General features: G+C 44.1%; 1 protein-coding gene across 2 annotated transcripts; it reads left to right on the top strand.

Annotated features, from left to right (window-relative positions):
- Positions 1-11,960: 11,960 nt before the first annotated feature.
- LOC129702289 (LON peptidase N-terminal domain and RING finger protein 3-like) lies at positions 11,961-55,267 on the top strand. 2 transcript variants are annotated; one of them, XM_055644006.1, is made up of 12 exons: positions 11,961-12,878; positions 27,615-27,733; positions 27,851-27,973; positions 29,911-29,961; positions 31,006-31,240; positions 34,748-34,832; positions 41,476-41,590; positions 42,782-42,903; positions 44,199-44,357; positions 45,576-45,738; positions 48,499-48,648; positions 50,907-55,267. In XM_055644006.1, exons 1-12 carry the CDS (start codon positions 12,212-12,214, stop codon positions 51,063-51,065), a joined length of 2,148 nt encoding a protein of 715 aa, XP_055499981.1. In that variant the 5' UTR covers positions 11,961-12,211; the 3' UTR covers positions 51,066-55,267. The 2 variants fall into 2 exon arrangements, with proteins under 2 accessions (XP_055499981.1, XP_055499980.1); XM_055644005.1 differs by having other exon boundaries at positions 11,963-12,878; positions 29,818-29,961.
- The last annotated feature ends 598 nt before the right edge of the window (positions 55,268-55,865 follow it).

The raw sequence follows: 55,865 nt of genomic DNA, 5'->3' as shown, positions 1-55,865 counted from the left end.
TTTGCAGTCAGTTTTTATGTTCCCTGCCAGTTTTCTTTCATAATCTATTTTTCCTTTCCTAATTAAGCCCCTTGTCCTCCTCTGCTGGTCTCTGAATTTCTCCCAGTCTTCTGGTATGCTGCTTTTTCTGGCTAATTTGTACGCATCATCCTTCGCTTTGATACTATCCCTGATTTCCCTTGTTATCCACGGATGCACTACCTTCCCCGATTTATTCTTTTGCCAAACTGGGATAAACAATTTTTGTAGTTCATCCATGCAGTCTTTAAATGTCTTCCATTGCATATCCACCGTCAACCCTTTTAGAATTAATTGCCAGTCAATCTTGGCCAATTCACGTCTCAAACCCTCAAAGTTACCTTTCTTTAAGTTCAGAACCATTGTTTCTGAATTAACAATGTCACTCTCCATCCTAATGAAGAACTCAACCATATTATGGTCACTCTTGCCCAAGGGGGCAGTACAACAAGACTGCTAACTAACCCTTCCTCATTACTCAATACCTGCTCTCTCGTTGGTTCCTCTACATGTTGATTTAGATAACTATCCCGCATACATTCCAAGAAATCCTCTTCCTCAGCACCCCTGCCAATTTGATTCACCCAATCTATATGTAGATTGAAGTCACCCATTATAACTGTTTTGCCTTTGTCGCACACATTTCTAATTTCCTGTTTGATACCATCTCCAACTTCACTACTACTGTTAGGTGGCCTGTACACAACACCCACCAGCGTTTTCTGCCCCTTAGTGTTTCGCAGCTCTACCCATACCGATTCCACATCCTCCAAACTAATGTCCTTCCTTTCCATTGCATTAATCTCCTCTCTAACCAGCAACGCTACCCCCACCTTTTCCTTTCTCTCTATCCCTCCTGAATATTGAATATCCCTGGATGTTCAGCTCCCAGCCTTGGTCATTAATGGCTATCTGCACGTTCAACTCATCCACCTTATTACAAATACTCCTTGCATTGAGACACAAAGCCTTCAGGCTTGTTTTTACAACGCTCTTACCTCTTATACAATTATGTTGAAAAGTGGCCCTTTTTGATTTTTGCCCTGATTTTGTCTGCCTGCCACTTCTACTTTTCACCTTGCCACCTATTGCTTCTACCCTCATTTTACACCCCCCTGCCTCTCTGCTCTTGTACCCATCCCCCTGCCACATTAGTTTAAATCCACCCCAACAGCACTAGCAAACACTCCCCCAAGGACATTGGTTCCATTCCAGCCCAGGTGCAGACCGTCCTGTTTGTACTGGTCCCACCTCCCCCAGAACTGGTTCCAATGCCCTAAAGATTTGAATCCCTCCCCCTTGCACCATTTTTCAAGCCGCGTATTCATCTGCAATATCCTCCTATTTCTACTCTGACTGGCCCGTGGTACTGGTGGTAATCCAGAGATTATTACCTTTGAGGTCCTACTTTTAAGTTTATCTCCTAGCTCCCTAAATTCATCTTGTAGGACCTCATCCCTTTTTTTACCTATATCGTTGGTGCCAATATGCACCACGACAACTGGCTGTTCACCCTCCCCCTCCAGAATGTTCTGCAGCCGTTCAGTGACATCCCTGACCCTTGCACCAGGGAGGCAACATACCATCCTGGAGTCTCGTTTGCGGCCGCAGAAACGCCTATCTATTCCCCTGACAATTGAATCCCCTATTACTATTGCCCTTCCACTCTTTTTTCCCCCCCTCATGTGCCGCAGAGCCACCCATGGTGCCATGAACTTGGCTGCTGCTGCATTCCCCTGATGAGCCATCTCCCTCAACAGTATCCAAAATGGTATACCTGTTTAGGAGGGAGATGACCGCAGGGGACTCCTGCACTACCTGCCTACTGCTTTGCTGGCTATTGGCTGTAGGTTAGAAGGGGGCTGGGGGAAGAGGCATGGTGGGTGCGGGACAGTGAGAGAAATGGGGCAAAGCCAGGAAATAGAGGCAGAGAAAAAGGGACAGAGAATCATTTAAGGGAACACAGTAAAAGAATGAGCGCTTAGTCATTATACTAGAGAGATACTTGTCAACTAAACCAAACTCCCTTTTTCTGCTTTATTTTCAAAATGTTTTATTTCTTTTTCCATGTTAGTCCTATGCTCTGTTAATTTAGTGACATCACTTGCCTCTCCTGCACCTTATTATTATTTTGCATCACTTTGAATTTTCAATACTTATCCATGTTAAAACGACTACAACATGGATAAGCCTCGCTAATTCAAAATATTAGTGCTTAATCAATGGAATATAGAGGACCCAACAATTGCTTCTTTGAAAGGGTTAAGTTACAGTCTGGGTTATGCTGCTTTGCCAGTAGTTTCTGACCAAAGCATATTTGCTGTCTGCATCAACATTAAAGAGCATTGAATGGTGTGACACTTTCTATTGAGATTAATGGTTTCTTTATTGTCATGTGTACAGAGATACAGTGAAATGCTTGTTCTGCACACTATCCATTAAGTCATACAATACATACTATACGAGTACAATGAGCACAATTGAGGTGGCACAGTGGTGCAGCGGGTAGAGTTGCTGCTTTACAACACCAGATTACAGAGCCATTAACCTACAAATCTGCATGTCTGGAATGTGGGAGGAAACCGGGACACCCGGAGAAACATAGAAACAAGAAAATAGGTGCAGAAGTAGGCCATTCGGCCCTTCAAGCCTGCACCGACATTCAATATGATCATGGCTGATCATCCAACTCAGTATCCTGTACCTGCCTTCTCTCCGTACCCCCAGATCCCTTTAGCCATAAGGGCCACATCCCTCTGTAATATAGCCAATGAACTGGCCTCGACTACCTTCTGTGGCAGAGAATTCCAGAGATTCACCACTCTCTGTGTGAAAAATGTTTTTCTCATCTCGGTCCTAAAAGATTTCCTCCTTGTCCCTAAACTGTGACCCCTTGTTCTGGACTTCCCCAACATCGGGAACAATCTTCTTGCATCTAGCCTGTCCAACCCCTTAAGAATTTTGTAAGTTTCTATAAGATCTCCCCTCAATCTTCTAAATTCTAGCGAATACAAGCCGAGTCTATCCAGTCTTTCTTCATATGAAAGTCCTGACATCCCAGGAATCAGTCTGGTGAACCTTCTCTGTACTCCCTCTAGGGCAAGAATGTATTTCCTCAGATTAGGAGACCAAAACTGTATGCAATACTCCAGGTGTGGTCTCACCAAGACCCTGTACAACTGCAGTAGAACCTCCCTGCTCCTATACTCAAATCCTGTTGCTATGAATGCTAACATACCATTTGCTTTCTTCACTGCCTGCTGCACCTGCATGCCTACTTTCAATGACTAGTGTACCATGACACCCAGGTCTCGTTGCATTTCCCCTTTTCCTAATCGGCTACATGGTCAAAGGGAGAATGTACAGGGAGTTATTTCTACTCTTCTATGACCGGACCAGAGCTTCGGCAGCAGCGGTGCAGCGCTGGATTCATCGCAGAGCGGGCAATACCTACCTGGATCGCCGTTTGAAGCGAGGCTGTGGTTCACGGAGCTCCCAGCTCGGGCAGCGCTGACCGACATCACGGAGTCCCTGGGGCCCTTTGCCAAGGGCTGCCAGCGTTGAATCTCCGCCCGGCGCGGCCTGGAGACGTCGAGAGCTGCGGACTCCGGTGGAAAGCGGACGATTTGGAGGTCTAAGCCGCTGGGGTTGGCCTACCGTTCTGACGTTGGACTTCCATCACCCCGGCGAGCGGGCCTGAGCGGCGGGCTGCCCCTAGCGGCGACTGCTGAGGGCTCCGGAGGCCCCGACCACAGGTGAACATCAGAGGAAGAGACAGACTTTGGTGCCTTCCCTCACAGTGAAACTTTTGATTCTGCTGTGTGGGGATGTTTTATGTTGAACTCTATCGTGTGTTGTGTTCTTTATTTTATTGTATGGCTGTATGATGATGACACATTTCACTGTGCCAACTTGTATCTTATATTCCTTAAAGGCCTTGTTTGATTTTATCTTCCCTAACTTTATATACTGTATGCTTCCTTTTTTCTCTCCAAATTTACAACCTTCCTCAGCAATGTTTTCTTAAATAGCTATTCTTGTCCCTCCTCACAGGAACAAGCTGATCAGTGATCAGCTGGCCTTTGAAAACCTCCCACTTATCAGAACACAAAATGCTGGAGGAACTCAATGTGTCAGGCAGCATCTGCGGAGGGAATAGACAAATGACATTTCATGTCGGGACCCTTCTTCAGACCTGAAACCTCACCCTAAAAGTAATCTGTTCATTCCTTCCATAGATGCTGTCTGACCCAAGATTGAGGAAGGGTCGTGAGCCGAAACATCACTTTTTCCTATTCTCCAGAGATGCTGTCTGACCCATTGAGTTACTCCAGCTTTTGGTGTCTATCTTCGATGCTGCCTGACCCATTGAGTTCCTCCAGCACTTTGTGTTTTGCTCAAGATTCAAGCATCTGGAGTTTCTTGTGCCTTCCACGTGTCAGATGTGGATTACCCGGTATTTAATAATGGCAGCTACCAATTTACTCTCCCTAGCTGCTATCTAATGTTGTCATTTGTCCTCCATCAATTTAGTCCATTCACCCAAGGTCTATACAGTACTTATCCTTATTCATAGCTTCATTGAAACTTAATGTTGTGATCACTGTTTCCAAAATGTTCTCTCACTGAAACACCAGTCACCTGGCTAGGCTTGTTTCTTAATATAAGGTCCAGTATGGTCTCAATATCCTCTCATTGGATTATCCACATATTGCTTCAAGAAAGTTAAAGTCAAAGTTTTTAAGTATTTCGCTGCTGGCAAATTCATTTCACTGCTTGTGATGAATAAAATTGACTTTGACTTGGAATATGGTCTCAGTATCCTTTCATTAGATTATCCACATATTGCTTCAAGAAACTCACCTAGATACACCTATTTTGCCCTGTCTGAGCCTCTTGCATTGAGCAAGTCGCACTCAATTATGGGGAAGTTAATATCACCCACTCTGACAATCCTGATGCTTTTAGAATGAAGGTGAAGAAGAATTTCTATAGCTAGAGGGTGATGAATCTGTTGAATTCAACTCCACAGATGGCTGTGGAGTCCAAGACATTTGTTATTTTTAAAGCAGAGATTGATAGTTTCTTAATTAGTAAAAGCGTCAAATGTTACATGGCGAAGGCAGGAGAGTGGGATTGAGAGGATAAAATAGATCACCCATAATTGAATGTTTAAGAAGGAACTGCCGATGCTGGAAAATCGAAGGTACACAAAAATGCTGGAGAAACTCAGCGGGTGCAGCAGCATCTATGGAGCGAAGGAAATGGGCAACGTTTTGGGCCGAAACCCTTCTTCAGAATCTGAACATTGAGTTGCCAGACATGTCCCTCACACAACCAAGTCTGTAATGGCCAATGATGTGTAAACTTAAGATAGTTGCTGGAGTAACTCAATTGGTCAGGAAGCATCTCTGGAGTAAAGGACGAGGTGAGTTTCGAGTCGGGACCTTTCTTCTGAAAAAGTGATCCGATTCATCTCTTATCCTTTTCCAGCAGAGATGCTGCCTGACCCGCTGAGAGAGAAACATAGAAACATAGAAAATAGGTGCAGGAGGAGGCCATTCGGCCCTTCGAGCCAGCACCACCATTAATTGTGATCATGGCTGATCGTCCCAAATCAATAACCCGTGCCTGCTTCTCCCCATGTCCCTTGATTCCACTAACCCCAAGAGCTTTATCTAACTGTCTCATAAATCCATCCAGTGATTTGGCCTCCACTGCCCTCTGGCAGGGAATTCCACAAATTCACAACTCTGGGTGAAAAGGTTTTTTCTCACCTCAGTCTTAAATGGCCTCCCCTTTAGCTTGTCCAATCCTTTTATAATTTTATATATTTCTATAAGATCCCCCTCATCCTTCTAAACCCCTGTGAATACAAGCCTAGTCTTTTCAATCTTTCCTCATATGACAGTCAAGTCAAGTCAAGTCAAGAGAGTGTATTGTCACGTGTCCCAGATAGGACAATGAAATTCTTGCTTTACTACGGTCCCGCCATCCCAGGGATCAACCTCATGCACTTTGTGTCTATCCTTGATGTAAACCAGCATCTGCAGTTCTTTGTTTCTACATTGTATAAACCTACCCTGAAAACCTTCCTGGCAACTGATTAACTGATAAAATCAACAGATAAACATCTGGCATCTTATTTCGAGGAAATTACAGAAATGTAAAATTTTCTTTTTTTCTTTTTACTCTATCTGTTAAGCTAGTTTTGAGTTTTCTTGTTATACCCAAATGAGTATTGAACTTGGCAACTCTGATGTTGCTTGTCAGACCTTGCACAGTTTATGTCTCAATCCTTTATACTGATGTGGCGAACAAAATTGATTGATTGATTGATAGATATAGCATGGAAACAAGCCCTTCGGCCCACCAAGTCCATGCCGACCATTGATCACCCGTTCACCCTCGTTCTATGTTATCCCTACACACTACAAACTAGGGGCAATTTTAGAGGCCAATTAACCTACAAGCCTGCACGTCTGAGATCGGGGAGGAAACCAGAGCAGCTGAAGGAAACCCACGAGGTCACAGGAAGAATGTTCAAACTCCACACAGACAGCACTGGGGGCCAGGATTAAATGCTGGGTCTCTGGTGCTGTGAGGCAGCAGCTCTAGCAGCTGGATATTTGGTTGGCCTATTTATCTTTCAGTGCAATTATCATCCCGCACTTTAAATGTCTTGTATGAGAAATTAAAAATCTAAAAGGACACGCAATGGAAAGTCAACGAGCAAAACGCTATCACATGCCCTGTCGCAGTGAATAAGGCCTATTATGCTTCAGCCTGATGCATGTGGGAAACAGGGCTTTCTCCTCTAATCAAGCGGCAACATTTCTTAATTTCAATGGAAATTTGGGAAAATGTTGAGCCGTCTGCTTCCAGCAATTTGTCAAAGCTGAAAACAAATCCAACAATCAACAATCGACAATAGACAATAGAAACATAGAAACATAGAAATTAGGTGCAGGAGTAGGCCATTCGGCCCTTCGAGCCTGCACCGCCATTCAATATGATCATGGCTGATCATCCAACTCAGTATCCCGTACCTGCCTTCTCTCCATACCCTCTGATCCCCTTGGCCACAAGGGCCACATCTAACTCCCTCTTAAATATAGCCAATGAACTGGCCTCAACTACCCTCTGTGGCAGAGAGTTCCAGAGATTCTCTGTAATAGGTAGGAATTACGGATTCTCTCCGTAATAGGTGCAGGAGTAGGCCATTCGGCCCTTCGAACCAGCACCGTCATTCAATGTGATCATGGCTGATCATCCCCAATCAGTACCCCGTTCCTGTCTTCTCTCCATATCCCCTGACTATGCTATTTTTAAGAGCTCTATCTAGCTCTCTCTTGAAAGCATCCAGAGAACCTGCCTCCACCGCCCTCTGAGGCAGAGAATTCCACAGACTCGCCACTCTCTGTGAGAAAAAGTGTTTCCTCGTCTCCGTTCTAAATGGCTTACTCCTTATTCTTAAACTGTGGCTCCTGGTTCTGAACTCCCCCAACATCGGGAACATGTTTCCTGCCTCCAGCATGTCCAAACCCATAACAATCTTATATGTTTCAATGAGATATCCTCTCATCCTTCTAAACTCCAGAGTGTACAAGCCCAGCTGCTCCATTCTCTCAGCATATGACAGCCCTGCCATCCCGGGAATTAACCTTGGAAATCTACGCTGCACTCCCTTAATAGCAAGAATGTCCTTCCTCAAATTAGGGGACCAAAACTGCATACAATACTCCAGGTGTGGTCTCGCTAGGGCTCTGTACAACTGCAGAAGGACTTCTTTGCTCCTATATTCGATTCCTCTTGTTATAAGGGCCAACATGCCATTCACTTTTTTATACTGTCTGCTGTATCTGCATGCTTACTTTCATTGATTGATGTACAAGGACCCCCAGATCCCGTTGTACTTCCCTTTTTCCCAACTTGACGTCATTTAGATAGTAATCTGCCTTAGTGTTTTTGCTACCAAAGTGGATAACCTCACATTTATCAGCATTAAACTTCATCTGCCATGCATTTGCCCACTCCCCCAACCTGTCCAAGTCACCCTGCATTTTCATAACATCACACTGCCACCCAGCTTTGTGTCATCTGCAAATTTGCTAATGTTACTTTGAATCCCTTCATCCAAATCATTGATGTATATTGTAAATAGCTGCGGTCCCAGCACCGAGCCTTGTGGTACCCCACTAGTCACTGCCTGCCATTCTGAAAGGAACCCGTTAATCCATACTCTTTGTTTCCTGTCTGCCAACCACTTCTCCATCCGTCAGCACTCTACCCCCAATACCATGTGCCGTAATTTTGCCAACTAATCTCCTATGTGGGACTTTATCAAATGCTTTCTGAAAGTCCAGGTACACTACTGGCTCTCCTGGTCTCTTCCCTTGTTACATCTTCAAAAAATTCCAGAAGATTAGTTAAGCATGATTTCCACTTCGTAAATCCATGCTGACTCGGACTGATCCTGTTACTGCTATCCAAATGTTTGGCTATCTCATCTTTTATAATTGACTCCAGCATCTTTCCCAACACCGATGTCAGGCTAACTGGTCTATAATTCCCTTTTCTCTCTCCCGCCTTTCTTAAAAAGTGGGATAACATTAGCTACCCTCCAATCCACAGGAACTGATCCTGAGCCTATAGAACATTGGGAAATTATCACCAATGCGTCCACGATTTCTAGAGCCACTTCCTTATGTACCCTGGGATGCAGACCATCAGGCCCTGGGGATTTATCAGCCTTCAGTCCCATCAGTCTATCCAACACCACTTCCTGCCTAATGTGGATTTCCTCCAGTTCCTCCGTCACCCCAGATCCTCTGGCCACTACAATATCAACTTTTTGTCTGAGTATGGAGTGCAAGAATTAAATTCACCAGAGAGGATTATGCAGACCCAGGCAAACTTCCTGGAGTTTGAAAAGTTACACAGCAATTTGATTGATGTTCACAGATAGAATAGGTTGTGGAAATGTGGCATTGAAGCACATAATAGTAAAAGCACAGTGCCTGTTAAATGGTGGGAGATTGAATACACTTGATGATCAATAGGTCCTGAAGCTGCTTGTATACCCAAGGTCAACATGCAGGGTGGCTAGTGATTAAGAGGCCAAATGGGATATTAGTTTTTTATTACAAGAGGACATCAATACAGAAGTAAGGAAGTGATATTGCAATTTTATAAGGCCTTGGTGAGACCACATCTTTAGTACTATGTAGAGTTTTTGATCTCTTAATAAAAGAATGTACATGATATACAGGGAGGGCAGTGAATATTCACTAGACTGGTTCCATAATTGGTATTTTCACTCTATAATGAGAAGCTGTGGGGACTGGAACTTTAAAAAGAAATTGCAGATGCAGTATCCTTGAGCAAGAAATAGAGTGCTGGGGAACTCAACAGGGCAGGCAGCATCTGTGGAGGAAAATGGATAAATGATGTTTCGGGTTGGGAGCCTTCTTCAGACTGGTTCTCACATAAAGGAACTGCAGATGCTGGATTACACAATAGGACACAAAGTGGTGGAGTAACTCAGCAGGTCGGGCATCATCTGTGGAGAACATGGATTGAGATCAGTATGAAGAAGGGCAATGACCTAAAACGTCACCTATCCATGCGCTCCGGAGTTGCTACCTGACCCGCTGAGTTACTGCATTATTTTGTGTTATTTCCTGTTTAGAGATACAGCGTGGAAACAGCCCCTGCGACCCACCAAGTCCACACCAACCATCGATCACCCTGTACATCAATACTATCCTACACGCTAGGAATAATTTACAGAAGGCGATTAACCTACAAGCTGCATGTTTTTGAATTATGGGAGGGAACTGGAGCACCCAGAGAAAACCTCATTTGAGCAACAGCAATGAAAGTTGATCAAAACTTCCAGATTTAATTGTATTTGAATTCTACTAGTGGCATAGGGGGATTTGAACAAATCCCCTTGTGGTTAGTTCAGTGCCCTAGATTTCTAATCTAGTATTTTAACAATTAGTCCACTACCATAACATTTGCAAGAATTCTTCTCGGAACTTTTATTTCCACATGGGGGATCTTTTGGATTTGTGTTAGGTAGGTCATTTGATATCTGGTCACTTTGTATCATCAAAAATTAGATTCTTAATGAATTACAATCTCTAATTCAATTTGACATCCTGTGTTTTTTCAGCTCAGCACATTACTCAAATGCAATCATTTTTCTTATTACACCCACAGCTAAAGGAGAAATGAGAACAACACTATTCTCACTGTGGGAGTATGAAATATAGAGCAGGAACCATTCGTAGTGGGACAGGGGCATTAGTTTCACAAAGCCAATGAAGGAGGAGAAAGCAGATGGCATTTAACATTTCAGCCTGACCCGTGCCTGCTATGTAACTGCAGGACCTTTCATAAGTCACATTTAGCCGTCCCCATTTTCAGATTGATGTACGTGTGATATGTTTGCACAGTTTAAGCAACGTGGCAAGCAACAACCATGTCTCTTCGCTTATCGAATATCACTGTTAAGTAATGTTCACAATTTTGTGTTGAATAATAAAGGGAACCGCTGTGCAATAACCCTGTGGCCGTGACGGTGAAAGATGATAGCTTCTCAAACCAACGTACACAACTACATCACCAATTTTCCAAAATCAGCCTTTGTGACGATTATGCAGGACTGACGTTGTTTAATATAATGCAATACAGAAACAACTTAATTTGAACGTGTTATTTTAAAAGAAACCTACATATTGTCACCTCAAAGTGTACGTTATTAATGGCCAAAATTAGCAATATTTACGTTTGGATATAAACAAATTCTTGCAGCCACGTCGCGCGTGTTAGGATTGCAAATTTCAACTGTTTAGAGTTTTTAATGATGTTGCTTATGACGACATATCAGCGCCTTATTTCGACAATAGAGAGTGATTTTTTTTTTAGCGGGATCTCACCAGCTTTTTTCCTGTTTCCCGGACTCACAAAAGTTGCGGTGCAATTTTGAGGCTTTAGGTTATATAAAACGGCACCGGGCTGTGTCTTATGCAACGGGTGATGTAATCTACACAAAACACATTCACTGGAGTCAAACGGAGAGAACATTCTCTGAACAAAAGTTAATTAAATCCAATTCATCGACAACAGTCGTTGACAGACTATTGTACAAACAAATGTTTTTTTTGTTAAGAAAATAAATTGCCGCCTCTCATTTGTTTTGATGACGATTGGATTTGCCAGTACTTGCATTTTTAGTTTTAATTAAAGCAACAACAAAAACAATTGCAGTTTTGATATTAAAACCCCCCCCAATCACCTGAAACAATATGTTATTAAAGTTACTGCGATATTTGTCTTGGTAAAAGATTGCGCTGATGTTATAATCTATTAATGTTGTAATATTTTGCATATATTCCCCCAAATAAATGCATTGTAGAATTAAATCATTCCTTATGTCTACTGGTGGGACTGCTTACACTATCCCTGAAATTGTTGGGCTGGGATAAATAAAGTAAGGGTGAAGTGAGATAAATAGATGGAGAGAGAGAAAGAGACAGATCGAGATAGAGATATAGATAGTTAGAGTTAGATAGATAGATAGTTAGATAGATAGATAGATAGATAGATAGATAGATAGATAGATAGATAGATAGATAGATAGATAGATAGATAGATAGATAGATAGATAGATAGATAGATAGATAGATAGGAAGAAAGAGAGATAGATAGAGGTAAATATATATATAAAGATAAAGAGAGCGGGACAAATATATATATATATATATAGAGAGAGAGAGAGAGGGGGAGAGAGATAGAGATATAAAGAGCGAAAGCTAGTGAAATATAGAAAGAGATAGATAGATAGATAGATAGATAGATAGATAGATAGATAGATAGATAGATAGATAGATAGATAGATAGATAGATTAGATGTATGTAGAGAGATAGATGGAAGGAGAAAGAGAGAGAGAGAGCGAGAGGCCATCGGTAGCAAATTCTCCCAAAATAATTAAAAAATAACAAAACATTACTGAACTTGGTGGTTTTGTAACAGGATGAGTCAGGCCAATGAGAGGCGGCGAAGGGAATCATGTGATGCCGCTTTATGTAACACATTTTTTTGTTCAGCTTTTAGGTTGGTCGGATTTGAGGGGGAAAGGCATAATGTTGCCGGAGTCAGTGAGGGGCGAGTGATGGGAGGGAGATGGGAGGGAATGAGAGGACGATGGGGTCGGAAGGCGGTGAGAGGCAGGAGATGCTGCAACTAGCCAGCCAGGCATTCGAGACGAGGAATTTCCAACTGGCCGCCGAGATCTACGAATGCCAGCTGGAGGCGATCCGCGGCGTGCAGGCGGAGGAGAGGGAAAGTGAGCTGAGGTTGAACCATGCCCACTGCCTGGCGCTTGGAGGCCGGCTGGCCGAAGCGGTGGAGCAGTACAAAGTCTTGTCCCAACGGGGCATTCTCGGACCCCAGAAGCTGGAAGTGCTGGTGGACTGCCTGGCAAAAGGCATGAGAGACAGCCAGGGCTGGACGGACGGCGATCATCCCACTAGAGGTCTGGTAGGCTGCTCCAAATGCACCGGCACCCTGTACGAGCCGGTCACCCTGCGCTGCGGCCACACTCACTGCAAGAACTGCCTGGACAGGGAGAGGGACGGCGGCAGAGCCTCGGCGACTCTGTGTAAACTTTGCAAAGAGAAACTCCCCGTCCCCAGCGCCTCCAGAATCAACGTGGTTCTCAACAGTTTCTTGAACAAGTACTTCGCTGCAGAAACCCGAGCACTAACTCTGAGGCACGAAGGCAACGTCCTGTACAAGAACAAGAAACCGCAGGCTGCCTTAGAGAAATATCAGGAAGCCATCGCGTTAGGTAACGTGTCACTCATTTCTTGCAGTCGGGTCCTGGATGTTTCCACTGGTGGGAGAGTCTAGAACCAGAGGCCACAGGCTCAGAATAAAAGGTCTTACCTTTAGAATAGGAGACGAGGAGGAATGTATTTAGCCAGAGGGTGGTGACTCTGTGGAATTTATTGCCACATAAGTCTAGGCAAGCCGTCAATGGATATTTTTTAGGTGGGGATTGACAGATTCTTGGTTAGTAAGTGTGTCGGGAGTTATGGGTAGAAGGCAGGAGAATGGGGTTGAGAGGGGAAAATACTGGTGGTGTAGATTTGATGGGCCGAATGGCCTAATTCTGCTCCTAGAACCTTTGAGCTTATGAAAGCAAATGCTCGGTTTTGTAATTGGAGATGATAAGGGGTTGAGAAGTAATTAGAGAGCCGATTTGCTTGTGGTAAAAGTTTTTATATTGGGAAGTGTTACTAAATGAGGGTATGAGATATGTGGGGAATATAAGATCTGTGTTCTTTTGCAGAGCATGCTTGGATGGCGAGCTTGCCAATCCTTAATTGGGTAGAAAGGAACTACAGATGCTGGTATATACCAAAGATAGACACAAGGTGCTGGAGTAACTCAGCGGGTCAAGAAACATCTCTGGAGAAAAAGGATGAGTGAAGTGTCGGGTCTGAAGAAAGGCCCTGACCTGAAATGACACCCGTCCTTTATCTCCAGAGTTGCTGCCTGACCCGCTGAGTTACTCCAGCTTTGTGTCTATCCTTAATTGGCCTTGACAAGCTAAATACTTTTAAACACGCTTAGTGTTTAGAAGAGAAATGGCCTTTGTGCCCAACAGGTCTGTCTGTACACGTCAGTATTTCAGCTCCACAACAGAGTCATTGTACACCCTACACCCGAGATTATCAACACAGCATTCTCTTCCCCTTTAGAATGCATCTTTCCACATCCTGTTTTCACAGTCTAAATATTCTCCTGTTAAATCAATTCTCCTGACTACCTGATATGAGCCAATATTTATGTGCACCGGGGCCTGATCCGTAGTGAAAACACAAGTGAAATCATCTCTCTCCGCTGCTCCCCACTCTTTCCCCTTTCCCCTTCCACCCATATCCCTACCTCTGGCTTTGCATTGCCCTCCTCTTCTCTCCTTACCTGACACTTCTTTTGCCTCGTTTAAACCTCAAGCCTTTGTCATTTACTGCTCCCATCTGCCAATCAAACCCCCTCACTGTATCCACCTATCACTTGCCAATCTTGTCTCGTCGCCGCCTCTCTTTACCAGCCTCACCCCATTTAACCAGTGCGGAGAAAGAGTCGTGACCTGAACCGTCGCCTGCCAATTTTCCTCCACAGTTGCTGTCTGACTTGCTGAGTTCCTCCAGCACTTTATATTTTACAGTGGAAGCATCCACACTAATGAGTCATAGAGTCGTGCAGCGTGGAAACAGGCTCTTCGGCCCAACTTACCCAGCAACTAACATGTCCCATCTACACTTGTCCCACCTGCCTGCATTTGGTCCAAATCCCTCTAAACCTGTTCTATCCATGTACCTGCCTAGATGCTTCTTAAACGTTGCGATAGTACCTGCCTCAACTTCCTCCTTCGGCAGCTCATTTCTTGCACAGCAGTGTGTGTTCCAGTTGTTTCAGGGTGTCGAGCAAACAGTGATTGTGTTATGTGTCCAAGTCAGAATGGGGCCTTGCCATTCTAACATCATCTGTCCCTTCCCATTCCCACATTGACCTTTCTGCCCTGGGCCTCCTCCATTGCCAGTGAGACAACACACAAACGTTGCCATTGCCAATTATCTGCCATTTAACACAAAGGAAGATGGTGCTTAGTTTAGGTTGGTATAGAGATACAGCATAGAAACAGGGCCATCAGCCCATCAACTTCCTCAAACTCAACAGCGATAAGACAGAATTCCTCCTCATAGGCTCCAAAGCCACACTCAGCAAAATCAGTAACCCCACTCTCACCATCGACGGCACCACTGTCTCCCCATCTCCCCAGGCCTGCAACCTTGGCGTGATCTTTGATCTCTCCCTTGAGCCTCACATCCGCCATGGCATTAAAACCTCCTTCCTTCAACTCCGCAACATCGCCAAACTCAGACCCTCTCTCACACCTCCCACTGCTGAAAGACTCATCCATGCCTTCATCTCCTCCCAACTGGACTATTGAAACTCACTTTTCCTTGGCATCAGCTCAACCTGCATCAACCGACTCCAACTGGTCCAGAACGCAGCCGCCCGACTCATCACCCACGCCAAATCCTGGCATCACATCACTCCAGTCCTCAAACAACTTCACTGGCTTCCCATCTCCCACCGGATCGCCTACAAAATCCTGATCCTCACCTACAAAGCCCTCCACCATCTGGCCCCCCCATATCTCACTGACCTCCTCTCCCCCTACCAACCCTCACGGTCCCTCAGATCCACATCCGCAGTTTTGGGGACAGAGCCATCTCCAGGGCTGCTCCCAGGCTCTGGAACCCCCTCCCCCAACTGATCTGCAATTTCGTGTCCCTCACCATCTTCCAGTCCCGCCTCAAGACCCATCTCTTCACCTCTGCCTATCCCTAGCCCCACGTCCCCCTCCCTTTTCATCTGTGCATTAATTGCCTCATATTGTGTTTTGAATTGAATTCTGTCTTTACTTTGTGTACTAGTCATGTCTCTACTATTTATTTCATTCCCCTTGCATGTTTTTCCTCTACCTGCTAAATTTTTGTACGGTGTCCTTGAGACTCTTGAAAGGCGCCCATAAATAAAATTTATTATTATTATTATTGTCAACGCCAACCATCGATCACCCTTTTTCACTACCTCTATGCTATCCCTACACATTACACTCTAGGCTACTTAACCTACAAATCCGCACGTCTTTGCGTTGTGGGAAGAAACCAGAGCAACCACAGAAAACCTACACTGTCACAGGGAGAATGTGCAAACTCCACACAGACAGCACCTGAGGTGAGGATCCTCCCACATCCCAAAGACATAGTGCAGCTAGTAGAGCTGCTGCCTCTCAATGCCAGAGACCCAGGTTTGATCCTGACATCAAGTGCTGCCTGTGTGTGTGCAGTTTGCACGTTCTCCCTCTGACCTTGTGGGTTTCCTTCGGGTACTCCGGTTTCCTCCCATATCACAAAAAACGTGCAGGTTTCTAGGTTAATTTGCCATTGTAATGTGTATGGATAACGTAGAACTATTGTGCACGTGGGTTCAATGGTCGGCGTAGGCTGATGGCCCTGTTTCTGTGCTATATCTCTAAACCAAACTAAACTAAGCACCATCTTCCTTTATGTTCAATGGCAGATAAATTGCAGCTTCCCATTGAGTTTCATTTTTATCAAAGCTCTTGTCGAGTTTTTACTTAAAAAAAAATAACCCTGCAGATGTTGAAAATTTAAAATAGAAACCGAGAATGTTGGAACATCTCATCAGGTCAGGCAGCATCTGTGGAAACTGAAACAATCAACGATTAGGGTCTGTAACCCTTCATTGGACAGAAGACCCGAAACGTTGGCTTTTTTCCCCCACAGGTGCTGCCTCAGTTTAAGAATAAGGGGTAAGCCATTTAAACGGAGATGAGAAAAAACCTTTTCACACAAGAGGGTTGTGAATCTGTGGAATTCTCTGCCTCAGAAGGTAGTGGAGGCCAATTCTCTGGATGCTTTCAAGAGAGAGTTAGCTAGAGCTCTAAAAGATAGCGGAGCCAGGGGATATGGGGAGAAGGCAGAAACGGGGTACTGATTGTGGTTGATTAGCCATGATCACAGTGAATGGTGATGCTGACTCAAAGGACCGAATGGCCTACCCCTGCACATATTGTCTATTGTTAGAGCTGCTGAATTTTCCCAGCATTTTCAGTTTTTCTTTCAGTCAAACATTTTGTATTAAAAAAAAAAGTCACTTTCTCTTCACATTTGGTGTTGAATTGTCTACGCTTTGACCAGATGTGTTGCATGATCCAGCTGAACCTTAAATGAGGATTAATTGGTGAGAACGTTTTTTTTTTTGAGAGCACAATTGGCACACGATAGTGTAATGATTTGATGATATTATTCAAAAATGGTTATGCCATGAATTTTGTGGATATGACATTCCTGGGGAATTTTCCATCTTAAATATGAGTGTTCTGGTTATACTGGAGCAGTTGCCTGGAGCTGTGGCTCGTCTGAAGAAACAAGTGTTCAACACTACAACCAGGATGCTAACTTTTCCAAAGAGCTTTACTGCATTAAATACTCTTACCATTTTCTCGAATATTGTGTAAACTGAATGGAATTGGGTGGAGACACATCTCTGGCAACTTGGGGTAGCTGACATGAATCATAAGTCAAGAGTTTTTAATTGCCATATGCGCTGACAACGGAAGAATGAAATATTTAATAATGGCAGCATAATAAACCTGTATCACCATACACATAGACAATAGAGACACCTCCTGACTGGCGCAATTGGCGACTATGTAAACGCGTGCTTGTATAAACCATTCTGCATTCAGTCCCTAGTGCAATCAAGGCAGTTCGGAATTTCCACAACACTGTACGACCACTCAAGTTTACATCGGAAACAAGCCAGCAATGGAGGTGGTGCTTATCCCGACGTTCACTCGCAGCCGAAAGTGCCCTGGACACAGCCGGGTACAAATTAGGCAGTTAGTACTCTCAGTATCACAGCGTGGAAGCAGGCTCTTTGTCCCACACTGTCCAACATGTCCCATCTACACCAGTCCCACCTGCCTGCATTTATCCACATATGCATCTAAACGTTTAGCACATATCCATCTAAACTTGTCCTATCCATGTTCCAGTCTGTAATTACTTGGTAAATGTTGTGATGGTCCCTGCATCAACTACCTCCTCCATGAGCAGGTCGTTCCATACACCCACTACCCTTTGTGTGAAAAGGTTGCCCCTCAGTTTCCTATCAAATCTTTTCCCCTCCACCTTAAACCTTTGCCATCTTGTTCTCGATTCCCCTACTCGAGGCCAGAGACTCTACCCGATCTATTCCTCTCATGATTTTATACACTTTATACTAAAGTGAGTTATTTTGGGCAGGGGGTGGGGATGGTGATTCCAACACGTAAAATCTGACTTGCATAAGGGTTCATGGGAAGTAACCCTTATGTTAGTTGGGAGTGCCTGTATATAATAAACAAAATTCAATGTAATATTAACCCCAATACCCAAAATATTAACCCCAAAAAACCCAGAAGTCCTTTGTACAACCAAGGACAGTCCATAGTTCACATATGCTGTTAGTGGATAAATATAGGGTGGCACAGTGGCGCAGCTGGTAGAGTCGCAGGATCAAAGACCCAGAGACCAGGTTCATTCCTGACCTCGGGTGCTATCTGCGTGGAGTTTGCACGTTTTCCCCATGAGGCGTGGGTTTCCTCAGGGTGCACAAAGAGTGGTGGGTGCCTGGAACACACTGCCAGGGAAGATGGTGGAAGTAGATGCGATGATAGAGGCATTTAGACAGGCACATGAACATGAACAATGGTGGTATATAGACCAGGTTCAGGCAAACAGATCAGCTTAAAATGGCATCATGGTTGGCACAACCCATGGGTGGAAGGACGTGTGCCCATGCTGTGCTGTTCTATGATCTATATTCTCATATCAACCCTATTTGTGGGCTATATAAAGGCGATGCAATGAGAGAGTTGCCATTTTTATTTCCTTAAGAACTTCAGTTGAGTTTTTAGCAATCCCCATAATCATTTCATAATCACTTTAACAGTTATCAGCTACTTTTCGTGACAGATTAAAAGTTAAACAGCAAAGTGCCCCGGAATGATTGGGAGAGATATCGTAGGGTAGATGTGACAGCTCAAGTGCTGTCTATGTGAAGTTTGCATGTTCTCCCTGTGACCGCGTGGGTTTCTCCGGGTGCATCCCAAAGATGCGTGGATTTGTAGGTTCATTGGCTGCTGTAAATTTCAGTGACATATATAAATTTCTGAGGTTCATAAACAGAGACCCAGGATACAAAAGCAGGGAAGTTATAAACTCTGCAAAGTTTGGTTGTAACCATTTCTGTAAAGGATGTGAAGGTCAGAGGCAGGGTCTGGAAAGATCTACTGGATAGATAGATTTAAGCTGCAAGGTTCGACTGAGAAAAGGTGACTGTTCTTTTTTAATTTAGAGATACAGCGCAGAAACAGGCCCTTCGGCCCACCAAGTCCACGCCGGCTAGCGATCCCTGTACACTAGCACTATCCTACACACTAGGGACAATTTACAATTTTTACCAAAGCCAATTAACCTACTAACATGAACGTCTCTAGTGTGTGGGGTACCTGGGGTAAACATACGTAGTCATAGGGAGAATGTACGAACTCCATACAGAGAGCACTCATAGTCAGGAACAAACCTAGGTCTCTGATCTGCAAAGCAGCAACTCTACCACTGTGCCCCTTCTTGGGGTAAACTTGACTGAGGTAGACAAGATCATGGGTGGTTGAATCTGGGTTGAGCGAAGAAAGCTGTTTCCATTAGCATACCATGGAACATAAATGGGTGGCACAGCTGGTAAAGCTGCTGCCTCACAGTGACAGAGACCTGGGTTCGGTCCTGTCCTGCCCTGGGGTGCTGTCTGTGTGTGGAGTTCAGACATTCTCCCTGTCATCATGTGAATTTGTAACAGATGCTCTAGTTTCCTCCCATATCACAAAAACACTCTGTTTTGTAGGTTAATTGGCCTCAGTAAATTGCCACTGGTGTTTAGGGAGTGGCTGAGAAAGAGGGATAACACAGAACAAGTGTGAATGGGCAATCGCTAGTCAGCGTGGACCCAGTGGGCTTTCGAGCCTGTTTCCATGCTGTGTCTCTAAACTGAACTCAAATGTGGTACAAAAGAAAGCCAAGAATTAATCTGATTTGGACTTTGCTCTTGTAATGACAGTGGAAACAAAGTTACTCGGGTGGGGATTGGTTTTACAATAGAGAGAGAATAATTTACAGGGCTGTATGAAAGAGCAGGGAAATGTATTGGGTGGGATTGCACCATGAAGTGCTAACATCGACCTGATGGGCTGAATGGTCCTCATGTACCATAATTTTGTGATTTGTTTAGTGTAGAACTCAAACATGTATCTCTGGATTATCAGGTTTACTAATCAAATAACATAACAACTGAGTTATTTAGAACCTATTTATAAATTGAGGTTAATAGAACAGGGTGTGTTATATAAGACGTGATCCTATCTTTCGTCCTCTGGTTATATAGCAGCTATTATATAACCCTAGTGGAAGAACTGGGTCAACAGAAGCATCGAATTTGTGAACCAGTTAAAATGCAATTGTTTAATTTAATTGATATAAATAAGACACCTTGAGTGATTTTTTTTTTTTTAATTACGCATTATCTCTTTATAACTTTAGTTTTTAGTTTAGCGATACAGTGCGGTAACAGGCCCTTTGGCCCACCGAGTCCACACCAACCAGCAATCCCCGCACTCTTAACACTATCCTACACGCATTTCGGACAATTTTTACAATTTAACCGAAACTACAAACTTGTACGTCCTTGGAGTGTGGGAGGAAACCAGAGATCCCGGAGAAAACCCACACATGTTATGGGCAGAATGTACAAACTCCGTACAGACAGCACCCGTAGTTAGGATTGAACCTGGGTCTTTGGCGTTGTAAGGCAACAACTCTACCGCTGCACTAACGTGTTGTCCCTTTAGTGGTTAAAAACTGATAAATAAAAAACAGCTCTGTGCCACAGTGCTGCCACAATATTGGTTTATTATTGTCACGTGTGCTGAGACGTAGTGAAAAGCTTTGTTTTGCATGCTCTCCGGACATGAGTACAACAGGTAGTGCCAAAAGTGAAAGAAAATTGAGAAATTGCAGAAATTGCAGAAATCCTACTAACAGTTCCCACATTTCCCTCGACTTCCCCCAGATTTTACCACTCAATCACATCTAGGGACAATTAACAGTGGTTAATTAACTAGTAAATTTGAAGAAAGGGTTTTGTCTAAATCATCACCCATCCGTGTTCTCCAGAGACACTGCCTGACCTGCTGAGTTACACCAGCACTTTGTGCCCTTTTTGTGTATTAACCAGCATCTGCAATTCTTTATATCTACAAACTGCATTAATATTACATTTAACATCTGTGCCCATCCATTATTAACAAATAAACTTTAGACTTTAGAGATACAGCGTGGAAACAGGCCCTTCGACCCACCGAGTCTGTGCCGACCATCGATCCATGTGCACTAGCACTATCCTACACACTGGGGACAATTTACAATTTTACCGAAGCTGATTAACCTACAAACCTATATGTCTTTGGAATGTGGGAGGAATCTGGAGCACCTGGAGAGAACCCACACAGTCACTGGAAGAATGTACAAACTCCATACAGACAGCACCTGTAGTCAGGATGGAACCCAGATCTCTGGCACTGTAAGGCTGCAATTCTACCACTGTGCTGCCGTTTTGCCCCAAACAACTAATACTAAAATTACTGGCAAAATGTGAATGGCTTGAATGCTAAATAATTATTTTATGCCCCACTTCAACCATTTATGGATCACCTGACTCAAATGATACCTGAACAGATAGTAGCTTAATGGGCCTGTCCTACTTAGGCGATTGTTTGGGCGACTACAGACGACTGACGCAAAATTTTCAAAGTTTAAACTTTTTGGCGACAGTGGCAACAATCTTTGCTGTCGTAGGTTATGTTGTAGGTTGTCGCCAGGTGTCTTAGGTGAATTCCATTAAAACTAGCCCCTGGCAGTCGCCTAAAGGGGCTGTCCCACTGCGGCGACCTAATCCGCGAGTTAAGAAGAGTGTCTGCGACCTTCAAGCTCGAGGGCAATCGCCTGGAAAACCTTGCTGGATCGACCGACCACACACACACACACACACACACACACACACACACACACACACACACACACACACACACACACACACACACACACACACACACACACACACACACACACACACACACACACACACACACACACACACACACACACACACACACACACACAAAGGCAGGGCCAGGGAAAGCGGGGGATCGCTGTCTGAAATTCACACCCGCGATGAAGAGGAAGGTAAAAGACGGCTGCACAGTAACGGTAAGTCCTTTAGAGAGCACGGGGGGTGGGGTGGGGTGGGGAGGGGGGGTGGGTGGAGAGAAGGAGTGGAGATACATTTTAAGAAGTATAATAAAGTTTAGCGGGCATTTTCTTTTGTGCTGAAAACTCCAATGAGCCAATCAAAATGCCCGGTCAGTGAAGGAGATTGCCTATGGCTGCCCTCGACTGCCTGTAACAAAATAGCGACCCCACTCCACTGCACTACGAGTTAAAAAGAACCATGCCGACCAAATTTTACTCGCGGAAAATTTTTCAACATGCTGGAGATTTTTCCGTGACCTAGCTAAGGCCGCGAGTATGCGGGAACTTCCCTTGAGCATGAAAGAGAGTTCCAGTGACCTCATAGGCCCTGCTAGGACCACGTGTCGACCACGCTGCAAGTTTGAGTCGAGGGCAAACGTCTAAACTCGCCGATTAGGTCGCCACAGTGGGACAGGCCCTTAAGTGGGACAGGGCCATTAACTATTGTTCTACAACTGTTTGATAAAGACATTAATTGAAAGAGGGTAAGTCAGTACAAGGAGTACAAGGAGTGTCAAAGAGAGGGCAGTTTTGATCTTACAGAAGTGTACAAAATCAGGAGAGGAATAGATCAGGTAGATGCACAGTCTTGCCCAGAAGGAGAATCGTGAACCAGAGGACTGAGGTTTAAGGCATGTGGGGAAAGATTTAATAGGAACCTGAGGAGTAACTTTTTTACACAAAGAGTGGTAGGCATAAGGGATGAGCTGCCAGAGCAGGTAGTTGAGGCAGTGACTATTGCAACGTTTAAGAAGCTTTGTGTATGGGACAGGTTTAGAGGGATATTGTGCCAAACGCTGGCAGGTGTGACTAGTGTAAATGGGACATGTTGCTCGTCATGGGCAAGTTGGGCTGAAGGGTGTGTTTCCACATTGTATGACTCTATGAACAGGTGGCCTGTCAAACTTGTGCTACATGTACAATAGCTGATGCATCATGGTCAGAAATATGCAGGGAACGGAGGGACGTGGGTCACATGCAGGCGGAGGAGATTAGTTTATCTTGACATCATGTTTGGCACAGAAGACCTGGCCCTGTGCTGTACTTTACATTTTTTGTCTGACTCACTCTTTCCAAAGAAAATATGAATGGTTCCTTAGATATAATCAATGTGAGCCCAACTTGTACATCTGAGGTTAAATTTGAACACATAAGGAACATCAGTAGGAGTTGGCCATTCGGCCCCTCATGCCCGCTATACTAACCTACTTTAACTTGATTATAACTAAAAATCAATTGATATGTCTTGAATAACAGCAGAAAGTATAGCAAAATCTCAGCAGGTCAAGCAGCATCTGTTACTTCTGGATGCTCCAGTTTCCTTCCGCATCCCAAAGCCGTGCGGTTTTCTAGTTTAATTGGCCTCTGTAAATTACCCAAGTGTGTAAGGGATGGATTTGAAAGTGGAATAACATAGAACTAGTGTGAAGAGGTAATTGATGGTTGGCATGGACTCGATGGGCCAAAGGGCATCTATGCTGTATCTCTTCAACACTTAACAAAAACCAGAATTGGACATCATTGTCTTCCATTTCTGAACATGGAATCATACATAATGCACATATAGTACATAAAGTGGTCAGTGTACCAACGGCTCAGTGTATTGCTATCAAATTCTTGTGGTATTGAAATAGCATAATGGCTGTTCAAATTGCAACAGAATTTGACATGAATGTATCAACTGTTCTCGATAACGTGCCAATCTGAAATCAGTTGAAAGTCCTCTCTACTCTGGGTTTGAAAGACTGGATGCTCTTCTGTGTGTTTGCATGTTCACTGTGTGATCACGTAGGTTTCCTCTGGGTGCTCTGGTTTCCTCCCATATCCCAAAGACGTGTGGGTTTGTAGGCTGTGTAAATTGCCCTTGGTGGTAGGGAATGGATGAGGAACTGGAACTGGTGATAACATAGATGAACTGGAGATCAATAGTCGACATGGGCTCGGTGGGCCGATGGGTCTGTTTCCATGCCGTTTCTCTAAACTAAGTACTCCAAATGTGGCTTTTCCAAAGTCTTGTACAAGTCTTCACTGTACTGTCCTCAACTTTGGTCACAGTTGAACCACCTGATTATTTTTGCCATAATAAAATACATTTTATTTGTAATCCACATATAATTTCTTAAATCTTAGCCACTTCCTGTTTACTGCGCTACTTTAAAAAATATTTTTCCAGATTTCCATAAGTACTTCGGCTTCATATATCCTTATGTTAATGATCCTTGTTTCACTTTCAAAGAAATCATAATTTTTTTTAATATAACATTGTATCAAATTGTGATCGTGGTTCCCTCAAGATTCCTTCACACAATTTACAATTTTTTTAAATCGAAACCAATTAACCTACCAACCTGTACATCTTTCAAATGTGAGTGGAAACCGGAGCTACCAGAGAAAACCCACGTGGTTACGATGAGAATGTAGAAACTCGGTACAGGCAGCATCCATAGTCTGGATCGAACCTAGGTCTCTAATGCTATAGGCAGCAATCTTGCAGCTGTGCCACCAAGCCGTCTAAGAGAAGAATTCGTCAACCATGATTATTGTATTAACAGCACGGTGATATATTATTCCATTAACAAACTTCATTGTAAGTAAATTAATTGATGCCAAATAATGGGAAAAGTTTAGAATGATAGGAGCTAATTTGTTAGTGCATAGGACTTTATTTGTGGAGTGCAGGAGGGAGAGGGAAGATTTTATATAAATATATATCTATCATCATCATATCTCATATATAAAAGTCTGATCTTGTATATGTGTATATGTGTGTGTGTATATGTGGTTGTCCTTACATCTTCACAAAAACACTATGTGGTAACAATTACATTTTTTACATATTCTGATTCACATTTTTCCCCTCTAGGCAGCGACTGCCTTCACTGAACATTTTATGCTTTATTTCTCGACTTAATCACGACTTATTACTGATTAAAGTTTAAAAAAAATCTAAAGACTTGTTTCTGTTAAAATCATTCCTGCCAGCTTCCAACACATTTCGATACAATGTTGCAACACAAGAACACTCTGAACTTTTCACCTCACTGGAGGGGGAGGGTGAATTGCTATTGCAACTCCCAGGGGAAGTGCAATTGGATTTTTTTTTGACGCCCACTGCTGAGGGAGGCAGGGGAGTGCTGGAATCTTACGTTCAGGAACGGCTTCTGTTGGAGGACCACGCCTCCCCTGAGGGCTACGGGTAGGGAATGGGTGCGTTGGGGTCTGCACTTGGTCTAGTATATAACATTAAACCTCATCTTGTATGTGTGTGTATGTATATGTGTATATCTTTATATTTTTGCAAAACCACTATGCGGTAACAATAGGATTTTTACATATTCTGCCTCACATTTTTCCCCTCTAAGCAGTGATCAGCTTCACTGAAGATTTTATGCTTTATTTCTCGACTTATTGCTGATTAAAGTTAAAACAAATAACAAAACTCCTTTTAAAACGACTAGCTTCCTCTGATGACGTCACAATCAGGTTGGCTCGTAGCCCATTTCACACACAGAATATTCCACGAGCTTTGAGTGACGTCAGGGGGAGGGCCGCATTTCCAGAACATTCCTCAAATGCTTCACCACCTCCCCAACGGTCGACCTGCGTCATTCTCACTGCTTAATGCACTCCTTACTGCTTAATTCTGATGCCACAATGAGGTGGGCAGGCACCATGACTCAGGTCGGCGCACGTTTCACACACGCCCGCCCGTGGCCTCGCTTGGGTCCTCGGGTCCACGCCCGCCCGCCCGGTGCCTGGTGAGGAGGCTGCTGCCACGGGCCGAACCTGGAGACTGGGCCTGGGCTGGAGCCGAGCCTGGAGCTGGAGTGAGGGCTGAGCCCGGGGCTTGGGATGGGGCCATGACCAGCGCTGTAAAAGAAGCCGCTGGTGGAACCAAGGAGAAGCCGGGGTCAGGGACAAGCCCGGAGATGAAGTTGGGGCCTAGACTGGAGCCCATGCTGTGGCCGAGCTGATGGCTGGAGTCTACGGTACTTCCGGTGGCGCTGGTATCAGCAGCCTCCACCTACAGCCCAGTATCTTTTTGTTTTTTTGTTTATTTAGTTATGAAAAAGTGTGTTTTTTTGGTATTTTTATGTGGGGGAAGAGGGCACGGTCCGGGGGATACCGTCCTTCAGCCGCTTCCTGGTGAGGACGCGACTATTATTCGAGTCGCGTCCTCGCCCCCCCCCCCCCTCCCCCCACAGCGGCCTACCTACCTGGATTGGTGCGGCCTTTCCTGCCGGGATTGACCGGAGCTCCAGCAGCGGCGGGACAGCGCTGGAACATCGCGGGACTGGCGATGCCTTACCGGGGGTTGCCGTCTGGAGCCCGGAGTGCTGGACCTGCTGCACCGACATCCTGGAGCTGCCGTTTGCGGAGCTTCCAACACGGGCGGCGCTGATGGACACCGCGGGGTCCTGTGACTCTGCCCGGCTCGGCCTATGGACTCAGGAGCTGCAGACTCCGGCAGCGGGAGGCGGCTGATCAGGAGGTCCGGGCCGCTGAGGAGGAGGATGTTCACCGTCGGGGATCGGCGTCGGCGTTCCACCAGCCCGGCGTGAGGGCCTGAACATCGGGCCACCCGGGGCGGCGACTGCGGGTGCTCGGAAGGCCCCGACCACGGATGAACACGGAGGGGAGGCTGGCTGGACTATGGTGCCATCCTCACCTTGGTACCATTTATGTTATGTTGTGTCGTGGACTTTCTGTGTTTGTACTTTTTTAAAATTCAATTTCAATTTTATTTATAATATGTTTTATTATTTATTTATTATTATTATTATCTTCATTTTATTTATTTATTTAGTTTTATGATTTTTTTTTGATTTTTTTTTTAATGATACTGCCTGTAAGGGAAATTCATTTCGTTGTCTCAAATTGAGACAATGACAATAAATTTGAATACAATACAATACAATACAGCCAGGGCCGGGCTGAGTATGAGAACCAGGCAGGGTTCCAGGACCTGGCACTGCTCCACGACCTGGGTAGGTGCTGTGCCAGGAAATGGGAGTGAGAGGAGGAGGATGAGGGAAATGAGTAGGTCTCTACCCCCCTCCCTCTCTGCTCCCCCCCCTCTCCCTCTCTGCTCCCCCCTCCCTCTCTGCTCCCCCCTCCCTCTCTACCCCCCCCCCCTCTCTGCCCCCCCCCCCCCCCCCCTCTCTGCCTCCTCCTCCCTCTCTAGGGAGTGGTGCGTATTGGGACCTATGGGTGAGTGATGGGGTATTGCGTTTGGGGACCACTTGGTCTAGTATTCATTTAAAATCTTCCCTCAGCCTCCTGCACTGCTGCCTTACAGCGCTGCCTTATAGCGCCAGAGACCTGGGTTCGATCCTGAGTATGGGTGCTGTCTGTACACATCTATCACCTGCCATCCTTTGCCCCGCCCCATCTCTCCTCCTGCCACCACACCCCCACCTCCACTGTAATCACCCTTGCGACGGGAGCCGATCCCATGTTCTCCAGAGATGCTGTCAGACCCGATGAGTCACTCCAGCACTTTGTGTCTTTTTCTGTAAACCAGCGTCTGCCGTTCCTTGTGTCTCCGTTTTCATCTGTGTGTGGTTTGTTTACAGCACCCAGAGACCATTTGCTACTGAGCAACCGTGCACAAATCAATGCGAGTATGAAATGCTTTGAAGATGCATTGCATGATGGAAATGCTGCCTGCATCCTCCAACCCACCTGGTCCAAAGTAAGGTCTCACTCAAAGCTCCCCTTGTTTCTTTCCACACATCGTTGCAACCTTCCGCGGTATGTGAAACAACCCGCCATTCTTGAGTTCTGAGCAACCACTCTGTTTTATGGTCAGGGTCACCTGAGAAGAGCGCAAGCCCTTGCTGGACTACAGAAACTGGATCAGGCATTGAAGGAGTATATTATCTGCATCGCTTTAGATTCGGAAAATAAAATGGCAAAATCGGAAGCTCAAAAGGTAATCAAACTTTCATTACTTACAAGTGTCTTTGTTTATGCAAAAATTAAGACCATTTCATTTAGTTTAGATTGAAATATCATAAACTCAAATGCGTAAAGCCTTTTAAGGAACAAAGTGGGAGTAGAATAGACAACCTCAAAAAGTAGACTACCATTCATTTGAATTGAATTATTGAATTTTATTGTCATGTGTATCAAGATACAGTGAAAAGCTTTTTTTGCATGCTATCTAATGAAATCAGATCACACTACAGGAGCGCAGTCAGGAAACACACAAGTACAACAGGTGGAGCAAAAAGACAAATACTAGAGTGTAGAAATGTTTTAGTTTAATTTAGAGATGGCATGGAAACAGCATGGAGAGTGGCCCTTAAGCCCACAGAGTCCACCCATTCACACTAGTTCTATGCTGCCCCAATTTCTCATCCACTCCCTAGACACTAGGGGCAATTTCCAGAGGCCAATTAACCTACAAACCAGCATGTCTTTGGGATGTGGGAGGAAACATATTATCTATATATTTATTATTATAGATCTTGTATACATCGATACAGAATTTATATCAGTTATTCAGCATAGCAGCATTACAGTTCCAGAGGGAAAAAAATGTCTGCAATAAGGTGGATTTGAACATAAAACATACAACATTAGAACAGAAATAGCCCCGTCGATCCACAATGTTTGTACTGAACACACGGCCAACATAAATAAATCTCATCTACCTACACGTGATCCATATCCTTCCAATTCTTGCATATCCGTGTACCTTTCAAAAGCATCTTAAACAACATTATCATAACTTCCTCCACTGCCACCCCTGGCAGCACATTCCAGGCACCACCCGTGTAAAAAAAAACTTGCCTCGCATGTCTCCTTTAGGTTATCTTGTATTATACGACTTGGCCAGTTATCACAGAAGTTTCATTTCTAACAAAGCTATATTAAGTTCAGTTTTGAAATTTTCATTTGATTACCAATCATCAGAACATTTTAAGAGAGGAAAGCAGATTCTCATACTCTAATTGAAGAAATGATTCCTGCCATCATTCATAAATAACTCTTTTCTATATCTATGCCCTCCCCTGCATTCCTCTCCAACACTGGGTCATTAATGTTGTGTCAACTCAGACATTCCCTCGGCTGGACATTATTTCTTTAGACTTTAGAGATACAGCATAACAACGGGCCCTTCGGTCCATCGAGTCTGCGCTGACCAACGATCACCCCGTACACTAGCATTATCCTTCACACTAGGGACAATTTACAGAAGCCAAACCTTCTAACCTACCACCTGCACATCTTTGGAATGTGGGAGGAAGGTGGTGCACACGGAGGATACCCACACGGCCACAGGGAAAATGTACAAACTCTGTACAGACAGCACTTGTAGTTGGGGTCGAACCCGGGTCTCTGGCGCTGTAAGGAAGCAACTCTACTGCTGTGCCACCATACAGCCCTGGTCAGTTTACTCAGTTATTGTGCAGTTGTCTTAAATTGGGAAGGTGGTACATCAGAAAAAATGTTGAACTCCTTCCATTTACAGATGTAAAGAGCAAATTTAGTCAGAGTATCATTTTTGAAACCTTTCAAACCTGGGTCAAAACAGAATGTGTGCAGAAGATACATTTTATTGGCTGTACTCCTTTCAACCAGATTTATTTCAATATAGGGCAATTTGTAGACCGGGTTAGAATTCATTGTTTACAGATTTAAGAACAAAAGAGAATTTTGCTTTAAAAACAAAAGAGAATTTTGAAAACTGAAATATGAAATTTGAAAATTGAGAATTTTTAAAAGAGAATTTGATTTCAAAACAAAAGAGAACTTGTCATGCTTTTGCAGATCCTGAGTGTTTTCCTTTCACCCATTGCGAAAAATATGCGTCAATGCTTGCCTGATATGATGCATCTTTCATCTCCACATTCTCCAATTAAGGGTATTGTCAACTCTCTCAGCCCCAGCAATGCATTAGACAACTTGCGCAAGGTAAGTGTGAGAAAAGTGGATATATGTCATCCTCTACATAAATGCTTATTTGATAGACCAGAAGCCACTGTTTTCCCTTCCATGGGATTTTCTGCTTCTTTATATAGCCAAACATCTAAAAAATCTAGTCTACCCCTGTACCACTTACATTCCTACAAAACTGTCTGTATCTCAATTTTCCACAATGTGAACTCTATTTTTCCCACTAAATCCCATGTTACAAGTGGCGATGTGTCCTCACAAGCTGTTTTTTTTCTCAACAGTAATGTCCCCTTTGGTAAGAGCTGAGGAAACTGATTGTATTGTAAGCAGAAAGATAAAGGTTTTTTGTTTTAATAACTAGAAATGGATGCCACATGATTAGATGTATTGTTGGACGAGCATCATTAGAAGAGATGGCTTTAGCGGTTTCCAAAGCAAACCCTTAAATGGCTTCCTGCTGTGAACTAGGAACCTGCAATTGTTGTCCTTATTGAACTAGTTCCATTCTCTATATGCATTATTTTTTGCACTCAAGTTCTGTGAGAGCAATTTTTTATTCTGCATCTCCAAACGTTTAGTAATGATTTATGAGTCCCAAAGGGATGAATTTCCATTGGCAGAACTGTGTGTGTTCATTGCATTTGTATTTACACAAACCCCATTTAGAGTTGTTAAATGGGAGTGTGAGGAATGAGAGTTGCAAAGTTAAAAGATATTAGAAAGTTAAGAAGAGCGCATTCCATGTAGAGATATGAGCATGACAGGAGTATTTTGTTAAAATCACAACCTCGGGAACACTAGTTAGATGGTAAATAAACACCATCACTCTTGTTCTACAGTGCCTGAAGTCATGGTATTCTGAGGGAAGCTCTTACATAAACAAGAATGGTATAAATGTCCGGTGGTAGTTTAAGAAGCTCCAAATTGAACAATGCCTTAGCTTTTATGGTTGCACAGTTTTGTTAAGCTACTTGGGGTATTTTGAGGGTTTTTTAAATTGCAAAGCTGTGGTCTTGTAGGATGAGATGTGGAAATGAGCTTATTGACTTTATTGTCTTGAAGGAAAATCTAGATACAGATGACATCTGTGTCAAGAAAGAATGGAAGGCTCACTCATATGGTAATTTGACCAAGGCAGATCAAATGATGAATGACAACAAAGATCCACTGAAGACCTCAACTGCCCAGCCAGCCTTGACGAGACCTGAAGAAAGGACCACACAAAAAACCAAATATGACTTTGTTAAAGATGACAAGGCTGAGATAACTGAAGAAAACAGCAAATGCTTCAAGCGAGGTATGCCTATCAGTCATGCTAACCCATGGGAGTTAGAAGGATTTATTTAACGGCATTTACTTTATTTTAGTGGCAGCACTGTGGTGCAGCACTAGAGTTGCTGCCATACAGTGCCAGAGACCAGGGTTCGATCCTGACTACGGGTGCTGTCTGTATGGAGCTTGTACCTTCTCCCTGTGACCACATGGGTTTTCCCCAGCTGCTCCTCCCACGCTCCAAAGACATGCAGGTTTGTAGATTAATTGGCTCCTGTAAATTGCAAATTATTTCTAGTGTGTAGGATAAATTGTTCCTAGTGTGTAGGATAGTGCTAATGAACGGGTTAAAGATTGCTGGTCGGTTTGGACTCGGTGTGCGGAAGAGCCTGTTTCCACGTTGCATCTCTAAAGTCTAAAGGCACTACAGTTAACCAACTCTATAGATCATTTGTGAAATGGATTTTCATTTGTGCTTTGGAGATAAAAATTATGAAGTTATTGTCACGTGTATGGAGGTACAGTGAAAAGATTTAACATGGAAACATAGAAAATAGGTGCAGGAGGAGGCCATTTGGCCCTTTCTCGCCAGCACCACCATTCATTGTGATCATGGCTGAACGTCCCCTATCAATAACCCGTGCTTTCCTTCTCCCCATATCCCTTGATTCCACTAGCCCCATAGAGCTCTATCTAACTCTCTCTTAAATCCATCCAGTGATTTGGCCTCCACTGCCCTCTGTGGCAAAGAATTCCACAAATTCACAACTCTCTGGGTGAAAAAGTTTTTTCTCACCTCAGTCTTAAATAGCCTCCCCTTTATTCTAAGACTGCGGCCCCTGCTTCTGGACTCGCCCAACATTGGGAACATTTTTCCTGCATCTAGCTTGTCCAGTCCTTTTATAATTTTATATGTTACTATAAGATTCCCCCTCATCTTTCTAAACTCCAGTGAATACAAGCAAAGTCTTTTCAATCTTTCCTCATATGACAGTCCCGCCATCCCAGGGATCAATCTCGTGAACCTACGCTTCAATCACAAGGATGTCCTTCCTCAAATTAGGAGACCAAAACTGTACACAATACTGCAGATGTGGTCTCACCAGAGCCCTATACAACTGCAGAAGAACCTCTATATTCCTATACTGAAATCCTCTTGTTATGAAGGCCAACATTCCATTAGCTTTCTTCACTGCCTGCTTTACCTGCAAGCCAACTTTCAGCGACCGGTGTACAAGGACACCCAGGTCTCGCTGTACCTCCCCCTTACCTAACCTAACCCCATTGAGATAATAATCTGCCCGCTTGTTTTTTGCCACCAAAGTGGATAACCTCACATTTATCTATAATATACTGTATCTGCCACGCATCTGCCCACACACTCAACCTGTCCAGGTCACCCTGCAACCTCCTAACATCCTCTTCACAGTTCACTCTGCCACCCAACTTTGTGTCATCTGCAAACTTGCTAGTGTTGCTCCTAATTCCCTCTTCCAAATCATTAATATATATGGTAAACAATTGCGGCCCCAACACCTAGCCTTGTGGCACTCCACTCGCCACTGCCTGCCATTCTGAAAAAGACCCGTTCACTCCTACTCTTTGGTTCCTTTCTGCCAACCAATTTTCTATCCACGTCAACACCCTACCCCCAATACCACGTGCTCTAATTTTAGTCACCAGTCTCCCATGCGGGACCTTATCAAAGGCTTTCTGAAAGTCTAGATACACTACATCCACTGGCTCCCCTTCATCCATTTTGCTTGTCACATCCTCAAAAAATGATTTTCCTTTCGTAAACCCATGCTGACTTGGACTAATCATTTTACTGCTATCCAAATGCCCCATTATTACCTTTTTTAATGATTAACCCCAGCATCTTTCCCACCACCGAAGATAGGCTAACTGGTCTGTAATTCCCCTTTTCTCTCTCGCTCCTTTCTTGAAAAGTGAGATAACATTAGCTATCCTCCAATCCACAGGAACTGATCCTGAATCTATTGAACATTGGAAAATGATCCTTCAGTCCTATTAGCCTACCCAATACTATTTCTCGCCTAATGATAATTTCTTTTAGTTCCTCGACCCCCTTTGATCCTCTGTCCTCCAGTACTTCTGGGAGATTGTTTGTGTCTTCCTTAGTGAAGACAGAACCAAAGTATCTGTTCAACTCTTCTGCCATTTCCTTGTTCCCCATAATAATTTCACCCGTGCCTGCCTTCAAGGGACCCACATCTGATATTGCTACTCTTTTCCCCTTAACATATCTAAATAAACTTTTACTGGCCTTCTTTATATTCCTGGCCAGCTTCCTCTCGTACTTCATCTTTTCAGCCCGTATTGCCCGTTTTGTTTCCTTATGTTGTCCTATGAAAGTTTCCCAATTCTCTGGCTTCTGACTACTCTTTGCTGTGTTATAAATCTTTTCTTTTAATTTTATTCTATCCCTAACTTCTCTTGTCAGCCACGGTTGCCTCTTACTCCCCTTAGAATCTTTCTTCTTTTTTGGAATGAAATTAGTTTTGTTTTGCATGGTATCCAGTCAAATCAGGTAATTCAATACATGAGTACAATCAAACCAAACACACATCCAATATAAAGACTGAAGAGAAAAGCACAGAATATAATTCTCAGCATTTTAGTGTAACTGTTCTAGATACAAAATCACCAACAACTGAAGTCCCAGAACAGATCTCTTCCCATTTCTTCCTCGCTATTATAAGGCAACTGAACCATCCTCACCAACTAGAGACATGTAATGCCCTACCTTCTACCTCATTGGAGACCTTTGGACAGTCAGTAATGAGACTTTACTGGACTTTATCTTTCATTGAGCGTTATTTCGTTTACCATATATCTGTACACTGTGGACGGTTTGATTGTAATCAAGTCTTTCCACCGACTGGTTAGCACGCAACAAAAATGCATTTCACTGTACCTTGTTACACTTTAGTCTTTTAGACTTTAGACTTTCAAGACAGCGTAGAAATAGGCCCTTCGGCCCACTGGGTCCACGCCGACCTGCAATCACCCCATACACCAGCACTATCCTACACACTAGGGAAAATTTGAAATTTTACATAAGCCAATTAACCTACAAATGTACATCTTTGGAGTGTGGGAGGAAACCCACGCGGTCACAGGAAGAACGTACAAACTCCGCGCAGACAGCACCCGTAGTCGGGATTGAACCTGGGCCTCTGGCGCTGTAAGGCAGCAACTCTACCGCTGCGCCGCCATGTCACACTACACGTGATAAGAGTAAACTAAACTAAACTAGATCTCTCAAACCTCAAGCCAGAATAAGACACTACCACCACAACCCTCTGCACCACGTTTGGGTCTAAAAACTGGTTTAATGGTGGATATGCTTTGAGGAGTCCAATCTAGTAAAGACTGAGGGTGGTGGGCTGTTACACAGATAGTCCAGTCTCCTAATTTAAATCTTTCTAAATGTGAAAATGACTTTCACTGTGTACTACATTACAGAGTTTGACTGATGTACTTTCTAATGTTTGATTGAAATGCACAGCTAGAAAACAGAGTCCCAGCAGAGAGGATGATGAACAGTTAAACCTTGTGGATCCATTTGACCTGGAGTGCTCATTGTGTATGAGGTACGCATGAGTTTCTATCGATCTGTAATTGTTATTCCACCTACATATGTCAGATTCTTTAAATAAATGACACGTTTAGTTTAGTTTATTGATGCACCATGTTATAGGAAAGATATTGTCAAGCTTGAAAGGGTTCAGAGAAGATTCACGAGTATGTTGCCAGGACTAGGGGTGTGAGCTATAGGGAGAGGTTGAGTAGGCAGAGTCTCTATTCCTTGGAATGTAGGAGGATGAGGGTGATCTTATAGAGGTGTACAAAATCATGCAAGGAATAGATCAGGTAGATGCACAGAGTCTCTTGCCCAGAGTAGGGGAATCAAGGACCAGAGGACATAGGTAGAGGTGAAAGGGAAAAAGATTAAATAAGAATCTGAGGGGTAACATTTTCACACAAAGGGTGGTGGGTTTAGGTAACTCCACCATTTCTGGGGTTCCCAAAATATCTATCCAATCACAAAGTTATTTGGAAATCAAATTATTGTTATCATGTAGAAAATAAACAGCCAATATCCATTCCTCAAGTTTCTAAAAGCGTACTATGATAATGTTAGTTGACTGATAGATATTGGCTTTTATTCTAATGAACGAACCATATGTTCTTGGGTGCTCAAGAACCCCAAAATGCTCTTACAAGATTCAGAGTATGACTTAATGCTGAGTTGATTATATTAAAAGACGAGACTAAGTGAGACCTAACCCCTGTCACATGGGAGGCCTGGTCCCCTAACGCAACCCATTCCCCAACGCAATATTCCACCACTCACCCATAGCCCCCAACTGCGCAGGCGCGGCTCATTTCCCCTCATCTCCCAGCACTCGCCACCCTCTCCTCTTCACCCTCCGTATTATTTCCCCTCTCCTCCTCCCCTCCCCAATTCCTCCCTCACCTCTCCCTCCCTCTCCTTTCCCCTACACTCAGTCACTACCTCCATCCATATCTCCACTCCCCTCCGTACCCCCTCCCATGCCTCTCTCCCCCCACCTCCCCCACTACTCACCTCCCCCTATTCCACCCCTACTCACCTCTCCCACTGCCCTCCTATCCCTCTTTTCCCCACTCCCTACCTCCCCCACTCCCCCTTCCTCTCTCTCTATTCCCCCTCCTGCCCCACTCTCTCTCCTCACCTACCCCACTTTCCCCATCTCCCTCCCTACCCCCTGCTCTCCCTCACTCTTCCTCCTCACCTCCCCAGGATCGCGATGTAAACCACCACGGCCCTGTTTTCTCCAACGGGGATGATAAGTTTGTACTTGAGGCAGGGGTTGTCTGGGGGGGAGCGTCCTGGAGCCGGCGGAGGCGGAGGTGGAGGACTACTTTGCCCTGGTTGCCGCTCCTCTTCCTCCCCACGCTCTTCTTCCTCGCGGGCCCTGTGCTGCTCCTTGGGGCGGGGCTGTTGGGGTAGACGGGCCGAGTGGCGCAGAGCCGGGGGAGGGAGTAGCGGAGGCTATGGCCTACTTTGCCCTGGGTGCCACTCCTCTTCCTCCCCATGCTCTTCCTCCTTTCTGCGGGCCGCGTCCTCCGGCGGCAGTGGCTGTGGTTGTGGCCGGGTGAAGCGGGTGCCGCCGGTGACTGACAGCGGACGCGGCCACTCAGTAGGATGATGGTGCAGGAAGGGGCGTCACCGTCCCGGCCATGGCGGTGACTGACAGGTGAGGAGACCATTTGCGTGGCGGTGACAGACAGGAGAGGAAACCAATCTGAGCAAGCTGTTTTTAAGGTTTTTAAACCTTAATAACTTTCGGAATATACCATCGATTGGAACAAAACATATTTCATTTGCAGCACATGAGAATGCTGAGTAAGGTGGCAAAACATTGTAGGGCTATCGCGTACCGTTTTTGCGCAAATAGAAAAACAACGCAAACTGGAAGATAACAAGATCATAGTTTAGTTCTAGGCTAAGTGGGACCCATTGGGTCCCTGTCACAGGGGAGGCCTGGTTCCCCAACGCAACCTGTTCCCTCAATGCAATATTCCACTCTCTCTTTTCCCCACTACCTACCTCCCCACTCCCTACCTCCCCCACTCCCCCTTGCTCTCCCTCTGTTCCCCCTTCTCCCCACTCTCTCTCCTCACCTCCCTCACTTTCCCCTCCCTCTCCCTCCATACCCCCTCCTCTCCCTCCATCCCCCCAGTCTTCCTCCTCGCCTCCCCCCCCTCTCCCTCATCTCCCTCAATCCCCCCACTCTCCCTCCTCGCCTCCCCAGGATCTCGAGGTTGCCGCTCCTTTCCCTTCGTGCGTGTCCCGGAGGAGCATCAGTATAGACAAACTCTGTACAGACATGGTCAGGATTGAATCCCAGGTCTAATCAGAGTGTTAAATATATGATTTGCATTCATCTTCATAGCATCGTTCACCCACTCTCTAGCACAAACATGATCTCAAGTTCTTGTGAACTTTCCAGTGGAATGCCAATGGCTGAAGAGATTCCAGGCAAGAATCTTTAACTGGAATATATATTACAACTGAAGGCAGGGATCCAGCGATTCCACTTTCAACTCTTGACCCAATCTAGGCTCCATTCCCCCCACATTGGCTCCTAACCCAACTCTTTCCAGCCATTGATTGCTCTAACAAAAACGTTCTGAGACACCACTGAGAAAGCAGCCCAAAGACATGCAGGTTTGTAGGTTAATAAAGGTCTCTCGAGTGGGGGCGCCGTCGAGTGTGGCTGCCCAGCCTGCAGCTGTCCGTCTTTTCACTCTTTTAAAAAAAAATTTAGTATGTTAAAAAGTTTAGTCTTGGAGGTCTAATCTTTTTTATGTGGGGAGGGGGGTGGACTGCATTTTTCATTCCCTACCTGGTCGGAGCCGCTGTCTCTTGCAGCAAGCGGCCGTTCCAGACACTCCAAGCCGCCGAAGAGTGTTCTGACGCCGGAGCTCCATCATCCGGCAAGAGGGCATGAAACTTGCGGCAACTGTGGAGGCCTCAAATAGGCCCCGACTACGGGGTGAACAAGGACTAGACTTTGTTGCCTTCCCTCACAGTGGGAACCATTGTGGGGGGATGTTTTTAAGTTTTATGTTAAATTCTTCTTTAATGTGGTGTCTTACTTTTATTGGTTTGCTGCAAATGGCAACTCAAGTTTCACTCCACCAGAAATGGTGTATGTGACAATAAATGTCCTTTGTCCTTTGTCCATTGTAATTGGCATTTCCCTTCTTGTGCAGGAAGTGGATGCAAAATGTTGGAAAGAGTGCAGAGAATATTTACGAGGATGTTGCCAGCACTTGAGGGCCTGAGCTACAGGGAGAGGTTTAGCAGGCTAGGACTAGTCCTTGGAGTGCAGGGTGCTGAGGGGTGATCTTTTAGAAATGTACAAAATCATGAGGGGAGTAGATAGAGTGAATGCACCAAGTCTTTTACAGAGTAGGGGAATCAAGAACCAGAGGACATAGGTTTAAGGTGAGAGGAGAAAGATTCAATTGGAGCAACTTTTGAGGAGAAGCTTTTTCACACGAGGGTGGTATGTACATGGAACGAGCTGCCAGAGGAGATAGTTGAGGCAGGTACTATAACAACATTTAAAAGACAGATACATGGATAGGAAAGTTTTGGAGGGAAATGGACCAAATGTGGGGAGTTGGGACGAGTGTAGGTAGGGCATCTTGGTTGGCATAGATGTTGATCTGAAGGACATATTTCCACACTGTATGACTCCATGACTATGAATGGATCATTGATGGTCAGCATGGACTCGGTGGGCCAAAGGGCCTGTTTCCATATTGTATCTTTTAATAAATTCAACCAATTCAATCAAAAAGATGCTCTTAGACACCGGGTAGAAATCCAAACTGGTGTATAAACCGAATGCAAAAATCTGCTTCTGAAATTTATTTTCATTGATATTAGTTAAGTCAAAACACTGAAACAGAATTCATTATGCCACTTGCGTATTTGGCTCATTAATATTTATTTTCCAATAGGTTTACTTGATGTTAAAAATCTTTGTAATCCTTGTAATGGGTGCTTCCCTTGATTTGGCCAGGGCTTTTCCCAGTTCTGGGCCAATTTGATCATTAGCCAAACCTAGCAGATTTATTGACGTTTTCATTAACTGCAGTGCAGTGGTGCAGCTGGTAGAGTTGCTGCCTCATAGCACCAGAGACTTGGGTTTGACCCTGACCTCGGGTGCTGTCTGTGCTGAGTTTGCACATTCTCCCTGTGATCACGTGGGGTTTCTCCAGGAGCTCCAGTTTCCTCCCACATCTCAAAGGTGTGAGGGTTTGCAGGTTAATTGGCCCTCTGTAAATTGCCCCCTAGTGTGTAGGGAGTGACTGCGAAATTGGGATAATATAGAACTAGTGTGAACAGGCATGGACCGAAGGACCTGTTTCAATATAGTATCTCTAAAAAAAACTAAAGCGCAGATGTCCTGCTGCCTCTGAAGATAGAGTAAGTGTTACCAACATCAGCAGGTTTTAAGATGAATTGAAATGGCTGGAAATAAACAGGGCAGTGTCTGTAACCAACGGCAACGTGGCGTCTTGGCAGACAATCTGCCGTTCGGTCTTTGGTGGCCAGAGAGGGTGAGGGATGTACGGGGAATTTTGCTCCTGCAGAGAAATGTGGCTGAAATGTGCACATTTACCCGTGACGTGGTAAGGGACTTATCGCGACAATGAAAAACTGCATTCAGATTCAAAGATCAGTTTGTTACAAATTGCACAGTCAATTCAGTTTAGAAATACAGAATGGAAACAGGCCCTTCGGCCCACAGAGTTCACACCAACCATCGATCACCCATTCACACTGGTTCTATGTAGTTCATCCTCACCTTACACATTCTCTCCAGTGATGCTGCCTGACTCACTGAGTCACTCCAGCACGTTGCTTTCTGGGAAGTACTGTGAAATACCGTTTCTGAGAACAAGTAAAAGAATAGTAATCGTTTAGTTTCAGATAGATGTGGAGGGAATGTTTCCATTTGTGAGAGAGCCTAGTACCAGAGGGCACCACCTCACAATAAAAGGATGTACCTTTAGAAAGGAGATGAGGAGGAATTTCTTTAGTCAAAGGATGTTGAACCTGCGGAATTCATTGCCACAGACGGCAGTGGAGGCCGTCATTTGGTATTTTTAAAGCAGAGATTGATAGGTTTGTGATTAGTAAGCGTGTGAAAGTTTGCAGAGAGAAAGCAGGAGAATACGGTTGAGAGACAAATGGATCGTCCATGATTGAATTGCGGAGTAGACAATGGGCTGAGTGGCTTAATTCTGCATCTATATCTTATGAGCTTAAGAAAAACAAAGCCATAGCAAGAGACTTGATTATATTTGGAGTTTATAATTCAAAACCAGCTGTGGTTCTGTCTCTGCAGAGAGAGAGAACCAATCAATATAATATTTTGACCAACTTGTGCACAGGACATTTGATAAACTTATTTACTGTCACAGCTTATTTATTGACACAAAGTACATAAGAATTGTAGCGTTCGGGAGACACAAGGAAATGGGATGCTGGAATCTTCAGCAAAACACCAGGTGCTGGAATCTTCAGCAAAACAGGCAGCATCTGTGGAGGGAAATGGACAGAGGACATTTAGGGACAGGACCCTTCTTCAGACTGGGATCATGTGGCTCAGAGTCACTAGCTGGCTCATACAATATTTTTAAGACTAATAACAATAAAGTAAAAAGATCTGATGCACAATTACTATGTAAGTAAGTTAATAGTTATTTGACAATAGCATTGTGCTTATATTGGAGGTTGATATTGGCTTATATGTGGATAGGACATTGGATTTTCATTAAGTCTCGGGCTAGTTTCAATAAAGACATGGAGAAATCCTCAGATGTACACTATCAAAACCCAAATAAAACCTCCTTGAAGATTGTACTGGACATTGTTTGAAACCTGCTCCGATGTTGATTCCAACTGATCCTTAGGCTTGAGAGAAAGACCAGAGGATAGATGGTAAAATAAATGGTGTAAATGTCACAGTGGATGAATAAAATATTCCCTCTCAAACAATCCAAACTTGGATTGCTTTCTCTGGAACGTCGGAGGTTGAGAGGAGACCTGATGGAAGTACATAAAGTTACGTGAGGCATAGATTACATCATAGGTTAGTGGGAATGGCTCGAGGCAGATTACTCCTGATATATGATTGTTTGAGACTTTTGAGATAGGGCAAAGTTTTAAAGGAGAGTGCGGGCAAGTTTTTTTTTTTACATAGAGAGGTTCCTGGATCATTTAGTGGTGCAGGCAGATAAATGATTTTGAGTGTAGGCACTTGGTGCAGGGAATAGAGAGGTAAGGCAGATAAGATAAGTGGACAAAAAAAAACTCATAATGAAGTGCGGGGGAATAGAGAGGTCATGGATCATGTGCAGCAGATTTGGCTCATACATTTGAGGCCAAAGGGCCTGTGTCTGTGCTATACTGTACTATGTTCTAAGGTTGGGCCAGGGTTGTAGCTAGCTGTGGTCTCGCTCTATCTAAACAGGAGATGACTGATGTTGAGGGCTTGAGTTCAGCATTTTTAATGTGCAAAGTGGTAAAAAATCTGCAATCCCATGAGCAGTGAAACAAGAAGGTTTTAAATGTTGGGGGTTTGAAAGACTGTCCCATAGCCTTTCCTTTCTTTACTCTTTTTGCAAAATTTTGTGTTCTGCTTTTTGCTGTTTGGTCTCGTCTAGATTATTCTATGAACCCATCACAACCCCATGTGGACACACCTTTTGCCTGAAATGTATTGAGCGCTGTATGGACCACAGTCCCAAGTGCCCTCTTTGTAAAGAAATCCTACCTGAGGTAAGTCGGTACATGTAAAGGGCTGACTACTGTTAGTTTGGTTGTGTGCTGCGGTCGACCATTCATGGCTTATAGTCAAGGCTACACAAAAATAGATCTTCTCAGACAGGAAAATGAGAATTAGTTTGTTCTACTGTCCCAAAAACCCATCATCAACCAAGCGGAAAGATATACTGAGAGCAACCACGTGATTTGTAAAGCCAGTTAACTATAAACGGGCTAGAAGCTGGAGTACCCGGAGGAAACCCCTGCATTCACAGGCAGAACATGCAAACTCCACACAGATGGCCAGTGGCGGACTGGGTTTAAAAATATTGGTTGCCAGGAGACAAAGGGGGCCCACTTCATCAGGGGCCCACTTGCCATCGGGCAAGCTGACACCCTGGCCAATCCGCCACTGCAGATGGCACCCAACGTCGGGATCGAACCTGGTTTCTTGTGCAATCAGGCAAATATTGATGCAAGAGATGAATGCACAGGAGTTTTCACCAAGATGCTATAAGGGATAAGAAGCTTCAGTTTGCAGAGAAGATTAGAATCATTCTCCTCGGAGAAGAGGAGGTTAAATGATGACCAATGTGGTTTCCAAGTTGATGAGAGGTTTTGACTTGGACACTATTGCCTCCTTCCTGCACTGTCATTGTTTCTGACCCCCACCCACTACAGTGGTGGCATCTGCAAACTAATAAGTGGAGCTACAACACAGTTTGGCCACACAGTTGTGAGTGTTGGGGAGTATGGTAGGGGCCTGAGAATGCGTCTTTGTGGGGCACTGATGTTCAGAATTATCGTGGAGGAGGTTTTATCTCCTGTCCTCAATGATTGCCACTTATGGGTCAGGAAGTCAAGGATACAGTGCCCGAGAGAAGTGCTGAATACTCGGTCCAGGAGTTTGGAGATAAGTTACTTTGGGATTTTGGTACTGAAGATGGAGTTACAGTTAATGAATAGGAATCTGAGGTGTGGGTGTCCTTGTTATGAAGATGTTCCAAGGATGTGTGTAGGGCCACGGAGATAGACCTGTTGTGATGGTTGGTGAACTGCAGAGGATCAAGGCCATCAGGGAGCTGGAGTTGATGTGGTCCATGACCAGTTTCTCGAAGCACATCATCATAGTGAATGACTTTACATTGTAATGTAGGCTATTCATTTAATATACAATGCTGACTCAACCCTTCCTTCTCTCTGCAGTATCAGACACTGAGGAAGTACAGCAAGACCTCTGTTATAGAAGACCTCATAGCCCATTACCTGCCAGAGGTCCTTGCTGAAAGGAAAAGAGTGAACGATGATGAGATGGCAGAATTATCAAAGTAGGTCCATTTTAAGTAATGGGAAATCAAATAATAATTTATATTTAAAGTAGAACTATCATCGGCATTCTGTTAGAATTCAGTCATAGTGGCATAGAGCATGCAAACAGGCCCTTCAGCCCAACATCCATACCAACCATGATGCCCCCATCTAAACTCGTCCCATTTACCTGCATTTGGTCCTTACCCCTCTAAATCTTTCCTGCCCATGAACCTATTCAAATGTCTTTTAAATGCAGTTATTGTACCTGTCTCATCCTGGGACTCTGGCGCTATAAGGCTGTAACTCTACTGCTGCGTCACTGTGCTGTTATGGTACTGGCCTTAACTACTTCCTCTGGTAACTTTTTCCATAGATGTACCGCTAGGAATTTTTTTATTAAGATGGCTGCCTAAAGTGAGCGCGTCATCTATCAGTTTTCAAATTATGCTTCTTTTTCCTCGGGTGTTGCTGCTAACCCACCTTCCACCAACCCCACAGTTAGTTTTGTCCTCCTAATCGGCTCGATTTACCTGTTGCTCAACCAACGTCTATGCTTCCAACACTTGGCCAGCTCCCCATACAAAAGCAAATTGGTGTTTATTTTTTAGTTTAGTTTAGAGATACAGCATAGAAATAGACTCTTTGGCCCACTTAGTCCACTGAGACCGCTGATCTCCTGTTCACACAAGTTCTATGTTGTCCCTCTTTTTCATCCACTCCCTACACACGAGGGGCAATTTACAGAGACCAATTAACTCACAGACCCACATGTCTTTGGTATTGGGAGGAAACCAACAGGGAGAACATGCAAACACCACACAGACAGCACCTGAGGTCATGATCGAACTTGGGTCTCTGAGGCTGTGAGACAGCAGCTCTACTGGCTATGCTACTGTGACTCCTTTGTTCTTGGAATCAGTATCTGGTTATGTAAGAATTTCTTTGGTTTACAGGCAGCACGGTAGCGCAGCGTAAGAGCTGTTGCCTCACAGCGCCAGGGACCAGGGTTCGATCCTGACTATGGGTGCTCTCTATGCGGAGTTTGAACGCTCTTCCTGTGACTGTGTGGGTTTCCTTTGGGTGCTCTGGTTTCCTCCCACGTTCCAAAGATGTGCAAATTTCTAGGTTAATTAGCTTCTGTAAATTGTTACTGGTGCGCAGGATAGAACTAGTGTAATGGGTGGTCGGCGGGACTTAACAGGCCGAAGGCATCAGTTTCCATGCTACACTTAACTGAACTAAACTGCATGTATCTTGTAGGATGGGTAATGTACTTTACTATTGCATAAACCTGGAAAATGTGTCCCTCCAGCCTCAACAAAGCTGTGCCCATATTCATCTGCACCATGGCATATCCCAACGTCCCATGCCCGCTTCACGTCTTCGAGCCTTGTTACCGATTGATGATCCGGAGATGCATGGAATTTGGCAACAAGCAGTTTGGAATGTGCATGAGCGATCCAGTCAAGGGGTAAGTTGCAGGAACAGCAAGGGTCACGTTCATTTCTGCAGCGCCAACTCTATCGCTGTACCAAAGTGCAGCACACATTGATCTTCGTGACTGCCTCAGTGATCTCCACCCACAGTGGGAGAGATTGTGCAAAATTTGTGAAGGGGCGAAGGATAATTGAAGGGAACATCAAGACATTAAAGTATTTTTATTTGTCAAATACACTGGATATGAACCGAAATAATGAAATTATTAGTAGGAAGGAACTGTAGATGCTGGCTTACTGAAGATAGACACAAATAACTGGAGTAACTGAGTGGAACATGCAGCATCTCTGGAGAGAAGAACGGTCTCGACCTGAAACATCACCCATTCCTTCTCTCCAGAGATGCTGCCTGTCCCGCTGAGTTACTCCAGCTTTTTGCGTCTATCTTCTAATTAAATTATTAATTAACGCATTTCACGGGCACGAGACAGAATGAATTATTAGTTATCCTAAATAAATGAGACCATGGCAGTTCATGATAATAGAGAAACCAAATATTGTTTAGTCTGGTTTATTTTTGTCATGTGCACTGAGATACAGTGTAAAGCTTTATTGTTGCGTAATTTCCAGTCAATATCCAGTCAGACTGGACATCTGAAGAAGGGTCTCGATCCAAAACGTCGCCTATTTCCTTCGCTCCATAGATGCTGCCTCACCCGCTGAGTTTCTCCAGCATTTTTGTCTACCTTGAACATCTTTGTGGTGTCTTTGGTTACACTAAGGACTTGGGGTGGGGGGAGGTGCATAGAAACATAGAAAATAGGTGCTGGAGGAGGCCATTAGGCGGTTCGAGCCAGCACCGCTATTCATTGTGATCATGGCTGATCGTCCCCAATCAATAACCAGTGCCTGCCTTTTCCCCATATTCCTTGATTCTACCAGTCCCTAGAGCTCTATCTAACTCTTAAATCCATCCAGTGATTTGGCCTCCACTGCCCTCTGTGGCACTAGTATTGCGGTTGTTAATTTATTAAATTTATATATATGTTGTGTATAATTTAATATAATTTTATATATATATATATATATATTTTTTAAATATCTGTGTGTGTGGTGTTTACAGCCCAGCCATGCTGCTGCAATTAAGCATTTCATTGTTTTGTTGTCGGTACACATGACAATTAAACGCTCCTGACTCTTGACTAGAACGATCGATAAAGATGCATTACAACCTTCCATTCTCCCCTGTACAGCTTTGCAGATTTTGGCTGTATCCTGGAGGTCAGAAATGCCGAGTTATTTGCGGATGGTCGCTCGGTTGTTGACACAATCGGCAGACGGAGATTTAAGGTCTTAAGTCACAACGAAAAGGACGGCTACAGTATGGCGAACGTCGAATATCTGGAAGATGTGAAGGTGACGTTTTACCACAATTGCTCCGTGAAATGACTGAAGCTTTATCTTGTGCCTTTGGATGACCAAGGGCAGCACACAGGCAGAGCCTGAGCCAGATACCCGGGTTCGATCCAGCCATCGAGTGCTGTCTGTCTGAAGTTTGCACGTTTTCCCTGTGGCCGCCTAGGTTTCCACCTGGTGCGCCAGTTACCTGCCACATCCCAAAGACGTGCGGGCTTGTGGGTTAATTGGCTTCTCTGTAAATTGTCCCAAGTGTGTAAGGAGTAGGTTAACAGAACTAGTGTGAATGGGTGATCAATGGTTGGTGTGGACTTGATGGGCTGAAGGGCCTGTTTCCTTGCAGTGTCATTCATCTTTCAACTAATCAATCTTTCAAACTCCTTAAGATATGCCACCTGGTAATTGCCACCAAATCAAGCTTTAGTTTAGTTTACTTTGTAGAGATACAGTGCGGAAACAGGCCCTTCGGCCCACCGAGTCCGCGTCAACCAGCGATCCCCGTGCACTAGCACTATCCTACACACCACCTTCTTTACTGAAGTCAATTAACCTATAAACCTGTACATCTTTGGAGTGTGGGAGGCAACCAGAGCACTTAGAGAAAACCCATGTGGTCACAGGGAGAACATAAAATTCCATGCAGACAGCACCCACAGTCAGGATCGAACCCGGGTCTCTGGCGCTGTAAGGCAGCAACTCTACCGCAGCGCCACCGTGCCGCTTATATGACGGGATTTTATCCCTACCCTTTCATTTTTCCTGGGTTCCAGACCCAAATCCATTTCCCCATAAATACTGACTGGAATGACATCTCTGTTCAATTTTCTCAAGATCCCCCTCCCCCTCCCCATTGCCCTTCATGTTCATCTTTCCACGAAAATGTATCAGCCGACTGGGGCTCGTATCTAAGCTTCCCCCAGTTTAGTTTCAGTAAAAACACTGAATCAAGCACTTGAACAAGTAATCTTTATTTTAACAAAAGCACATTACAGTTCAACTACTGTACCTATCCCACCACGGGTTTGATCCTCGTATCTGCCTGTTTAAGCCCTCTAGGCCTCACTCAAACAGAGACACTCCAGAAGTTCACGCAGTCCCAAGCGCTCTGCCATAAGACCGATGCTGAACCTCGTGGTAACAGACTTTAAAATGTCTCGGGACCTCGAGGGGCCGAACCACATGGGGGTGATCTCTTAATAATCCAATTACAGTTATCGATTAACCCCATATACAACAGACATTTCCCTAACCTAATAATATAGCAGGTCAATACATTGTATTCAAACCGGACTTCTCAAGGAAGCCAACTTAGAAACATTTACCCTAATCTGCAAGAAACCCAGACAAGGCTCAGTACCTCATCAAATCAACACTAGGCAAATTGGAACTCTGAAACATTATTTACAATTATTTACAGGGTGTATGTCTGGTTTGCAGCTATCCAATTATATGCATTTTGCACCTAATTGACAGGGTCTGCAGATGTTCATGTTCTTTTCTTGCAAATTGTATCTGGGCTCTAGACACACTGGCACCACTCCGCAGCTTGTCCCAGCTCTGCAGAGAGCAATTCCAAATTGACCAAATCTCCCAGCAGCCCTGAAGCTTTTACCCCATTTTAAAGTCCTAGCCGCTCCAATCTGGCCAGGATTAACAGCATGACCTGACGACCTGCCTCATTTTGACCCCTCTGTTGTTAAATCATGAGACTTACCATCAAATATATCTACTCCAGGTGCATATTGGGAAGTTGGTTTCGTTCATTATCACGTGTACCAAGGTACAGTGGAAAAGCTTTTTTTGTTGTGTGCTATCTAGTCAGCAGAAAGACTATACATGATTACAATCATGCCATTCAGTGTACAGATACAGGAAAACATTTACTGCAAGATAAAGTCCAGTAAAGTCCAATTAAATATAGTCCGAGGGTCTCCAGTGGGGTAGATAGTGGATCAAGACTGCTTTCTGGTTGCTGATAGATAGGTCAGTTGTCTGATAACAGCTGTCAAAAAGCATTTGTTAATGTGCTATCTAGTAAACAAAATACTATACATGAATACAATCAAGCCGTCCACAGTGCAAAGATAAAGAATAATGGGTGTTTAAGAAAGAACTGTAGATGCAGGAAAAATCAAAAGTAGACAAAAATGCTGGAGAAACTCAGCGGGTGAGGCAGCATCTATGGAGAGAAGGAATAGTCGACGTTTCGGGTTGAGACCCTTCTTCAGACTGATGTCGGGGGTGGGGGGGAAGGGGCAGGACGGACAAAAGACAGGAAGAGGCGGAGACAGTAGGCCTGTGGGAGATGGGGAGGGGAAGGAGGGAGAAAGCAAGGACTCTCTGAAATTGGAGAAGTCAGTGTTCATACTGCTGGGGTGCAAACCCAAGAGAAATAATGCGTGCATCACTTTGTGCAAAGATATAACATATATAACAAGTCCGACAGTCGAAATAAAGAAATTTCAAAGATCTTCAATGAGGTAGATGGGAGGTCAGGGCCGCACTCTAGCTGATGAAGGGACCATTCAGTTGCCTGATAACAGCTGGGAAGAAACTGTCCCTGAATCTGGAGGTGTGTTTTTTCAAACTTCTGTACCTCTTGCCTGATGGAAGAAGGGAGAAGAGAGAGTGACCGGGGTGAGATTGGAACTTGATTATGCTGGTGGCCTTGCTGAGGCAACATGAAGTGTTGATGGAGTCAAAGGAAGGGACATGTCACTTGCTAGCATACTAAATCCACATAATTGTCCCTGTTAACAGGTGGCAGGAGAGCCCTACACCGAACTACTCAGTCTGCACAACCTGGTTTATGATCAAGCGTTCAAGTGGTTTAGCTCACTGAAGCAGGGACTGAAGTCTAGGATTCTGAGCCACTTTGGACCAATACCTCGGAAGGATTCAGATATACAGGTAAGTGTTACCTGGCGACTGTATCCAATGCATAGTCACTTTGGCATTAATCTTAGTGAACTGATACCCAGCACAAGCTTTCCATTCAGGGTCATAGAGGCATACAGCGTGGAAATGGCCTTTTGCCCACCCCGACCAACGTGCCCCATCTATACTAGTCCCAACTGCCTGTGCTTGCCCATATCCCTCGAAACCTATTCTATCCAAATGTGTTTTAAACGTGATACTACCTCCTCAGGGCAGCTCATTCCATATATCTACAACCCTTTATGTAAAAGTGTTACCCCTCAGGATCCTAGTATATCTTTCCTTCCTCACATGTCCTCTGGTTCTTTATTCCTCTTCTCTGGGTGAAAGCAAAGTCGTGTACCAAAATATTTGCAGCACAAAGGGCTATTTGGCCCAGAGAGATGGCGTTAAAGGAACGCACTGCCAGGGGTGGAGACTGAGGCAAATACTAATGGTTTTCAAGAGACTTTTGTTCATACCGTTGGGTTGTAAGCGGAATATGAGGCGCTGCTCCTCCAGTTTGCATTTGGTCTCACTCTGGCAATGGAGGAGGCCCAGGGCAGAGAGGTCAGTATGGGAATAGGAGAGTTAGCATGGTTAGTAATCGGGAGATCCAGAAGGCCTTGGCGGACCGAGAGCAAGTGTTTAGCGAAACGGTCGCCGAGTCTACGTGTGGTCTCACCGATGTACAGGAGCCAACATCGAGAACACCAGATGAAATGGTCAGGTATGCGTTGTTACGGTTAAAGTTGGTTTAGAACAAGCTGTCAGAGGAGGTAGTTGAGGCAGGCACTATAACAACATTTAAGACATTTGGACAGGTTATGGATAGGAAAGGTGTAGAGAGATATAGGCCAACGATGGGCAGCGTGGGACTAGTGTACATGGGGTATGGTGGTTGGCATGGTAAGTTGGGCTGAAGGGCCTGTTACTATGCTGTGTGAAGGGATATCTTGGTTGGGGTGGACAGGTTGCACTGAAAGGCCTGTTTCCATGCTCTATGACTGTGAATCCTTGATTGCAGTTTTGCCTGTTTAGAGAAAGGAAGCCTATGTGAAACGGGTCCTTTTCACAATGGCAGGCAGTGACTAGTGGGGTACCGCAAGGTTCAGTACTGGGACCCCAGCTATTTACAATATATATTAATGATCTGGATGAGGGAATTGAAGGCAATATCTCCAAGTTTGCGGATGACACTAAGCTGGGGGGCAGTGTTAGGTGTGAGGAGGATGCTAGGAGACTTGGATAGGCTGGGTGAGTGGGCAAATGTTTGGCAAATGCAGTTTAATGTGGATAAATGTGAGGTTATCCATTTTGGTGGCAAAAACGGGAAAGCAGATTATTATCTAAACGGTGGCCGATTGGAAAAGGGGGAGATGCAGCGAGACCTGGGTGTCATGGTACACCAGTCATTGAAGGTAGGCATGCAGGTGCAGCAGGCAGTAAAGAAAGCGAATGGCATGTTGGCTTTCATAGCAAGAGGATTTGAGTATAGGAGCAGGGAGGTTCTACTGCAGTTGTATAGGGTCTTGGTGAGACCACACCTGGAGTATTGCGTGCAGTTTTGGTCTCCAAATCTGAGGAAGGACATTATTGCCATAGAGGGAGTGCAGAGAAGGTTCACCAGACTGATTCCTGGGATGTCAGGACTGTCTTATGAAGAAAGACTGGATAGACTTGGTTTATACTCTCCAGAGTTTAGGAGATTGAGAGGGGATCTTATAGAAACTTACAAAATTCTTAAGGGGTTGGACAGGCTAGATGCAGGAAGATTGTTCCCGATGTTGGGGAAGTCCAGGACGAGGGGTCACAGCTTAAGGATAAGGGGGAAATCCTTTAAAACCGAGATGAGGAGAACTTTTTTCACACAGAGAGTGGTGAATCTGTGGAACTCTCTGCCACAGAGGGTAGTTGAGGCCAGTTCATTGGCTATATTTAAGAGGGAGTTAGATGTGGCCCTTGTGGCCAAGGGGATCAGAGGGTATGGAGAGAAGGCAGGTACGGGATACTGAGTTGGATGATCAGCCATGATCATATTAAATGGCGGTGCAGGCTCGAAGGGCCGAATGGCCTACTCCTGCACCTAATTTCTATGTTTCTATGTTTCTATGTCTGTGGATAATCAGCCTGCTTTCCTTCTCTATTATTGAATGTGCATCTCTAATCTTCGCAGGCTCCGGAACGGTTGGGCTATCGTGAGCCCTGTGTCCTTTACTTTGAGTATCTCACCGGCTTCTCTTCCCTCCTAGGAGAGTCCCGATGGCCCGGGTTGGTGCTGGTGGCTGTTGGCGGTGTTGCCTCTGGAGAACCGGGCCCAGCTTCCTTTCCTGGCCATGACGTCACTCCAAGACCGCTTGAATGGAATCCGGCGGGTGCTGCTGTTCATGTCTCGTAACTGTCGCCGATGACTAGCTGCCAGGCATGGCTCTCGCTCCATGGCCGTATGGGATGCCCGGAACTCCCAACGCCACAACGCAAGCAAAATGCTCTGACGTCCAAGTCTCACTGAAACAATCCGTGAAAGGATCCATGTAGTGACGGGGGGTGTGCTATCAGCCCAGTGTGAAGTGTTACTGGTAATATAATGTGGTACTGAAACCTCAGTACATTCTGCAACTCCTTTTACAGCCTGAATCCCAATAAGATTAACTTATTTTGAGAGTATATATTTTTGTTAAGTCATATGTATATTTATGAATCGACAAACTTTTTTTTTGATTTTTATGCTTTCTTATCTTTTTAGAATTCAAATCTGAGTGATATGCAAACTATAATTTTGTTTGATTAATCCTATAGGACTTGAAGAGGGACTTGTAATATTAATATCCGGAATATGATACATTGTGAGGTGCACATTTACATGCAATCTTTCACACTGAATACATTTTGAGACGTGTTCCTGCTTATCACCAATAATATGTTCTGACTTTTTTTCCTCAATGTTAAGCCAAAACATTACCCCTGGCAGTTCGTTCCAAGCACTCACAATCCTCTACGTTAAAAAAAAAACTTGCCCCGCACATCTCTTTTAAACTTTGCCCCTCTCACCTTAAAGCTATACCCTCTAGTCTTTGACATTTCCACCCTGAGGAAAAAAAGTTCTGACTGTCTATCTATGCCTCTCATAATTTTATACATTTCTAACAGGTCTACCCTGACCTCCAGCGTTCCAGGGAAACTATGTGGAGAAGACTCGATGGGCTGAATGGCCTAATTCTGCTCCTATGTCTTATGATCTTATGGTCTAAACCTCCTCAGCACCCCTTTCCAAAACCTGCACACCCGTCCCGTATAGGGGCGACCAGAACATCAAGCAATACTCCAAATATCCAATGCTTCTCAGTGAGATTGGGGCTTGGAACACTGTCACATAGCCTCCTGTTGCTCGAAACCATGACAAACACTCTTCACCCTCACAACGTCCCCTCGTTCAAACATGAATGGTGAAAAGATGTACCTGTCTTCCATGCACATCATGACGCCCAGCATCGGATAATGCAAAAATAGACCAGTTGTCTTGGGAATGTTTGCTTTTTATCTACTTGAAAAGACGTTTGCAACTTTTCCGACTTTGGATTCCCTTTATATTATCAGTAATATTCAATTTAACCCAATACTTGAGAGCTTCACACCCCTTCCCAAGTGTGTTCTCCAAAAGCCAAAGTAAAATATATTATTTATTACCTTTTATTTTTACTGCAAACTCTGCATTTGATGTGTGAAATAATGTAACCTGTTTGATCCAATTCTATCCGAATTGTCCTGTTATAGATCAAACATTTCGACTCAAAAGACTAAAGGGATTAGATAGCCAAATTCCACCTTTTAATACACATTTTGATTGTATCGTTTGGTATATACGTCGTTTAAAGAAAAATGCTGCATAATAATTTTGATGTTTGCGGTTAAGAAATTTATTTTGCCTAAACAAGACCTTGATAGTCAATGCCTCTAGCCTTAATAACTGTATCAATTCCATCAATGACATTTAGTGAAACTTGCTTGTGTTAAGGTGAAATTTCATCTGACTACAATCTTTCATGCTTGAATGTAACAAATGGCTTCGGTGTAACTACTTTATGATGTGAAGTAATCTTGGGGGTTGTCTAAAAGACAAAGGCTAGGTATTTGGTGCTGGTCTATTCTGGTGCATTCCACAATTACCAGTTAAGTTTAGATTAAACAAGCCTACGTTTCAGAGTGCTGTTGGGATCAAACCCCAAATTAACTACTTGTGCACTGTGTTCTGCTAACACTCAGTTTTAGAATGTAAGCATTGAGAGGCAATAGAGAACAACTAGAGCATATAGTTTTCCTCCCTCTATTTATTGCTTCCAGTTAAGTATTTTGAGGTGACGGCTGAACAGTGTTTAGTAAGGAGAGTAATTTCCTACATCATTTCAAATAACAATGTGCCTCTTTAATCTAGATTTCAAAATTGTTCATGTTTATGTTAGTTTATCCATCCTTGTCGGTTGTTTCCTTCAAGTAGATTGATAAAAATTCCAGATTTACTATTCATCATTATTTTCTATCCTTTGCAAAAACAAACAAAAAAAAGATCTGGCATAATCCTGAATTGTATATTCTGTTGATGGTGAACAATGGAAGATGATCTAAAAAATATCCCTTCATAAAAGCAACGAGAACTTGTTTTCCTGACTTGCATGAACGACTATGTTTTTGTGTCATGTGCAACTCAATATTTACAAGCAAAAACTACAAGGAAGTCTAGAAAACATGGACCCGGCCAAAAATAAGTACAAATGTCTATGGAAGAGAGTTGTTCACATTATATCTTGGAGTAGGTTGGTTGCAAAAGGATGCAAAAATAGAAATGATGGAGGTTATTTGGCCCTTAATAAAGATCTATTCCAGGGTAAATGAGGAGTTGCATTGACACATGTGTGGGATACAGGAAAGGACCATTTGGTACCATGACCGCTGTTTTATTATTCATTTAGATTATGGCTGACTTCTAATTGGCTCCGTAACCCTCAGCGATCAATCAATTTATTTTGCAATAATTATTGATAACCCCTCTGCCAATACCCCACTCTGCCTCTTCCCAAACTCTCTCTGTCTCTCTGTCCATCTCTCTGTCCCTCTCTCTGTCCCTCTTTCTATCCGTCTCTGTCTCTCTCTCTCTCTGTCTGTCAGTCTCTCTGTCTGGCTGTCTGTCTCTGTCTGTCTCTCTCTGTGTCTCTCTCTGTCTGTGTCTCTCTCTGTCTGTCTCTCCGTATCATCATCCAGGCTTTTTGCGAGGAAGGGTTCCTGATTTCTAATTCACCTTCTGTCAAGATGCTGCCTCTGTTCCATACCATGTCACCAAAAGCAATAGTTTTGTATCCCCCTATTTGCTTTTTGATCACGTTAGAAATCTCAAATAGACCTCTTGCAGGTTTGTGAGAATTCAGATGTTTAGCCCCAGTAGGATTTAAATGAGTCAATTTTGTTTTCGTATCTGCATATCTGCAAGGAGATTTCCATGTGATATAGACATTGAGCCATTCTGGTATAGAATTTTGCCAGTTAACCATATTCATAGTGCCTTGTTTTGTAAATACTACCTTTAACATGGTTAAACATTCTTGGTTGTTTTATAGCATACTGCACAAAACTTACCACCAAGACGCACATGGCGATATTGAGACAGATGATCAAACATTGATCAGGATTGTGGATTAGTAAAGAGAAAGAGAGAAGGTGGTAGAAAGATTTAGAGATGAAATACCAGTGACTGATTTGAACAGGTAATATCTTGTATATTTCTAAAACATTCCATTCCAGAATGCTTCAAGTTCATAGAATAGGAAAATGCCAAATGGCATGGTAAATCCTTCCCGTTTCTATTCTTCAGTCTCCTTCCAACTACCCCCGCCCCCCTCACTCCATCCCCATTATCCCCACTGCCCTATAAATCTTACATCAAGTGGTCCATCCAACCTCCTTTTGAAAGATCTGCTACAGCCTGTTTCCTCCACCTCTCCAGGTAGTTGAGTTTCAGATCATCCCCCTACTCTGCACATAACAGATATACTTTCCCTCACATCTACACTTTATTCTTTTGCCTTGCATCTCAATTTGTTTTCAGGCTTCCTTGTGTCAAGAGGCTGGGGATACTGCCATGATTCATTTCTGAGCAAGGTTTTCCTTAGTACCTTCACGTTGAATGTTGGTACCAAGGAAGATTGAGCAGAGGTGGGTAAATTGTATTGATCTCTTTGGATGGTGGCCGAGCCTCGAAAGGCTGAATAACCTCCTCCACTTCCTGATGTTCCTTATTATTTCTCTGACAAGTAGGAACCAAAAGAGTAGCTGCATCCCTGAAAGTTCCGTGACACGATGTTTCCTCTAGATTTGTAGAGGCTTATGTAATAAATGTAGAACTATTCATGTGAAACTAAAGCTGTTTTGTGTCGTTATGCCCACTGTTGTCTTGGTGACTTGTCCAATGTTCTCAGCGATGTTTCTGGTTTGCATTTTAATGGAGATACTCGTGAAGTAAATATTTTAATCAACAAAGATTTGGAAGTGCAATTAAAATGTAAGTGTTTGTGATGATTACAGTTAACACAACCATGCTGTTAAATAAAACTGTTTAACCTGTGATTTGTGGTCTTTCTCCTTGTTTTTCTTCAACTCAAATGCTTCCAATGAATAGAATGTTGAGTCGTTTGATCATCCCTCTATGAAATTGCCTCTAGCATGTTGGGAGTGGATGAGAAAGTGGTATAACCTGGTGTGAATGGGTGATCGATGGTCGGTGTGGACTCGTTGAGTCGATGGGCCTACTTCCATGCTGTATATCTGAATTTATAAACTGATCACTGGAGGAATGCCTTAACCAGAAGGACTGGTGGGCTAAAAAAGATTTTCCATCACTTTCTGAAGGGTAATTCGGGATAGTGATAAATCCTAGCCTTCCCAGCAATGCACAGAATGAGGAAAATTAATTGATTTTTTAAAATTTTAATTGCATTTCATATATATTTTTCGGTTTGGGAGTTTTTGAATGTCAGAGACACTGACAGACATGTTGTGGTCTTGAAAGCTTTGCCGGTCAGAATAGCTAGGGGCAGGATTTAACACCAATAAACTCCCTCACCTGTATCCACCTCTCACTCGCCAAACCCTTCACTTGCCCCCAGCTCTCTTCCAGCTTTCTCCTTCCCAACACAACCGGTCCAAAGTGTCCCGAGCTGAAA

This window comes from Leucoraja erinacea, chromosome 12, assembly GCF_028641065.1.
Source record: "Leucoraja erinacea ecotype New England chromosome 12, Leri_hhj_1, whole genome shotgun sequence".
NCBI lineage: Eukaryota > Metazoa > Chordata > Chondrichthyes > Rajiformes > Rajidae > Leucoraja > Leucoraja erinaceus.
This window is presented reverse-complemented; position numbering and strand designations above follow the sequence as displayed.

What these genes read in the sequence shown, in the direction of transcription:
- LOC129702289 (XM_055644005.1), top strand. Translation starts at nt 12,212, where the DNA reads ATGGGAGGGAATGAGAGGACGATGGGGTCGGAAGGCGGTGAGAGGCAG. An exon ending in GAGATGGCAGAATTATCAAA is followed by an intron (nt 42,904 to 44,198) that starts GTAGGTCCATTT and finishes GTGTCCCTCCAG; the next exon opens with CCTCAACAAAGCTGTGCCCA. An exon ending in GGAAGGATTCAGATATACAG is followed by an intron (nt 48,649 to 50,906) that starts GTAAGTGTTACC and finishes CTTCCCTCCTAG; the next exon opens with GAGAGTCCCGATGGCCCGGG.